Raw genomic sequence first — 72,089 nt, forward strand, 5'->3', positions numbered from 1 at the left:
TGGTTGGTCACTTAGTTAGAACAATGATATCTCACTCATGGTTAAATATTGGAGGAACTCTAATCACTTTTCGAAAGTACTGATGCCTAGACAGTGCCCCGCATCAAATAAAATCAGAATCCTGATGATGAAATCCGGGCATCAGTAGTTTTGAAGCTTCCCAGGTGATACTAATGTGTAACAGGGCTGAGAATCCCTTGCCTGGAGGATCTTACCTTCCATTCCAATCTTAAATGAATCCCATAACTCTATTTTCTGAAAATATATGTCGTACTCCACAAAGAAAGCAAAGCTTGGAACTCTGCTACTATTATGAATACAGTAGGAAATAAATAATTATATAAAATTTCCCTTTTTTTCTAATTCTATTGATATGCTTTTATTTTTATTTTTTATGTCATTTTTATTTCCTTTTAAAGTCCCTTTTAACTCTCCAAACAAACAAACAAACAAACAAACAAAACCCCTGAAGGCATTTTTAAGCTTACATTTTCTCTTGTCATGTGGAAAATAGACTATATAAAGGTTTTATTTTCCTTGGGAAAACCTGAGTCCATGAAGATTTCTAACTACACTTACATGCTTCCTCTAATGAGGTAATTATTTTGTCAAGTGTTGGGCTAAGATGTTTACCATGTGTGTAACATTGAATTAAATTGGTGCATAGTAGATATGGCATTCATTTAGCTTTCTTATTAGTTTATTAGATTTGATTCTCTGAAATATTTTACCACCTAGCCATGAGCCTTTGAATTCACTTTAATGAGTATAGCCCTTTATCAGAACTTTCTTAAAAATGGCTTCACTTCTTACCCTGGTCATCAAATGATTGTGAGCTACATGTTGATAATGTATTTTTCTTTTGGTAATTCCTGGGAGGAAAAATAAAACCAAGACTTGACATTGTTAGAGATAAAATTTTTAGAGATAAAATTCATTCAAGATTTTTGAAATGTTCACATAGAGGAATACATTTTGTGAAGTTGATACTATTTCACGGACATTTTAAAAGGTATGAAGTGCCTTTTTGGTTTTATTACAACATATTAGAAAGTGGGGGCTAAAATTAATTGGATTTTAAAAGGAGAAGATTTTTTTTTTTTAAAGAGATTGGCTATTTTGTCTGTTTCTCCATCATGCACAGGAATCATTGTTCCCTAACTCAGAGGCTTGGTCTGAAATGCTGAAAATCCTTCATTTATTAACATTTGGCTTGAAGAATGAGTAACAACACAGAAACCAACTCTGCTTTCAATTCCTGATATACATTATTTGTTCCTGCCTTCAGAAATAGCAGGCAGCTGCCACTCCTCATTTTCTTTCTCTGTGTGGTCTAATGTACCTCACTTGCCCCGAGCCTCAGAAAACACATAAGCAGAGAGGACATCATAATCATTTAACAAAACAGAACAAAATTAGTCACCAAAACAACTCATACTAAATAACTCCACGTAGGAAATGAATTTCATCCATATTTGTCTTTCAAATGTCTAATCCTTTTCTGGCTCCCTCTGGCTCATCTGATGACAGAGTGGGATCTTTTCCTATAAAACACACACACACACGCACATGTGCACACTCGCGCATACACACACGGCAAAAATATTGGTTAACTGTAAAACAAAGGGAAATAAATCATGTCCATACTGAAAATCTGTTTTTGCTAGTTGGTCCAAATCAGTTGCTATAGCTTTTGTGCTTAATAGATTTAAGTCAGGTCTTAGTAGAAAAGCAAAATTAGCATGACCAGAAAAATCATGTATATTTATAATTATTTCTATTTTAGTTGGTTGAATAGCATTATATCAGTTCTTTAGTTTCCAGAATCTCTGGCAGGTAATCCAATATATTTCTGTTTAGAAATCTCTTAGAGGAGGAACGGCCTTCCTTCTGAACTAATCCTGGAATAAGTAATAAATGCCATTTTTGTTTCCTGATAACCAATTTTCACAAACTTCTCTTAAATTTGCCCTGACATAGAAACACAGATGAGCCATCTTTAATCTTTTTTTAAAATTTTTTTTAAAGATTTTATTTATTTATTTGAGAGAGAGAGAATGAGAGAGAGCACATGAGAGGGGGGAGGGTCAGAAGGAGAAGCAGGCTCCCTGCTCAGCAGGGAGCCCAATGCGGGACTCGATCCCGGGACTCCAGGATCACGACCTGAGCCGAAGGCAGTCGCTTAACCAACTGAGCCACCCAGGCGCCCCATCTTTAATCTTTTAACATTTTCCTTTCCAGTCTTCCAGCTAACCCATTTGTGTTTATGTATGTGTCTATATATGCATGTATATGCAGTTACTTAGTGGCTCTGTCATTTAGTTGTACCCTCACCTTGTTTTAGAATGGATACTAGGTGGCTTATGAGAATACAGAAAATATACCAAAATTATAGAAGTTAATAATGATAGTGAAAGGATAAATAAAAGAAAATATGCGACATAGGGAAGCAATCCAAGACGGTGGTGTAAGAAGATCCTGAACTCACTTTTTCCAATGGATACACTGAATATACAGCTACATATGAAACAATTTTCTCTGAAAAAAGACCTGAAAAAGAAATAGTAAAAGGGCCATATCAAGATGGGTAGGAGAGGCAGAGATGCAGTCTCACCAGAAATCCCATCCCTCGTGCAGCCACCTGCAATTGGGAGGATCTCACAAATCCAGAGCTTCTCCCTGAGGAGTGAAGTGTTCATGTGCCACATCAGGCATCCCAACCCTTGGTGTGGTAGTTTTGGAATGTTGGTGAGGTCCAGAGCCAATGGCCAAGAAAGAATTCTTGAGACATCTTTGGTCAAAAAAAAAAAAAAAGTGATTTTATTAAAGCATGGGGACAAGACCTGTGGGCAGAAAGAGCTGCTGCACTGGGGTTGTGAGGGTGACTGATTATGTACTTGGGAGTTCGGGGAGGTAAGGAAAAAGGGAGGTGTCTAAAAGGACTTTGATATGCTAAAGAAGACTCAAAGGATACTGGAGGCCTTGCTATTGTCAAGCTAGGGTTGTTTTTCCTTCTAGTAAGGCATTAACATTAAGACAGTTGGGAGCTTCCTGGAGGAATGTTATACTCTGCCTATCTCAGGTCCTTGTCAATTGGCTGCAGGTCATAAAGAAATTTAACTTTGTTTACATTCTCTTCTGCTTCTGTTTCCTACATCACTTATGGAGGGAAGGGTGATATTAGGGCTCCAGGAAATTGAGTTATGGGTCTCTGAGAGCTAGGCTATTGATATGAATGCTTTTTCCTTGTAAATCACTAAGACATTGGGAAACTGACAGAGACTCATGTCTTGCAGGACTGTGATCTTTATCAGTTAGGCATTTGTGTTTCCCTTCCCTTAATTTTAGGGCAGCCAGGAGTGCCTGAGGAATATCAGATATATCCCACCTGGGAGTGGGGGGCGAGGGAGTTGTGGGGTGTCAACTTGTGCTTTGCCCTCAGCTTGCCTTCTGCTCCCTCATCACTTGGGACCTGCAAGAGAGAGAGGAGTGCCCAAAGGTCTGGCTTTGCAAACCAATGGGGCTCACATCCAGGACACCAAACGGCTGTGGGGAACTGAGATACTTCTCTTAGAGGGCTCGCAGACCCTCTTACTCCAAGACCAGTGCAAAAGCAACAGTTTGAAAAGCTCCTAGATTATATGAGAAGGAGATTTATTTGCTAATGTTAAAGCATCTGCCAGAGGAGCAGGGACCTTTTGGGAGTCTCTCTGGGAGGGAGGCATTGGCAGGTGCTATTTGTGTCTTGATATTTTCCCCTGTACCTCAATAGTATTGGCATGTGAGCCCTAGCCCTGTGTTCTGTTGCCTTCCTAAAGCTGGCGGGAATGCACAGCTCTTTGATTGCCTGGCTCGGGTGGCCAGGAGATCTTGTGTTCCTGGGTCCCACAGGATTGTAACCATTGGATAAATAGTTCTTTCCAGGTTATCAGCCCCAGGGCACTACACAGACAACTGATTAAACCGCACCCTCAGTCTATCTGTTAAAAAGACCTATTTACTTATCCTGGAGCTTCAGCCTGAGGGGCAGACTTCATGTTTGTCACATACCTGGAGGCTACAGACCTGCTCTCAGAGAACATAGCAGGGGGCTATCATCTTCATGTTCTCCTTTGCCCTAGCTAGCTGCAGCTTGCCAGTACCTCCCAGAAAGGAGCTTATACACTCCTCTGAAGCCCAGTTTTTGCACCTCTCACCTACAGGACACATCAAGATTGTAACTGATTTGTTACAAGATTGTAATCAGATTTGACTCTGCTGAAAAAAAGCCAGTAGAGTTTACTATTACATTCTCATAAGACTGTATATGTTGGCATACTTTAAAAGCTGTTGCTTGAGGGTATGGACTTCTAATCTGCCTGAAATTAGGTGCTCACTGAGATTCCTCCCTTTGGAGCACTGACAGGTCTTGGCACACCCTCAACAACTGGGACTTATCATTAATAAATCAAGGCTGCTTAAATAATTACAAAGGTTTAAGAGACAACCAAGAGCTAGGGCAAAGTTGGAAGACAAGGCTTATCTCCCACACACTGCCATTCCTTCAAGACTAGGAGAGGTAGCTTTTTTTGCCTAATACATAGAAACAAAATGTCAAGCAGGCAGAGGAATATGTTTCAAATAAAAGAACAAGGTAAAACCTCTGGGGAAAAAATCCTTAATGAAATGAAGATAAGTAATTTACGTGGTAAGGAGTTAAAAAACAAAAAACAAAAAACCCTAGTATTATATGTCAGTTATACCTAAATTAAACAAAAGAGAAAAATATGGGACATGGATTGGAGATTACAGGAGCCCTGACATGCACAACCTAATAACCTATATACTTGTTAATGAGTGAGCTATTAATCTGACCCTATGTAGCTAATAAAAAACAAACGAACAAATTTGTTTAGTTATACAATTCACTAATTCCTCAGGTGATGCACAATTAACTTTGACACTGAGATCAATCAGTCATTTCCTCTTGGATTTTTTGTTTTGTTTTGTTTTGTTTTTAAAAAGAGGATGTCTGCAGATGGCTTTCTTGGGTGCAGATTTTGGAGACCTTTTAAATGAAAGTGTAAAGAGTTGGGTTGGCTACAAGGCACAGTTTTAAACAAAGGATTAAACATTCACGTTTGGAGAAGTGAAGACAGACCTTTAGTTGGTCTGAAGACTTCAAGGGCATTTTTGATAGTAGCAGTCATGCAGCTGACCAGCTGAAAGGCAGCCAGATGGATGCTCATTGGGTAGAAGATTAAACAACTTTCAGGTTTAATAAATTTCTGTAAACCATCTGATCTGGGGTGCTTATTTCAATGTAATAGGATGAACAAGGAAGGAAAATCAGATCTTAATGATTTATCAATTGTCTTAAGTGGGAATAGAGTATGCACAAGTCATTAGACCCCATGCCTGTTTTTGTTCTTTCTGTTTGTTCATTTGTTTTGGGTTTTTTTTAGATTCTAGTTATAAAATAAATAAATCATGGGGATGAAAAGTACAGCATGGGGAATACAGTCAATAATATTGTAATAATGTTGTAGGGTGACAGATGGTAACTACACTTATTGTGGTGAGCATAGCTTAATGTACAGAATTGTCGAATCACTATATTGTTCACCTGGAACAAATAAAACATTGTTTGTCAACTATTTGTCAATAAAAAACAGACCCCAGGTCATCAATTTCATTAATAATATAGCCAATTGGCATTTTCATGTGTATTTTACAGGATATCTTTGACTTGAAAGTACAATTTATGCTGAGGAATAAACTATAGCCCTTCTCATATTTAAAAAAAAAAAAGCTATGGTGCAGGCTAATAAATAACATTTGGGGACATTGCATCCATAGATAAATCTATTTGTTTTACTTTCTGACTCAAGAGTTTTTGGGTATTGATTTATAAGTAGTTGTTAATATTGATTATGATACTTCAACATATCTTAATAATATTTTGATTTTTACTGTTATATCCATGTGTAAATTAAATAACCAACATATAAAAATCAAAGAAAGCTCAAATATGTGGGATTTTTTTGTTGTTGTTGTTCGAGTAAATTCCTTTCATCCTATGCACATACTGAAGAGCCCTGTGACATTGCTGCATACCATGTTTATTGATATAGTCAAAAGGCCACATCTAAATCTTTGTCATTTGTACTAAAATGATGTACAGGTATGAGAAATCCCTACCTTATTTAACTTTGTTTCTAACTTTTAGTTTATATCATACTTAACAATATTTAGAAAGGTCTAATCCTTTCCCCAAAACAAAAAAGGCAATGCCAGTGGGATTTTCTGATATGTCAGATGCTGGTTATGAGAAAAAGAAAGAATCTAAGGGCAACTCTAAGTGTTTGACCTGAGCAATGAGGAAGATGGAGTTTCCATTAGTGGAGGTAGGGACAACTGTAGGATTGGGGAGAGCAGATTCTGCAGGGAAGACTGAGAGTCAGTTTTGGATGAATCACATTTAATATGTCTCTGTGACATTCAAATGGAAAATTTGAGATGATATTTGGATATGAGAGTCTGGAATTCAGGAGAGTAGTCTAGTTGGGAGTTATAAATTTAAGAGTCCCAAAGTATAAATAGCATTTAAAGCTATTGACTAAATAAATGAGTATAAGACAAAGAAGGGAAGTGGGCCAAGGGCTGAATCCTCAAGCATGCCACTTTTAGGAGGCTGGAACAGTGAGGACAAATCTGCAAATGGGATTGAGAAATGACCAGTAATGCAAAAGCAAAACCAGAAGAGTGAAGTGTCTTAAAAAACAAATGTTGAGGGTGTTCTGGGGAGGATAAGTGATCAACTGTTTCAGTATATCTGAACAGTTCAGTAGGAGAACTTAGAATTAATCATTAGGTTAGCAATGTGGAAGTCATCAGTGACATTGGCCAAAACAGTTTGAGTGGAGTGGTGGGGGGAAGACTGATTGCAGTGAGGATAAGAGAAAATGGGAAGAGAGGAATTTGAGTGGGACATCTAATCTTGGAGGAAGTTATATTATAGAGGGGAACAGAAAGATGGAGTTATAGCTGGGGGAGGGGGGGAGGGGACAAGCAAAGAACAAATTGAAGATAGAAGAAATCACAGCATATTTTTATGCTGATAGGAAGTTCTGGTAGAGAGGCACAATTGATAGAGGGATCTCTGGAGATTATCTTTGAGTAAGTAAGAGGGGATGGGTCTAGTGGAGGCATTGGCCCTAGTGGTGTGTAGTCAGTTTATCTGTGGTACAGAGAGAGAGTACAGTGGGACTGGTGCTTGTAGGTATGAGCCATGGTGAAATAGGAAATTAAGTTGTCATCTGAGAGTGAAGATTGGGGAGGAAGGTGCATGTTGGATGTGATACGAGAAGATATGTAATAGTTATCTAAGGAAATATATTATGATTGCCAGCTTTCCTTGAGAACCCAATTCAAATTAATACTCATAAATTTCAAGTGAGACACTATAGTCAGCATCCTTGAATGTCCTTCTGCAGCCATATCAGCTGTGTGGAGAAGGCTCTGGCATAGAAAGCAGTTATTTCTAACCAGGGTTAGGGTTTCTATGTATTTACTATTTTATATTTAGGATTATCAACTGAGAAAACTTCAAAAGTGATGTGAACATCACACATTGTGCTTTGCATGGCATCTACTTATTCATTCATTCATTCATTCAATACTAGTGCTGGGCTCCCTGGTTAGTAAAACAGACATGATTCCTGTTCTCAGGGAGTTCACACATAGCTTATGCTAAATAAAGTGTTTCTGGAAGGAAAGGCAGCAGGCCTAGATGACATAGGTTTGGCATGTGGAAGGCCAGGACAATCTACTTACACTGGAAAATGAATAACTGTTGAAAATATTATGCATAAGTACGAAGAAATTATATGGAACTCGATTCTTTCCAGTATGTTCAGTCAAAAGTGGTCAAATGTTGGTTTCAGGACCCTTTTATACTCTTTATAAAAAAAAAAAAGATTTTATTTATTTTTGAGAGAGAGCGCGAGCACGAGTGGGGAGTGGGGGAGGGGCAGAGGAAGAGGGGAAAGCAGACTCCCCAATGAGCACAGAGCCCGGCACAGGGCTCAATCCCAGGACCCTGGGATCATGACATGAGCCGAAGGCAAATGCTTAACTGACGGAGCCACCCAGGCACCCTGATCCTTTTATACTCTTAAAAAATTTTGAGGACACCACATAGTTGTGTTTTCTTTAACATGTGTTATGTCTACTGATATTATATATTAGAAATTAAAACCAAGACTTTTGAAAAATATTTAATTCATTTAAGTAACAATAAACCCATTATGTGCTCACATAATTAACATACTTCTTATGAGAAATAACTATATTTCCCAAACAAAATATGCTCAAAGTAGCATTGTTTTACTTTTTTATCTATCTTTGACTTAATAGATGCAGCCGGATTCTCATACTTACTTGGGCATTTAATCTGTTGGGATACTATGAGTCACTTAGCTTCTGGAAAACTCCACTGTACACTTGTCAGAGAATGAGAGTAAATAAGGCTTAGTATTTTTATACAAATAATTGTGACCTTCTGGACTCCCTCAATGGATCTTGGGGGTCCCAGGGTCTCAAAAGCACGCTTTGAAAATGGCTCCTCTCAGTGAAAGCTAATTAAAAACTGACACAAACATGGCCATCAGCTATATAAGTAGCATGTGGGTGTTGCATAGGAAAACAAAATTGGTTGACAGTTTAATTAGAATAAAGAAGCAATGATTGGTAATTTTTCTCCTTTTGGGTTTTATTTTGCTTTTTCTTTAACTGTGTGTCTCATAAGAACATAGAATTGATGAAATTTAAGGGAATCTGGAATTCAACTACTCCAGTGCTTCACTATGCAACCAGGGAAGCTGAGGTCCAAAGAAGTGACAGTGTGTTGTCTCAATGATGGTTAGGGACGGCTATTTCAAAATAGAAAAATGTAAATTGACTAATTTGAATCGTCAAAACAATTACATGCAATTAGTATAAAAATTGAGTACTTCAAATACTATATCATCTAGATTGGATGAAATATCCATTCTGAAACAATTCTAATTTTTTGTTGGGCCTTTCTACTCACACACTACTAATTATCCAAAGGCAACTACCTAGAGACTATAGGCAGAAGGTCTGGAAGGGATTAAGAAGTTACTCGGGTTTTCTTTGTAATTTCAAATCCTGTAAGTCACAGAGACCACATGTTATGTTAGTCACTTGCTTCAAGAACATCAAAGGCAAAAAGGAAAGAAAAAGAAAAGAAATGAATAGAAAGCCATTACAGTGTTTAGAGTTTTCTAAAATCTGTTTTCTTTACTGTCCATGGCTATAAACAGCCCTTCGACAAACAATGTTATTTAATGGGTAACACTTGGAACTTCTGTAAATCTTCTCTACCCATTGTGTACTTTAATTACAAACTAAGCAACAGCGGAAATATGAACCGCACCTTTAAAAGAAGTGCAAATTCACTGTTATTATCCAATAGTAGAGGCAGCTGATATATATCTATATGTCTATGTCTGTCTGTCTACCTATCTATGATCTAATTATTTTCCCCCTCACATTTCAGGAGTATTATCAGGAGGGAGGAGCAAATATTATCTGCTGTGTTAAACAGAAAGTTCATTCATTAATCTGAATATTTTTGTGGCAGAGGTAATATATACTCAGCAAGCTAGCTAGAAATTTAAAACCTATAAATAAGAATTAGGAAAAAACAAGACAACATGGCTTCAGTATTCTTTTCCCTCTAACTTTTAAAGATAGGTAATTTTCTCATTTTTAAGATGGTGGAACTTACATGAGAGAGAAAAGGAATGATCACCTATACTTAACACTGTTCAGCCTTGAGCTCCTTGTTTATTACCATTTGTTTCTTCCAAGGTACAACAGAGTAACATATCTCATTAAATGGCCACCTTCAGTAAGGTTATAGGCTTTCATTAAGGTTAAACAAGATGAAAGTTATATATAAATGAAACATTTAGAAATGCCTTGGAAACATTTAGAAACTTGGAAATGCTTTGTAGAACAAACAATATTCATTCAACAAATATTTGAGCATCTAATACAGTGATTGCCAACCCTGGCTACACATTAGCACCACCAGAGAAGATATGTCTGTAGGGTAAGGCTCAGCAATCAGTATTGTTTTTAACTCCCCCTGTAATTCTAATAGGCTAGAAACTGCTCTGCTTATTGAAGATGAATAAAGGATAGTCCTTCTTCAAGGAGCTCACAGACTAATATGGAAGGCAAATATATATGTAGAAATTTACACTATTATAGATGAAATATATGGTAAGTATTTAAAGCTATTACTATGTTTTGGGAACTATACATACCTACATTTCTAATCCATAAGCCCTACAAATTTGTCACTATTATCATCATTTTATAGATTGAAATTAAATTTCAAAAAGGTTAGTAAATTGAGCAACTGAACAATGGTTCAGTTTATGTTTTTCTGAGTTGAAAGTTTGGACTCCTTCTATGATGGCACACTGACTCTCTGGTGGCTTTTCAGAAGTAATAGCACTTGAGTAGACTCTGGGAATGAGTAGACTTGAGTCTTGGGCAAGGAAGTAAGGGGATTCCATGTTGTGCCAATGGCACAGAGCCATGAAAGAGCATGACTTGTTTGGAAATTATGCATAGTTCCCTGTAGCTGCCTAGCATAGTCACTAATATTGCTTTGGTGAATGATGGGAGGTGTAACTGTAAATGTAAGCAAGCATTATATCATAGATGTTAAATTGTCTTATTTAAACATTAAAATGGTAAGGAGATATAAAGTAAATTGACAGTGACTTGGACTGGATGACCAATATTTTGTCTTCCCAGTGAGTTCTTTTGTCCTGGGAATGGTACTCAGCCATTTGGAAGATATGCCCTTCTCTCTTCTCTGACTATGATGCCTGACCTCTCTTTATTGCTCAGGAGTGTACTTGTGACCATCAAAGTCCTTCCCCAAGGTTTTCTGACCCAGAGGTGAGGAAGAAAGTTAGTCTCCTTCAGTTGACAGAGGCTGGGGGATTGAGGCCCAGGAACTGCAGCAGCCATTTTGCTGTTAAATGAAGGACAAGAGAAAGAAAAGTGGAAAAGTGGTAAAGTGGAGATGGGAACTGAGACAGAGTACCTGATTCTGACTGTCCTTTAGATCCATCAGTATTCCCAATTGTAATAATTAGGATGGTCTGTGTTTTTTGGTATAATTAACAGTTCCCAAACCTCAGTGGGTTCAATAATACAGACTTGTGTCTTGACCATGCCCCTATCCATCATGGGTAAGTGGAGCACTTTGTTCATCACAGGCATGTAGGGATCCAGGTTTATGGATCCATGTCAAATGTTGTTGTTCACTATACCAGAGGGAAATGAGCTAGCTCTGAAGCTCTGAAGGGTCTCTCACTAATAATTAAATGTTCAAGCCCAGAAAATGTCACACATCACTTTTGTTTATAAAATCATTGACCGGGGTAGTTATGTTGTACCACCTAACCACAAGGGGGCCATGAAGTACATGCCATATGTCCAGATTGGGGGAGAACTGGAAAATATCTGATCTAACAGCCTTAATGACTATCATATTAACCTTCCCACAGATTGTTTTTTTTAATCCTTCACATTCCATGAGATGTGCTTTTATCTCCTTCCTATAATACTCCTTTTGATTTTAATTTAATACATTAATTTTTTAGTTTCCTGAAGTAGTAAATGTCTATAAAGTAAATGAAACTAAAGGTTTTTAAGAAAAGCAGGAGTTGTCCTATTACTCAAGTCCTAGTCCCAAGAGACGATCCCATTCAAGCCTTTAAGGTGCTTCTTTCCTTTGCTCTGTCAGGTACTTCTCTGCTAGCTGCCTTCACTCTGCCCCAGATGTGCCGATATCTCTTATGTGAAATATTCTCACGAGCCAGGATTTTTCTGTTATGGATATTTCTAGCAACAAACATGAAATGTATGTTGTTGTATTCATTCCTACTTATATTATCTTTGAGAGCTTATTAAAAAATTATTTACTATTATATTTCCTTTTAAAAAAAAGTCTTTGCTATTATTTTTATGGGGTTTCAGAAGGAAACAAATATGCCATATATGTTTACATTCCTGATTTTCTGATTTCCCCTCAGTTCTAATTGGGTTTCACTCAGTTGAGATTAGGGCAGCCCCCCAAAATGGAACTCAACCTGTTGGTCTTCAAACTGTGCAGCAGTAACACAGTTCTGTGGATTAAAATTTATTTGAATTTGTGAGTATTATAAAAATTATCCCTGGGAATTGTGGTATATTTTCTTATTGCACTAGAAAAGCCAAACTTGAATTTATAGGTAGAAATTTATAGGTAGAAAATTTGATTTGGAGACTCTATGAAGTACTCTCAGATTACACTTGTTTGTATTGTATCATTTCCTGGATCCTTACCACCTAACTCAAGAATTATAATATAAAAGGTAACCTAGCACTGCAGCTCAACTGTGAGAAATACAATTTTTAGTCTTGTCAGGTCATGGATTTTATGATACTGATTTGTGTTTCCCTAGGCTTCAGAAATCTTTCCAACTTTTATCCCTCTTTTCCTCTATTTTGTTTTGAAAATCCTTCTGGGGGATCTTTATAGATTTTTTTTTTCCCCAGTAAGTGTTAGAAGCTGCTTGAGAATCTTTCAAGAGCACATTAGAATGACAGAGTAAAGGACAGAGTTTGTTCTCAGAACAGTATACACTCTCTATTCTGTATACGGAAACTATTATTTAGAGTTTTATAGCTATTTGTTGGTATTTCACAAATTATAATTAAGAGAAATGTTATCCTTTTATAATATTCACAGTGACTCAGAGAGAAAAAGCCTTCATTATTGACTGTTCCCAATTCTCAGAGAAAATGTTATAGGACTGGGAATATATTTTTATATTTTTACTTAGGAAATTTGTTATGTTGATATGGTATGTATTCCTTTCCTATTTCCATTACAAGACTGGAAGTATCTCAAATGTAAATATTTATTGCATTGTAGCACTTCCTTCTTTTTTTTTCTTTCTTTCTTTTTAAATTTAAACTCAAGTTAGTTAAATACAGTGTAGTATTGGTTTCAGGAGTAGAATTTAGTGATTCATCACTTACATATAACACCCAGTGTTCATCACAACAAGTGCCCTCCTTAATGCCCATCACCCATTTATCCCATTCCCCTGCCCTCCTTCCCTCCAGCAACCCTCAGTTTGATCCCAAAGTTAACAGTCTCTTATGCTTTGCCTCCCTCTCTGTTTTTAACTTATTTTTCCTTTCCTTCCCCTATGTTCATCTGTTTTGTTTCTTAAATTCCACATGAGTGAAATCATATGATATTTGTCTTTCTCTAACTTATTTCGCTTAGCATAATAGTTCCATCCACGTTGTTGCAAATGGCAAGATTTCATTCTTTTGATGCTTGAGTAATATTCCATTGTATATACCCACTACGTCTTCTTTATCCATTCATCAGTCAATGGACATTTGGGCTCCTTCCATGATTTGGCTATTGTTGATAGTGCTGCTATAAACACTGGGGTGCATTTGCCCCTTCAAATCACCATTTTTTGTATTCTTTGCATAAATACCTACTGTGCAATTGCTGGGTAATAGGGTAGTGCTATTATTAACTTTTTGAGGAACTTCCATAGTGTTTTCCAGAGTGGCTGCACCAGTTTGCATTTCCACCAAGAGTGCAAAAGTGCTCCCCTTTCTCTGCATCTGTTTTTTCCTGAGTTGTTAGTTAGCCATTCTGACAAGTATGAGGTGATATCCCATTGTGGTTCTGATTTGTATTTCCCTGATGAGTGATGTTGAGCATATTTTTCATGTGTCTGTTGGCCATTTGTATGTCTTCTTTGGAGAAATGTCTGTTCATATATTCTGCCATTTCTTGACCGATTATTTATGGTTTCGGTGTTGATTTTGATGAGTTCTTTATAGATTCTGGATACTAGCCCTTTATCCAATGTGTCATTTGCAAATATCTTCTTCCATTCCCTCGATTGCCTTTTAGTTTTGTTGACTGTTTCCTTCACTGTGCAGAAGCTTTTTATCTTGATTTAGGTCCCGGTAGTTCATTTTTGCTTTTGTTTCCCTTGCCTCCCGCAACATGTCCAGTAAGAAGTTGCTATGACCAAGGTCAAAGAGGTTGCTGCCTGTGTTCTCCTCTAGGATTTTGATAGTTTACTGTGTACATTTAGGTCTTTCATCCATTTTGAGTTTATTTTTGTGCATGGTGTAAGAAAGTGGTCCAGTTTAATTCTTCTGCATGTCCAGTTTTCCCAACACCATTTGTTGAAGAGGAGACTCTTTTTTCCATTGGATATTCTTTCTCGTTTTGTCAAAGATTAGTTGACCATATAGTTGTGGGTCTATTTCTGGGTTCTCTATTTTGTTCCATTGATGTATGTATCTGTTTTTGTGCTAGTACCATGCTCTTTTTTTTTTTTTTTTTTTTTGAGATTTTATTTACTTGAGAGAGAGAGAGAGAGCACAAACAGGGGGAAGGGGCAGGGGCAGAAGCAGACTCCCCACTGATCAGGGAGCCCAATGTGGGGCTCCAACCCAGGACCCCAAAATCATGACCCCAGCTGAAGGCAGATGCTTAACCGACTGAGCCACCCAGGTGCCCCAGTACCATACTGTCTTAATGATTATAGCTTTGTAATATAACTTGAAGTCCAGAATTGTGATGCCTCCAGGTTTGCTTTTCTTTTTCGACATTACTTTGACTGTTCAGGTCTTTTCTGATTCCATACAAATTTTAGGATTGTTTGTTCTAGCTCTGTGAAAAATGCTGGTGTTATTTTGATCAGAATTGCATTGAATGCGTAGATTGCTTTGGGTAGTATAGACATTTTAATAATATTTGTTCTTCCAATCCATGAGCATGGAATGTTTTTCCATTTCTTTTTGTCTTCTTCAATATCTTTCATAAATATTCTATAGTTTTCAGAGTACAGACCTTTCAGCTATTTGGTTAGGTTTATTCCTAGGTATCTTATGGTTTTTGGTACAATTGTAAATACAACCAATTCCTTGATTTCTCTTTCTGCTGCTTCATTATTAGTGTATAGAAATTCAACAGATTTCTGTACATTGATTTTATATCCTGTGACTGCTGAATTCATGCATTGGTTATAGCAGTTTTTTGGTGGAATCTTTCAGGTTTTCTACACAGAGTACCATGTAGTTTGCAAAGAGTGAGAGTTTGACTTCTTCCTTGCTGGCAATTGTAAATATGACCGATTCCTTGATTTCTCTTTCTGCTGCTTCATTATTGGTGTATAGAAATGCAACAGATTTCTGTACATTGATTTTATATCCTGTAACTTTGCTGAATTCATGTATCAGTTCTAGCAGTTTTTTGGTGAAGTCTTTCAAGTTTTCTACATAGAGTATCATGTAGTCTCAAAGAGTGAAAGTTTGACTTCTTCCTTACTGATTTGGATGCCTTTTATTTCTTTTTGTTGTCTTATTGCTGAGGCTTGGACTGTCAGCACTATGTTGAACAACAGTGGTGAGAGTGGACAACCCTGTCCTGTTCCTGACTATAGAGGAAGAGCTCTCAGTTTTTCCCATTGAGGATGATATTAGCTGTGGGTCTTTCGTATAAGGCCTTTATGATGTTGAAGTATGTTCCTTCTATCCCTAGGGTTTTTGATTTTTTTTTTAAATCAAGAATGGATGCTGTATTTTATCAATGCTTTTCCTACATCTATTGAGGAGATTATATGGTTCTTATCCTTTCTTTTACTAGTGTGGTGTATCACGTTGATTGATTTGCTGATATTGAATGACCCCTGAAGTGCAGGAATAAATCCCACTTGATCATGGTGAATAATCCTTTTAATGTACTGCTGGATTTGATTAGCTGGTATCTTGTTGAGAATTCTGGCATGTTCATCAGGGATATTGGCCTATAATTCTCCTTTATAATGTGGTCTTTGCCTGATTTTGGAATAAGGTAATCCTGGCCTTGTAGAATGAGTTTGGAAATTATCCTTCCATTTCTATTTTTTTGGAGCAGCTTCAGAAGAATAGGTATTAATTCTTTAAATGTTTAGTAGAATTCCCGTGGGCAGCCATCCAGCCTTGGACTTTTGTTTGTTGGGAGATTTTTGATTACTGATTCAATTTCTTTGCTGGCTATGAGTCTGTTCAAATTTTCTATTTCTTCATGTTTCAGTTTTGATAATTTATATTTTCTAGGAATTTATCTGTTTCTTCCAGATTGCCCAATTTGTTGGCATATTATTGCTCATAGTATTCTCATAATTTTTATGTCTGCAGTAGTGGTTGGGATTTCTCCTCTTTCATTGTGATTTTATTTATTTGAGTCCTTTCTGTTTTCTTTTTGATAAGTCTGGCTAGGGGTTTATCAGTTTTATTAATTCTTTCAAAGAACCAGCTCCTAGTTTTGTTGATATGTTCTACTGTCTTTTTTTAAAATTTCTATATCATTTATATCTGCTCTAACCTTAATTATTTCCTTTCTTCTGCTAGTTTTAGGCTTTATTTGCTGTCTTTTTTTATAGTTTGTATATCATTTATTTCTGCTCTAATCTTTATTATTTCTTTCCTTCACAGGGTTTAGGCTTCATTTGTTGTTCTTTCTCTAGCTCCTTTAGGTGTAAGGTTAGGTTGTGTATTTGAGACTTTTCTTGCTTCTTGAGGAAGGCCTGTATTGCTATTTACTTCCTTCTTAGGAACGCCTTTGCCACATCCCAAAGGTTTTGGACTGCCGTGTTTTCATTTTCATTTGCTTCCATTTTTAAAAAAAATTTCTTCTTTAACTTCCTGATTAATCCATTCATTCTTTAGTAGGATGTTCTTTACTCTCCATGTATTTGTGGTCTTTTCAAATGTTTTCTTGTGGTTGACTTCAAGTTTCATAGCATTGTGGCCTAAAAATATGCATGGTATGATCTCCATATTTTTGTACTGGTTGAGGCCTGATTTGTGACCCAGTATGTGATCTATTCTGGAGAATATTCCATGTGCACTTGAAAAGAATGTGTATTCTGCTACTTTAGGATGAAATGTTCTGAATATATCTGTTAAGTTCTTCTGGTCCTGTGTATCATTCAAAGCCATTGTTTCCTTGTTGATTTTCTGCTTAGTTGATCTGTTCATTGCTGTGAGTGGGGTGTCAAAGTCCCCTACTATTACTATATTATTATCAGTGAGTTTCTTTATGTTTGTTATTAATTGATTTATGTATCTGGGTGGTCCCAAGTTGGGGGCAAAATATTTACAATTGCTAGATTAACTTTATTATGATATATGCCCTTCTTCATCTCTTTTTACAATCTTTGGTTTAAAATCTAGTTTGATATGAGTATAGGTGATCACTCCATCTTTCTTTTGATGCCTGTTAGGATGATAGATGGCTCTCCACCCCCTTGTTTCAATGTGGAGGCGTCTTTGGGCCTAAAATGATTCTCTTGTTAGTAGCATATTGATAGGTCTTATTTTTTTATCCATTCTGATACCCTATATCTTTTGATTGGAGCAATGAATCCATTTACATTCAGAGTAATTATTTCTAGATACGAATTTAGTGTGATTGTATTATTTGTAAAGTCACTGTTCCTATATATTGTCTCTGCGCTTTTCTAGTCTTTGTTGCTTTTGGTCTCTCTCTCCTGCTCAAAGGGCCCCCTTCAATATTTCTTGCAGAGTCCATTTAGTGTTCATGAATTCCTTTAGTTTTTGCTTGTCTTGGAAACTCTTTATCACTCCTTCTATTCCGAATGACAGCCTTGTGGGATACAGTATTCTTGGCTACATATTTTTCCCATTTAGCACATTGACTATATGATGCTACTCTCTTCTGGCCTGCAAGTTTCTGTAGACAAGACCGCTGCTAACCTTCTGTGTCTACCATTGTAGATTAAGGTCCTTTTGTCCCTAGCTGCTTCCAGAATTCTCTTTTTATCTTTGTATTTTGTAAGTTTCACTATGATATGTCTTGGTGTTGACTTGTTTTTGTTGATTTTGAAGGAAGTGTTTCTTTTTCCAGGTTAGGGAGGTTCTCAGCTCTAATTTGTTCAAATAAACCTTTTGCCCTCTTTTCCCCACTCTTTTTCTTCTGGGACTCCTATGATACAGATATTAGTGTGCTTTAAGGAATCACTGAGTTCCTTATGTCTATATGCATGATTTAATAGTTTTCTTTCCCTCTTCTTTTCAGCGCCATTATTTTTTAAAATTTTATCTTCTATATCACCTATTCAATCCTCTGATTCTTCCATCCTCATTGTGATTCCATCCAGTCATTTTTCCATCTCAGTAATAGCATTTTTTATTTTGGCCTGACTAGTTTTTAGGTCTTTTATCTCTGCAGCCAGGATTTCTCTGATGTCTTCTAGTCTTCTTTCAAGCCCAGCTAGTATTCTTATGACTGTTGTTCTAAATTCTTGTTCAGATATATTGCTTTATATCTATTTTGAGCAAATCCCTGGCTGTGGTTTCTTCTTGATCTTTCTTTTGGGGGAGAATTCCTCCATCTTGTCATTAAGCCTAGGTTTCTATCTTTTGTGTGTTATGAAAGCTTGTTTTGTTTCCTGCTCCTGAAATAATACTATATTAAAAAGGAGTCATACATTGTCCAAGACCTGGTGGTTCAGGAAATATTTCTGTTACATCATATATACACTCTGCTTTCGTGTTTTGGCTGCTCTTTCCCACAGGTCAGTCTTCTGTCAGAGTTCTTCCTTGCTTGCAGTGTGGAGTGTTTGATATGTCTTCACTAGGTATGTTTTGATTCATTTGTTAAGATAAACCTGATAAAAAAACAAAAGCAAAACCAAAAAACAATGCCTCATCCAAGAAAAGAGAAAAGGAAAAGGAACAAAAAAGCAAACAAACAAGCAAAAAACTACAAGCCTGATTCCAAAGAAAAAGAAAGAAAAAACAAAAGAAAAAATAACAAAAAACAAAAAAGAGAAGCTTGATCCAAAAACCAAGAAAAGGTATAAACAAACAAACAAATGAATAAAAAACTATAAGCCTGATTCCAAAGGGGGAAAAAAAAAGGCTAGTCCTGTTTCCGCCTGAACTGAAGTTGATACTTTGGAGTACTCACCCATGATCAGTAAACTTGGTACCTTCAGGGGACCTATGTTGGTCTTCAGCAGGGAGAGGTCCTGCTGCACTGGCTCACAGTCAGACCTGCCCTAGTAAAGATGCTCCTGCTGGTGCAGGGGTGGGGCTTGCAGGAGAGGGTGGAGTTTGTGTGACTCCAGCCTCCACTGGAGGCACTGTGTTTCTCTTTGAAGTCTGACCGTGTTGGTGGGTGGGTGGGGTGGGGTGTGGAAGATAGCGTCACCCCACCCTCCTGTCCCTGTGGTGGGGAACTCTGGGCTGTCGCTGTTCAGGTGGCTCTCGTAGAAAAGTGAACAATTTCCTCTTTTTTGTCCCAGGTCCTTGTCAGATCCCTGCCCTCGATCTGTCTGTCCCTGGGCTGTTGGCTTGCCCAGCACCACAGTTCTCCTGTGTTTTGTCTCATCAGGCAGCTGAGATTCAAAACTCCAAACCTCGAAGGACCCAGTAAAGCTTGGGCCTGATGCCCTCCCCAGAAGGAGAACCCCAAAGTGCTTTTCCCAGCACCATTCTGTCCCAGAAAAGGAGTCACATGGTAGTGCATGTGGCTGGAGTCTCTGGTGAAGCACAGCAAAAAGCAGCTACGAGGTTATCTGCCCTCTGTGCACACCTGTGTTCCCTGCTGTCAAATGGCTACTCAGTGGTGCCTGGTGGGCCTTTTGTCCTTGGAGAGGCAATACACCTTCTTTCAAAAGTACTCCAGGAAAGGTAACGTTCTCTCCCAGTGCACCCCAGGGGATCCCCATGCCATGGTCTTGCACAAACCCTATGCACTTCTCTCTCTCCCACTCTATCCCTTTCTCCCTAACTTCTCTCCAGGAAAAGGTCTCCCTCCCCTTTGGGACACCCTGGCTTTTCTCTCCCCCAACTCACATATCCAAACCTCACATCTGCCATGTTTTCTCCCTCCAGTTGTGCAGATTGTTTTCTTAATCCTCAGATAGATTTCCTAGTTGTTCAAAATGACTTGGGAAGAAGAAAAGATGTCAGAGGAGTAGGAGATCATATCCCAACTGGTGTCTGGAATTGAGCTGAATATCTACCAGACCACTCTGAACACCCATGAAATCAGCCTGATATGTAAGAAGATTTGGATATCTACAAACAGAATATTGTAGGTGGTTGGTTTCGAGTTACAAAGCAGGGATCCATGATTATGCAGGCAGATATCAGAGGATAAAAAGCAGCAGGAGGGAGCCAGGCCATGGGGATCCTGCACCCCTGGTGAACTATAGCCTTCCGCGCTGGGGACATGGCACAGACTCGCAGACCAGTAGCGGAGGGGAAAGGAATTTAGACAGAAACCGGAGTGGTGTGGTGGTGCATGCGAACTGGGGGCAGCTGGTGGTTTTAGAACCACAAAGGGCAGAGATGAGCCCTGACCTGAAGGCAGGACTGGGAGTGCTGTGGATGGGCACACACCCTGGATGCTGCAATTTATAGCAGCACAGACAGAAATGGAGAGAGTGTGGCCTGGAGAGCTCACTGAAGAACAGACTGGGATCTCTCTGCTCTGAGGTAGAGGGTTGGAAATGGTCTCTTCTGCTCTGACTCTCGGATGAGACACAGAAAGCTACCAGGGAAAGCCGCCAGATAACAGAAGCCCCAAAAAACCAGGGGGCTGGGCAACTCTGCCCAAACAGGGTTGCCTGAGTAACACCACGGCAGGCCCCTCCCCCAGAAGACAGGCTGGGAAAACAAGAGGCCAGCAACCCTAAGGTCCCTAGAAAACAGGTGCATCTTCTTGGGTTGTGGTCAATAATTTGGACTCTATACATTCCCTCAACCACCCATAAACAGAATGACTAGGAGGAGGACCCTCCAAAATAGGAAGAACTCAGAGATTATGACTTATGCTGTAGATTTACAAATGGATTCAGATATAACCAAGATGTCAGAGATGGAATTCAGGCTAGCAATTGTGAAGACAATAGCTAGAATGGAGAAATCAATTAATGGCAACATAGAGTCTCTAAGGGCAGAAATGAAAGCTGAATTGGCAGAATTTAAAAATGCTATCAGTGAGATCCAATCTAATCTAGATAATCTAATACCTAGGGTAAATTAGGCAGAAGAATGAATTAGTGACCTAGAAGACCATTTAATAGATAAAATGGGAAAAGAGGAGGCCAGGGAAAAACAACTCAGAATCCATGAAAATAGAATCAGAGAAATAAGTGATGCCATGAAGTGTTCCAATGTCAGAATTATTGAAATCCTGGAGGGGGTGGAGAGATAGAGAGGACTAGAAGATATATTTGAGCAAATCATAGCTGAGAACTTCCATAATCTGGGGAATGAAACAAACATTCATGTCCTAGAGGCAGAGAGGACCCCTCCCAAGGTCAAGGAAAACAGGCCAACATCCCGGCATGTAATAGTAAAACTTGCAAATCTTAGAACCAAGGAAACCATCTTAATGGCAGTTAGGGGGAAGAGATGCCTTACATACAGAGGGAGGAACATCAGAATAACGTCAGACCTATCCACAGAGGCCTGGCAAGCCAGAAAGGCCTGGCAAGACATATTCAGGGTACTAAATGAGAAGAACATGCAGCCAAGAATACTTTATCTGGCAAGGCTGTCATTTAGAATGGATGGAGACATGCAGAGCTTCCAAGATGGGCAGAAACTGAAAGAATATGTGACCACTAAGCCGGCCCTGCAAGAAATATTAAGGGGGGTTCTATAAAAGGAGAAAGACCCCAAGAGTGATATAGAAAAGAAATTTATAGGGAGAATCTATAAAAACAAGGTCTTCACAAGCAACATGATGACAATAAATTCATATCTTTCAATAATCACTCTCAATGTGAATGGCCTAAATGCTCCCATAAAATGGCACAGAGTTGCAGATTGGATAAAAAGACAGGACCCATCCATATGCTGTCTACAAGATACTCATTTTGAACCTAAAGATACATCCAGACTGAAAATGAAGGGATGGAGATCTATCTTCCATGCCAGTGGACCTCAAAAGAAAGCTGGGATAGCAATTCTTATATCAGACAAATTCGATTTTAAACTGAAGACTGTAGTTAGAGACACAGAAGGACACTATATCATTCTTAAAGGGTCTATCCAACAAGAAGATCTAACAATTGTAAATATCTATGCCCCCAACACGGGAGCAGCCATCTACATAAGCCAACTGTTAACCAAAATAAAGAGTCATATTGATAACAATACGTTAATTGTAGGAGACCTCAATACTCCACTCTCAGCAATAGACAGATCATCTAAGCAGAAAATCAACAAAGAAACGAGCTTTGAATGACACACTGGACCAGATAGACCTCATAGATATATACAGAACATTCCACCCTAAAACAACAGAATACTCATTCTTCTCGAGTGCACGTGGAACTTTCTCCAGAATAGACCACATACTGGGTCACAAATCAGGTCTCAACCGATACCAAAAGATTGAGATTATTCCCTGCATATTCTCAGACCAAAATGCTCTAAAACTGGAACTCAATCACAAGAAAAAATTTGGCAGAAATTCAAACACTTGGAAGCAAAAGACCACTCTGCTTAAGAATGTTTGGGTCAGCCAGGAAATCAAAGAACTTAAACAATTCATGGAAACCAATGAGAATGAAAACACATTGGTCCAAAACCTATGGGATACTGCAAAGGCGGTCCTAAGAGGGAAATACATGCCATCCAAGCCTCAGTAAAAAAAACCAGAAAAATCACAAATTCACCAACTAACTTTACACTTTAAAGAACTGGAGAAAAAGAAACAAATGCTGCCTAAGCCATGCATTAGAAGAGAAATAATTAAGATTAAAGCAGAGAACAATGAATTAGAAACCAGAAACACAGTAGATCAGATCAATGAAACTAGAACCTAGTTCTTTGAAAGAATTAATAAGATTGATAAACCCCTGGCCAGACTTATCCAAAAGAAAAGAGAAAGGACCCAAATTAATAAAATTATGAATGAAAGGGGAGCGATCATGACTAACACCGAGGAAATAGAAACAATTATTAGAAATTATTATCAACACCTATATGCCAATAAACTGAGCAATCTGGATGAAATGGAGGCCTTCCTGGAAACCTATAAACTGCAAAGACTGAAACAGGAAGAAATTGACAACCTGAATAGGCCAATAACCAGTAACGAGATTGAAACAGTGATCAAAAACCTCCCCCCCAAAAAGAGTCCAGGGCCTAATGGATTCCCTGGGGAATTCTACCAAACATTCAAAGAAGAAATAATACCTATTCTACTGAAGCTGTTTCAAAAAATAGAAACAGAAGGAAAGCTTCCAGACTCATTCTATGAGGCTAGCATTACCTTAATCCCCAAACCAGGCAAAGGCCCCATCAAAAAGGAGAATTTCAGACCGATATCCCTGATGAATATGGATTCCAAAATCCTCAACAAAATCCTAACTAATAGGATCCAACAATACGTTAAAAGGATCATTCACTACAACCAAGTGGGATTTATCCCTGGGATGCAAAGGTGGTTCAACATTCGCAAATCAATCAATGTGATAGAACACATTAATAAGAGGAGAGAGAAGAACCAAATGGTCCTCTCAATTGATGCAGAAAAAGCATTTGACAAAATACAGCATCCTTTCCTGATTAAAACACTTCAGAGTATAGGGATAAAGGGAACATTCCTCAAGTTCATAAAATCCATCTATGAAAAACCCACAGTGAATATCATTCTCAATGGGGAAAAGCTGAGAGCCTTTCCCTTAAGATCAGGAACACGACAAGGATGCCCACTCTCGCCACTATTATTCAACATAGTACTAGAAGTCCTAGCAACAGCAATCAGACAACAAAAAGAAATAACATGTATTCAAATTGGCAAAGAAGTCAAACTCTCTCTTTTCGCAGATGACATGATACTTTATGTGGAAAACCCAAAAGACTCCACTGCCAAATTACTAGAACTCATCCAGCAATTCACTAATGTGGCAGGATACAAAATCAATTCACAGAAATCAGTTGCTTTCTTATGCACTAACAACACAACTGTAGAAAGAGAAATTAGAGAAACGATTCCATTTACAATAGCACCAAAAACTATAAGATACCTCAGAATAAACCTAACCAAAGAGGTAAAGGATCTATACTCTAGGAACTACAGAACACTGATGAAAGAAATTGAAGAAGACACAAAAAGATGGAAAAATATTCCATGCTCATGGATCGGAAGAATAAACATTGTTAAAATGTCTATGCTACCCAGAGCAATCTATACCTTCAATGCCATCCCAATCAAAATTCCAGTGACATTTTTCAAAGTGCTGGAACAAACAATCCTAAAATTTCTATGGAATCAGAAAAGACCCCCAAATCACCAAGGAAATGTTGAAAAAGAAAAACAAACCTGGGGGCATCACATTGCCCAATTTCAAGCTATATTACAAAGCAGTGATCATCAAGACAGCATGATACTGGCACAAAAACAGATACATGGAACAGAATAGAGAGCCCAGATATGGACCCTCAACTCTATGGTCAAACAATCTTTGACAAAGCAGGAAAAAATATGCAATGGAAAAAAGACAGTCTCTTCAATAAATGGTGCTGGGCAAATTGGACAGCCACATGCAGAAGAATGAAACTCGACCATTCTCTAACACCATTCACAAAGATAAACTCAAAGTGGATGAAAGACCTCAATGTGAGACAGGAATCCATCAAAATCCTAGAGAAGAACATAAGCAGTGACCTCTTTGACATCGCCCACAGCAACTTCTTTCAAGATACATCTCCAAAAGCTAGGGAAACAAAAGCAAAAATGAACTTTTGAGACTTCATCAAGATAAAAAGCTTCTGCACAGCAAAGGAAACAGTCAACAAACAAGGAGGCAACCCACAGAATGGGAGAAGATATTTGCAAATGACTTTACAGATAAAGGGCTGGTATCCAAGATCTATAAAGAACTTCTCAAACTCAACACCCAAAAAACAAATAATCAAGTAAAAAAATGGGCAGAAGACATGAACAGACACTTCTCCAAAGAGGACGTACAAATGGCTAACAGACACATGAAAAAATGTTCATCATCATTAGCCATCAGGGAAATTCAAATTAAAACCACATTGAGATACTACCTTACACCAGTTAGAATGGCAAAAATGGACAGGGAAAGAAACAACAAATGTTGGAGAGGCTGTGGAGAAAGGGGAACCCTCTTACACTGTTGGTGGGAATGCAAGTTGGTACAGCCACTTTGGAAAACAGTGTGGAGGTGCCTCAAAAAGTTAAAAATAGAGCTACCCTATGACCCAGCAATTGCACTACTGGGTATTTACCCCAAAGACACAGATGTAATGAAAAGAGGGGCCATATGCACCCCAATGTTCATAGCAGCAATGTCCGCAATAGCCAAACTGTGGAAAGAGCCAAGATGCCCTTCAACAGATGAATGGATAAAGAAGATGTGGTCCATATATACAATGGAATATTACTCAGCCATCAGAAAGGATGAATACCCAACTTTTACATCAACAAGGATGGGACTGGAGGAGATTCTGCTAAGTGAAATAAGTCAAGCAGAGAAAGTCAATTATCATATGGTTTCACTTATTTGTAGTACATAAGGAATAGCATGGAAGACATTAGGAGAAGGAAGGGAAAAATGAAGGAGGGGGAAATCGGAGGGAGAGATGAACCACGAGAGACTATGGACTCTCAGAAAGAAACTGAGGGTTCTAGAGGGGAGGGGCGTGGGGGGATGGATTAGCCTGGTGATGGGTATTAAAGAGGGCACGTACTGCATGGAGCACTGGGTGTTATACGAAAACAATGGATTGTGGATCACCACATCAAAAACTAATGATATATTGTATGGTGACTAACATAACAATAAAATAAAATAAAATAAAAAATAAAATAAAATAAAATAAAATAAAATAAAATGATTCGATGTTGATCTGTGTTCAAGGGACAAGGCAAGCTCAGGGTCCCCTACTATTGTGCTACTTTAACTCATCCCTTGGGTGTAGCCCTTCTTTCTTAATCAATTTACAACTTCCTGCACTGAATTATACCTACAATTGCACACACAACTTATTGTTATTTATTTATTTATTTATTTATTTATTTATTTATTTATTTATTTATTTATTTATTTTTAAGTAGCCGCCAAGCCCAGCATGGACCCCAACACAAGGCTTGAACTCATGACCCTGAGATCAGGACCCTAGCTGAGGTCAAAGTCAGATGCTTAACACCTGAGCCACCCAGTGGCCCTGCACATGCAACTTATTGAAGTATTGAGGCACTAGTGTCCTTGAGAGTTAAAATTAAATACATTTAGATGAGAAGAATTTCTTTGGTCATTTGTTTAATCTTCCTACCCCTTCCTCCTTCAGGACCTATGTTAGATGCTATTAATCTAGTACCTCATATTAATGGAGTTAAGGAGATTTCTTAAGAATGATAGAACTACTTTTCTTATTTTGTTGGATGAAAAGGCTGATATATTACAGAGGTGTTATATATTACAGAGGTGTTATAAGTTTCAGGGTAAAGAAATTATATTTTAGGAAAGATAAATTTGGGCAGTCATGTAACCAACATCTATTTGTTGTCTTACAAAATCCACATTTATCTGTATGAGTAGAGAACAGTTTTATGTGTGCTCCTTTGGGTCCTTCTGTGATTATCTACAAAGAAATAGGTGCCATACTGAAGCACACACATGCACAAATAGTTTCCCTTTTATTTTTTTAGCTTAATTTAATTTTTAAATTGTTTTTATTCAAGTGTGATTAAATACAGGGTTATATTAGTTTCAGGTATATAATATAATGATTCAGCAATTCTATACATTTCTCAATGCTCCTCAAAATAAGTGTACTTGTCTTCTCCCTACCCACTTTCCCTCTGACAACCACCAGTTTGTTCTCTGTATTTTTTTTTTGTTTGTCACTTTTATTCTTTGTTTTGTTGTTTTGTTTCTTAAATTACACACAGGGGTAAAATTATATGCTGTTTGCCTTCCTCTGTCTGACTTGTTTCATTTAGAATTATATCCTGTAGGTCCATCCATGTATTGCAAATGGTGAGATTTCACTCTTTTTTTGTGGCTGAATAATATTTAATTGTATATATATACTACATCTTTTTTATTGATTAATCTATAAATGGACACGGGTTGCTTCCATAATTTGGTTATTTATAAATAATGCTGCAATAAACATAAGGGTGCCTATATCTTTTCAAATTAGTGTTTTGTTTTCTTTGGGTAAATACACAGTAGTGCAATTACTGGATTATATGGTAATTCTATTTTTAATTTTTTGAGGAAACTCTATACTGTTTTCCACAGTGGCTGCACTGATTTGCATTCCCACCAACAGTCCACAAGAGTTCCTTTTCCTCCACATCCTTGCTAACATTTGTCATTTCTTGTGTTTTTTTTTTTTTTTAGCCATCCTGAGAGATGTAAAGTGATATACTTATTGTGTGTGTGTTTTTTTTTAAGATTTTATTTATTTAACAGAGAGATACACAGTGAGAGAGGGAACACAAGCAGGGGGAGTGGGAGAGGGAGAAGCAGGCTCCCCGCAGAGCAGGGAGCCTGATGCGGGGCTCGATCCCAGGACCCTGGGACCATGACCTGAGCCGAAGGCAGACACTTAATGACTGAGTCACTCAGGCGCCCCCTTGTTGTGGTTTTGATTTGCATTTCCCTGATTATGAGTGATGTTGAGCATCTTTTCATGTGTCTGTTGGCCAACTGTATGTATTCTTTAAAAAATGTCTATTTAAGGCCTCTGCTCTTTTTCAGGTGGATTATTTGGGGTTTTTGGTGTTGAGTTGTATCAGTTCTTTATATATTTTATATATAATATATATAATTTATATATATATATATAATCCTTTGTTGGATAGATCATTTGCAAATATTTTCTCCCATTCACTAGGTTGCCTTTTTGTTTTATTGATGGTTTCCTTCACTGTGCAAAATCTTTTTTATTTTGGTGCAGAACCAATAGTTTAATTTTGCTTGTATTTCCCTTGCCAGAGGACGTATCTAGAAAAATGTTTCAACAGCCAATGCCAAAGAGATTACTGCCAATATTTTCTTGTAGGAATTTTATGGTTTCAGATCTTTGATTTAAGTCTTTAACCCATTTTTAGTTTATTTTTGTGTATGGTGTAAGAAAGTGGTCCAGTTTTATTCTTTCACATGTTGCTATCCAGTTTTTTCAACACTATTTGTTGAAGAGACTGTCTTTTCTGGATTGTGTCTTCTTGCCTCCTTTGTCGAAGATTAATTAATTATATAATCTTGAGTTTATTTCTAGGTTTTCTGTTCTATTTCTTTTGCTCTGTTCTTATTTTTGTGCCAGTACCATACTGTTTTGATTACTACAGCTTTGTAGTATGTTTTGAAATCTGGGATTGTGATACATCCAGTTTTGTTGTTCTTTTTCAAGACTGCTTTGGCTATTGGCATCTTTTGTGGTTCAATATGAATTTAGGATTATTTGTTCCAGTTCTGTGAAATATGTTGTTGGTAATTTGATAGGGAATGCATTACATCTGTAGATTGATTTTGGTAGTATGGACATTTTAACAATATTTGTGCTTGTAATCCATGAGCATGGAATGTCTCTCTATTTGTGTCATCTTGAATTCTTTCATCAATATTTTATAGTTTTCAGAGTACAAGTCTTTCACATCTTGGTTAAGTTTATTCCTGGGTATTTTATTCTTTTTGATGGAATTGTAAATGGGATTGTTTTCTTAAATTATCTTTCTGCTACTTCAATATTAGTGTATAGAAATGCCACATATTTTTGTATATTAATTTGTATCCTGTGACTTTATTGAATTCATTTATTAGTTCTCATATTTTTTTGGTAGAATTTTTAGGTTTTTCTCCATATAGTATTACTTCTTCCTTACCAGTTTGGATGCCTTTTATTCATTTTCTTGTCTGATTGCTGTGGCTAGGACTTCTGGTACTATGTTGGATAAAAGTGGTGAGAATGGACATCTTTGCCTTGTTTGTGATCTTAATGGAAAAGCTCTCAGATTTTCACCATTGAGTATGATGTTAGCTCTAGGTTTTCATATATAGCTTTTATTATGTTGAGGTACATTTCCTCTAAATCTACCTTATGAGAGTTTTTATCATGAGTGTTGTACTTTTTCAAATGCTTTTTCCACATCTACTGCGATGATCATATAGTTTTTATTCTTTCTCTTGTTAATGTGATGTATCATGTTGAGTGATTTGTGAATATTGAGCCACGTTTGCATTCCTAGAACAAATCCTACTTGATTGTGGTGAATGATTTTATAAATGTATTGTTGGATTGGGTTTGCTAATACTTAGTTGAGGATTTTTGCATCTATGTTCATTGGAGATACTGGCCTGTAGTTTTATTTTTTTGTACTTTTTCTGGTTTTGGCATCAGGGTAAGGATACTGGGTATCATAGGATGAATTTGGAAACTTAGGTTCCTCTTCTATTTTTTGGAATAGTTTGAGGAGAATAGATATTAATTCTTCTTTAAATATTTGGTAGACTTTGTTTGAGAAGCCATCTTGTCCTGGACTTTTGTTTGTTGGGAGTTTTTTGATTACTGATTCGATTTCTTTGCTGGTTATTGGTCTGTTCAAATTTCCCAATTTAGTTTTGGATGTTTATATGTTTCTAAGAATTTATCCGTTTCTTCTTGTTTGTCCAATTTGTTGGCATATAATTTTTCATAATATTCTGTCATAATCCTTTGTATTTATGTGGTGTTAGTTGTTATTTCTCCTCCTTCATTTATAGTTTTATGTATTTGAGTCCTCTCTCTTTTTTTCTTTCTTTCTTTCTTTCTTTTTAAGAGTCTGGAGAATAGTTAATGAGTTCCTTTTTAAATAAAGGTCTTTGGGTTTTGTAGATAGAAAGGAAAAATGACAATAATTCATTGTTTTCTCATTCTGGCATGCAAATTAAACTACTCTAATGTCTGGAGGTTGGTTCTCTTTTAGTATATAGTTGGTGTGAGGTGTTATCTGCCTTTTCTTAGACCATGACCTGACCTCTGCTGCAACACCCTCCCCTACTCACCACTTGTTTTCAGTAGTTTGTTTGCTGGGTAAATTATGAAGATTCAATCTGGAGTTCAGAATATTAGATGAACAAGCAGATGGGCACCATAGCAGCCCACATTTTCAGAAACTCAGACACATTTTAGAGTTCTTCCCACACACTCATGTCCACCAGAAGTAGGCCTTGCCTTCCCTTGTTTCATTTCCCAAATCTGCTAAGTCAGAATTAGTTGCTTTAGTCCACAGTAGTTTATTTATTATTATGATCTAATTAGGAAAGTGGAGAACTAATTAACATGGGCCCTGTTCTTTAGTTTTCTTAGTATAACAAAATTTAACTACTAGTTGAGATCAGCATAATTTTATGGCCAGATCTTTATGGCTAGTTTAAATTATTTCTGGTTTTTAAACTTACTCAACAAATATTTATTGAAGTCTGTCAATAAATATTTATCAGTGCTGGGATATAGCTCTGAACTGGAGGTGCATTTTAGATGGGAGAGACTGTAAACAAAAGAATATGTAATATGTTGGGAGGTGAAAAGTATTGAGAATAATAATAGAGCAAGGCAGTGGTATCAAATAATGGTTCCATCAAAAGGTCCCTTTGATAACTTGACATTTTTTTTTTGCATTTAAAAATTTTTTTATTGTTATGTTAATCACCATACATTACATTATTACTTTTAGATGTAGTGTTCCATGATTCATTGTTTGGGCATAACACCCAGTGCTCCATGCAGAACATGCCCTCTTTAATACCCATCACCAGGCTAACCCATCCACCCACCCCCCTCCCCTCTAGAACCTTCAGCTTGTTTTTCAGAGTCATCATCTCTCATGGTTCATCTGCCCCTCCAATTTTCCCCCCTTCATTCTTCCCCTCCTGCTATCTTCTTCTTCTTTTTTTTTTTTTTTAACATATATTGTATTGTTTCAGAGGTACAGATCTGTGATTCAACAGTCTTGCACAAAGCGCAAAGGCACTGAGATGTGTGTGTGTGTGTTGTTGTTGTTGTTGTTATGGTGGAAATACAGCAAAGAGGTCAGTGTGGCTGAAATGGGTATAAGGAAGGTAAATGTAACTGATGAGCCTGGGGATAAGGAAGCTGGCTAGAGAGGAAGTGTAATCATGTAGGCCAGGATAAGCCTTTGGGTTTTATTTTGATCATTTAAATGAAATCAATTTTGAGGCTTTTGGATTTAGAAATGTGTGGACATCAATGTGATTTATAAAAAAAGTTTGTAACAATAAGAAAAAATATTGATGAGAGTGGGTTCAAGAGAGAATAGGATGAGGGGTACTTGGGTGGCTCAGTCAGTTAAGTGTCCTACTCTTGGCTTTGGCTCAGGTCATGAGCCCTCATCAAGCTCCATGCTCAGTGGAGAGTTTGCTTGAGATTCTCTCCCTTTGCCTCTGGCCCCTCAATGCTCTTTTCTCTCTCTCTTTCAAATAAATAAATCAATCTTAAAAAAAAAAAGGAGAGAGAATGGGTTGAAATTGAACAGAGAAAATGAATATAGGCAATGCTTTGAAGAAATTTTACCATGGAGGGGAGCAGAAAATGTTAATAGGAGAGCAGGAGGGTTTGTCTATTTATTTAGTGGGATAGGTTTATTTTAAGGTGGTGTTATATTACAGCACTTTTATATGCTAAAGTGAATAAGAGTGGGGGATATATTGTTATTCCAAGAATCAGTAATTTCTGGAGCTAAGTTCTTGAGTAGGTGAAATGGGTTGGAATTCACTGACCCAAGTAGAGGGATTTACTTTAAGAGCTAGGAGGGTATATCCCTTGTAACAAAAGGAAAGATAGACTATCTGAGCATAGATGCAGGTAGGTTGATAAATGTGGTAGCTGGGCAAAGGTGTTCATTCTTAGATACCTGAAAATAGAATTAAAAATATGTTTTCTAGCTTTTCTAGTTGTTTACAATGAGAGGGTTGTTACATGGTCCACCACTGTTATAAGTTACATGTATACTTTTTAAAGCATACAAGACAGTGAAAAATTATGAGATTGAAATCTAGAAGAGATATAAGACTAGTAAACACAGATTTTCCCTATGGGGTATCTGCCAATTCCAAAAGACATGGCCAAGGGGCTGAAATGATTAATAGAGTGTTTGACAATTTCATTAGACTATGGATTAGGGAGAGATGAGATGGGAGCTTTAGTAACTGTCCTTAACCCAATCTCCTTTTTGGGTTGTGACTCAACTATATACAATTAGAAAAGGTAACAAGAGAGCTCACATAAGGACTTAAGTCCAGCTTCAAATCACCTCTGTTTCAATCTCTATTATTATTATTATATTAGAGGCTCTGGGATTGCTACCTATAAGAATTAAATGTAAAAACCCTATGGAGGAAGATAATATCGTATTATGCCTTACATTATTTCCACAGTGTCATATAACATGTCTGACACTCAACCAAAACACCCAGACCTATGAAGAGATACAATAATGTGGGTAAAGGCAAAGAACAACAATACACAAATGGAAAAGATTCAGAAAAGATCCATACTACAGTGTTATCATAGTTAGACATTTTAAAAAATGCCAGATACATTTATTGGAATAAAAAAGTTTGAGAACTCTTGTGAAGGACAGCAAATAGTAAAGATGGAGAAAAAAGGAAATTCTAGAATTGTAAAATTCATTACTTGAAATTCAGAATTTAATTGACCATTTTAATGACAGTAGAGAGAGAATTAGTGAACTAAATGATAGGTCAAAAGAGAATTATCAGTCTGAATCATGGAAGAAAAAGGGATGAAATATAGAGAAAAAAGTAAGAGATATAGGAAATATTGTGAACCCCAGAAAGAGTTGAGAAATTTTAAGCAATATTTGGAAAGTTGGTGGTTGGGAATTTTTCAAATATGATGAAGAACATCAAACTACAAACTTGTATAGGCCTACAAACCCTGGTTGAAAAAGTAAAAAGAAAACTACATCTAAAGATATCACAGTTAAATTACAAAAGAAAGAAAGAGAGAAACACAGAAAGAAGGAAAGAAAAAAATATTAAAATAGCCAGAGGGAAATGGAACTGACAGCTCTCTTCTCAAAAGAATAATGGAAGCCAGTTGACAATTGAATGATATCTTCAAACTACTGAGAGAAAATAATTGCCAAGCTTGAATGCTACCCTTAGTTAAAATAACCTGCAAAATAATGGTGAAATAAATATATTTTGGGACAAACAAAACAGGAGAAGCCATAAACAACAGACAGTCCTCCAAGGTGCTGTGAAGAAGGATGTATGTCAGTAAATCTAAGCTCAAAATGACCAAATAAACAAAATCAAAATGTCTTTTAAAATTTTAAATATATATGGAATTAAAAAAAGTCACAGTAAGTAGAAAGAAAGGGTAAATAAAGAAAGGCTCATACATTAGGAAAACATATGAATATCAATTTCTATTAGACTCGACTAAGTCAAGGATGTATTTTATATAACCTTAAAGATAACAGGTAAAGGATGAGTATAACTCCTATGATAATGGGGCAGAGATAATAACAATCACAAGAAAAATAAGAAAAAAAATTAGATGGAACAAGTATAAAACAAATAGGAATACAGTAGGTTAAAAAATGTAATGTGATTACATCAAGTATAAATTTAAAAAATAAGTACTGTCAGGATAATAAAACCAAGTCCAACAATATGCTAGTTAGAAGAAATATTTAAAATATTTGCATATAAAAAGGTTGAAAGTAAAAGATAGAAAAGATATAGCATGCAAATATTAGCCAGGGAAAGTTTTTTTTTTTTTTTAGCTACTTTAGTATTTTAATAATAGACTAAATGTACTTAAAGTCAAAAATACCTTACTAACAATACTATAGGACTCTGCATTAATGCTAAAAGTGTCAGTTCTAAATTTGAATGTACTTCATAACATAACCTCAAGATACATAAAACAAAGAAATACTGCAATCATGGTAGGGCATTTTAATAAGCCTCTCTCATTATTTAATAGAATAAACAGACCAAAAATGAGTAAGGATATAGAATATTTGAATGAAACAATAAACGAAATTGACAGCATAGAACATTGATTCTAACAACTACAGTATGCATGGAAAACCTACCAAAATTGATTGTATGCTGAGTCATAAAGAAAGTCTCAACAAAGGATTGAAAACATATAGAATATATGTTCTCTGATCACAGTGGAATTAGGCTAGAAACCAATTATATAGAGGTAATGAGAAAATATCTATGTCTAAAAAATAAAAAAAACCCCAATAATTTACTTCTAAATATTCATGGATCAATGGTAATTAGAAAATACTTTGAACTCAGGGATAAAAATCAAACATCAAAACTTGTGGATGAAACTAAAGCAGTGCTTAGGAGTAAACATTTTAGAAAAGAAGCAAGACTAAAAAATCAATGATCTTAACCACATCAGAAACATTAGAGAAAGACTGGAGGATAAAGATAGCCACCTGAGTCCAAATCATATATATCCTCTTCCCAACTCATAAGATCAACAACAAGTGCAAATAAAACCTCACACAAGCCACACTTTGAGTAATACCAGGAGGCAGAGACCACCATGAGCTCTAATTTCCTGTAAGCAGAGAAATAAACACCAAATTCCACCAGAGTTGGCATTATTGCTACAAATCCATGGATATGTTGAGTGGGGAAAGGATGCTTAGGGCACTGCAAGTTAAGAGGAGAGAAGGACAGAGGACATGGAATAAGCATGGACAAAGTCATCTCCAGTATGACAAAGCCCAACACTACGAGTCAAATACACAACAGAGATCTGGGACTTAGTAATTCATATCCCCAGCTACAGGGAATGGGCTGGAAAGTGAGCAGAGGTGGCAGCTCCAGAGAAACATTGCTTCTGGGGGTAATTAGATACATAGGAAAGGTGTGGTGGCAGGGAGTCTTATATAAGAAAATTAAGGGAGTATTGTCCACATGAGTCCTTCTTGAGGAATCTAATGAATGTGTTTCCTCCAACCTAGAGATAACCAGGGAATCTTCAGTAAGATGACAGATGATGAACATTTATTATATTTCATTGTAGAGCTAAGACTGAAAGGGTGGAGCCAGGGTTGGAAAATAGTGTGTAAACATCGTACGTTCTGACAAAGTAAAAAAACACACCTCAATAACTGGTAGGCAAATGCTGACAGAAAAGAGTAAGTAGACCACCATTGACTGGTGAAGAGTAGGTAGGAGTCAAAGGATTGGCAGCCCAGATTGGCAGCCCAGACAGTAAAAATTTAAATAAGAAAAAACAGGATTCAGAGCACAATAAAGGCACATAGGATAAAAATACAAACGTTCCTAATACAAGAAAAAAAGTTTTTTTTAAGAGAGAGAGAGTGTGCACATGTGCATGCTAGTGGGGGAGGGACAGAGGGAGAGAGAGAATATTGAGCAAGCTCTATGCTCAGTGCAGTCTGACATGAGGCTCAGTCCCACAACCCTGAGATCATGACCTGAACTAAAATCAAGAGTCAGGTACTTAACAGACTGAGCCACCCAGGCACCCCAAGAAAAAACCTTTTTAATTAATAAAGAAGACACACCAAATACAGAAACACAGCATAACATAATACACATAGCACATATAAAGTAAGATGATATAATCGAGTTGACAAGTATATCAGTTATATCAATAAAGGTGATCAGGCTTAACTTGCCTATTAAAGGAAAAGATTTTAAAATTGGCTTATGTAGCAAAAAACAATGCCAGGCTATCCACAAGAGATCTAGCTAAAACACAGTGATTTAAATCTCTAAAAATAAAAGGATGGTCAAAGATAGAGCAGAGAGGTGGAAACAAGAAAAAAACACATGTTCTGATCCTTATATCAGATAAAGTAGAATTCAGGCAAATAAATGTTAAATGGGACATAGGATACATTCTAATATTAAAAGCTGCAATTTACTGTGAAGATATGTTATAGATACCTATGCACCAAAAAGTACAGCAAGCCTTATATAAAGGGAATAATAAAAAACAAAATTCCCAACTCAAAAAGCTAGAAAAAGAAAAACAAAGGACATTTCAAGAAAGCACAAAGAGGCAAATACAAAAGAAAATAAATAGATGTTAATGAGGAGGATAATGAAAAAGATCAAATCAGTAAGTCAAAATTTTGGGTCCTTAGAAAAATCAACAAAAATAATTATTAGTATATTTAATCAGGAGGAGAAGGGAGAAAAATATATGAAATAATAAATAGCAAGCAGAAATGATAGATAGAGGAAATTTTTTAAAAATCATAAGATGCTACTCTACATACCTCTATGCAAATAAAGTTCAAAATTTGGATAAAGTGGATTTTTTTTTTAAGGAAGAGACAGGTTACCAAAATTGATCTCAGTAAAAATAGAGAGCTTAAATGGAATCATTTGTATAGAAGAAATAGAAGAGTTAGCAATGAACTAACACAATAAAGCAACAGGACCAGATGGTTTTACATGATCATATTGTATACCTGAAACGAATCCAATGTTATATATTAATTACATCTCAATAAAACCGGGGAAGAAAAGAAAATAAGTGCATTTGCACATAGTGTGGATAAATATTATTTGGTGAAATTTTTGTCTCAGTTTTGCATGGTTACAAGTGTGAACTGGGTCACCATATAAAATGTATTTCTTACTGTAAGACTTAGTCAAAAAAGTTAGAAAAACAGTCTTGAGTAGTTAAAAGGAATATATTGAATTGATACTTTGTGGTAAAACTGATATCAGAAATGTAATGTTGAGTGAAAAATCCAAGTTGCAGAATGTACAATGTGATACTATTTTTGAAAAAGAAAATGGTGTCTTATTTTCCACAGTATCATATTGGTGGAATCATGTTTTCATACAAAATAAGCCTGAAAGATTTGCACCAGGCTTCTATCAGGTGTTTCTGGGAACTTGGGTGGTATTTAGAAAAGCCTGAGCTTTATATGGCCTGCTTTGTGAATAAAAGTAAGTGTGACTGTTTAACTTGTATATTTAAGTGATTAAGAAAATGATTACACTTTATGGAAAGAATTTGCAAGGAACCCCTGAAACTCAGGTGGTTTTTCCTTGGTTGTTTTTGTCTTTTTCTAATTCATCTTCTGTTGCTGATCAGTTTATATTTTGAGTATCTTCCAAATTTGTAATATGCTCTTGTTGACTTTTTCAGTTATTAGCTTAAGATTGCACATAAAATCCCTTAAACATTGGTGGGGGAGAAAAAGGGTTACCTGTTAAGGTATTTTGAGGTCTGGGTTTTCTACAGCATTTTCCTCAACCAGGTACCATTGACCTAGCACATTCTATGTTGCGACAATTAGGCTGAGAAATCTTTAAGAACTTAAAGTGTTACTACATAAAGTCACCCTGTGCCACATTTCTAAGGGAATCCTCTTTGTGCCTGAAAGTTCTCCTTTTTATGTGTCCACTCTTTCCACTTTAATACTCTGTCAGATAAAACACACGATGAGTTGCGGCTCCAGTCAGGTCAGATTTATTCTAGATGAGGGTTCAAATATTCTATACTGATGCTAAATGTTAAATGGATTAGTTAATCGAGTTGTAGAAAACAGAATTGAATTGGAACATTTCCCTTGTTAGGTTAAATAAGTAATTAGCATACCCAAAATATTTATGGATCTTATAACCTGTTTTTTTATGTATGTATGTATTTATTTATTTAATTTATTTTAGTAATCTCTACCCCAACGTGTAACTTGAACTCATGACCCTGAGATCAAGAGTCACATACTCTACTGACTGAGCCAGCCAGATACCCCATAACTTGTTCTATTTAAATCTTCTGAACAGAATCAATATCAACTTTTCTACTAGTCTTCTTAGTGTTTGGGTTAAAATTACACCTGGGGAATTTTTGCAGGTATTAATCCTCACTTATTAAAAACAAAACAAAACAACATAAGAAGTTAAAATATGAAACTACTTTTTTACTCTGTGGGGGTGATGAAGTAATTATGAAATTGTAGATAAGGAAGAGCCATATAGCACATTAGATATTGGGGAAGGATAGACTGTTTTAATATTTAAAAAATTTTTGGAAAAGACCATGTTATTTTTGCACATTTATTGTTTGTAAAAATGCTGTTTCTACAATTTTATAATAATTTTTAAATTTTTTATTGTTATGTTAATCACCATACATTACATCATTACTTTTAGATGTAGTGTTCCATGATTCATTGTTTGGGCATAACACCCAGTGCTCCATGCAGAACGTGCCCTCTTTAATACCCATCACCAGGCTAACCCATCCACCCCCCCCTCCCCTCTAGAACCTTCAGCTTGTTTTTCAGAGTCATCATCTCTCATGGTTCATCTGCCCCTCCAATTTCCCCCCCTTCATTCTTCCCCTCCTGCTATCTTCTTTTTTTTTTTCTTAACCTATATTGCATTATTTGTTTCAGAGGTACAGATTTGAGATTCAACAGTCTTGCACAACTCACAGCACTTACCAGAGCACATACCCTCCCCAGTGTCTATCACCCAGTCACCCCATCCCTCCCACCCCACCCCCCACTCCAGCATCCCTCAGTTTGTTTCCTGAGATTAAGAATTCCTCATATCAGTGAGGTCATATGATACATGTCTTTCTCTGTTTGACTTATTTCACTCAGCATAATACCCTCCAGTTCCATCCACGTTGTTGCAAATGGCAAGATCTCATTCCTTTTGATGGCTGCATAATATTCCATTGTATATATATATATATATATACATCTTCTTTATCCATTCATCTGTAGATGGACATCTTGGCTCTTTCCACAGTTTGGCTATTGTGGACATTGCTGCTATAAACATCGGGGTGTACGTACCCCTTCAGATCCCTACATTTGTATCTTTGGGGTAAATACCCAGTAGTGCAATTGCTGGATCATATGGTAGCTCTATTTTCAACTTTTTGAGGAACCTCCATACTGTTTTCCAGAGTGGCTGCACCAGCTTGCATTCCCACCAACACTGGAGGAGGGTTCCCCTTTCTCCGCATCCCCGCCAACATCTGTCCTTTCCTGACTTGTTAATTTTAGCCATTCTGACTGGTGTGAGGTGGTATCTCATTGAGGTTTTGATTTGGATTTCCCTGATGCCGAGCGATGTTGAGCACTTTTTCGTGGGTCTGTTGGCCATTTGGATGTCTTCTTTGCAGAAATGTCTGTTCATGTCTTCTGCCCATTTCTTGATTGGATTATTTGTTCTTTGGGTGTTGAGTTTGATAAGTTCTTTATAGATTTTGGATACTAGCCCTTTATCTGATCTGTCATTTGCAAATATCTTCTCCCATTCTGTCGGTTGTCGTTTGGTTTTGTTGACTGTTTCCTTTGCTTTGCAAAAACTTTTTATCTTGATGAAGTCCCAATAGTTCATTTTTCCCCTTGCTTCCCCTGCCTTTGGCGATGTTTCTAGGAAGAAGTTGCTTCGGCTGAGGTCAAAGAGGTTGCTGCCTGTGTTCTCCTTTAGGATTTTGATGGACTCCTGTCTCACACTGAGGTCTTTCAACCATTTTGAGTTTATTTTTGTGTGTGGTGTAAGGAAATGGTCCAGTTTCATTCTTCTGCATGTGGCTGTCCAATTTCCCCAACACCATTTGTTGAAGAGACTGTCTTTTTTCCATTGGACATTCTTTCCTGCTTTGTCAAAGATGAGTTGACCATAGAGTTGAGGGTTCATTTCTGGGCTCTCTATTCTGTTCCATTGATCTATGTGTCTGTTTTTGTGCCAGGAAGATACTTTATTGATGATGACAGCTTTGTAATAGAGCTGGAAGTCCGGAATTGTGATGCTGCCACTTTGCTTTTCTTTTTCAACATTCCTCTGGCTATTCAGGGTCTTTTCTGGTTCCATACAAATTTTAGGATGATTTGTTCCATTTCTTTGAAAAAAGTGGATGGTATTTTGATGGGGATTGCCTTGAATGTGTAGATTGCTCTAGGTAGCATTGACATCTTCACAATATTTGTTCTTCCAATCCATGAGCATGGAACGTTTTTCCATTTCTTTGTGTCTTCCTCAATTTCTTTCATGAGTATTTTATAGTTTTCTGAGTACAGATCCTTTGCCTCTTTGGTTAAATTTATTCCTAGGTATCTTAAGGTTTTGGTTGCAGTTGTAAATGGGATGGACTCCTTAATTTCTCTTTCTTCTGTCTTATTGTTGGTGTATAGGAATGCCACTGACTTCTGTGCATTGATTTTATATCCTGCCACTTTACTGAATTCCTGTATGAGTTCTAGCAGTTTTGGAGTGGAGTCTTTTGGGTTTTCCATATAAAGTATCATATCATCTGCAAACAGTGAGAGTTTGATTTCTTCTTTGCCGATTTGGATGCCTTTTATTCCTTTTTGTTGTCTGATTGTTATGGCTAGGACTTCTAATACTATGTTGAATAGCAGTGGTGATAGTGGACATCCCTGCCACGTTCTTGACCTTAGGGGGAAAGCTATCAATTTTTCCCCATTGAGAATGATATTCGCTGTAGGTTTTTCATAGATGGCTTTTATGATATTGAGGTATGTACCCTCTATGCCTATACTCCAAAGAGTTTTGCTCAAAAAGGATGCTGTACTTTGTCAAATGCTTTTTCTGCATCTATTGAGAGGATCATATGGTTCTTGTTCTTTCTTTTGTTAATGTATTGTATCACGTTGATTGATTTGCGGATGTTGAACCAACCTTGCAGCCCAGGGATAAATCCCACTTGGTCATGGTGTATAATCCTTTTAATGTACTGTTGGATCCTATTGGCTAGTATTTTGGTGAGAATTTTTGCATCCATGTTCATCAGGGATATTGGTCTGTAATTCTCCTTTTTGATGGGGTCTTTGTCTGGTTTTGGGATCAAGGTAATGGTGGCTTCATAAAACGAGTTTGGAAGTTTTCCTTCCATTTCTGTTTTTTGGAACAGTTTCAGAAGAATAGGTATTAATTCTTCTTGAAATGTTTGGTAGAATTCCCCTGGGAAGCCATCTGGCCCTGGGCTTTTGTGTTTTGGGAGATTTTTGATGACTGCTTCAATTTCCTTAGTGGTTATAGGTCTGTTCAGGTTTTCTATTTCATCCTGGTTCAGTTTTGGTAGTTGATACATCTCTAGGAATGCATCCATTTCTTCCAGGTTATCTAATTTGCTGGCATACAGTTGCTCATATGTTCTTGTAATTGTTTGTAGTTCTTTGGTGTTGGTTGTGATCTCTCCTCTTTCATTCATGATTTTGTTGATTTGGATCATTTCTCTTTTCTTTTTGATAAGTCTGGCCAGGGGTTTATCAATCTTGTTAATTCTTTCAAAGAACAAGCTCCTAGTTCCATTGATCTGTTCTACTGTTCTTTTGGTTTCTATTTCATTGATTTCTGCTCTGCTCTTTATTATTTCTCTTCTCCTGCTGGGTTTAGGCTTTATTTGCTGTTCTTTCTCCAGCTCCTTTAGGTGTAGGGTTAGGTTGTGTACTTGAGACCTTTCTTGTTTCTTGAGAAAGGCTTGTATTGCTATATACTTTCCTCTTAGGACTGCCTTTGCTGCATCCCAAAGATTTTGAATAGTTGTGTTTTCATTTTCATTGGTTCCCATGAATTTGTTTAATTCTTCTTTAATTTCCTGGTTGACCCATTCATTCTTCAGTAGGATGCTCTTTAGCCTCCATGGATTTGAGTTCTTTCCGACTTTCCTCTTGTGATTCAGTTCTAGTTTCAAAATATTGTTGTCTGAAAATAGGCAGGGAATGATCCCAATCTTTTGATACTGGTTGAGACCTGATTTATGACCTAGGATGTGATCTATTCTGGAGAATGTTCCATGGGCACTAGAGAAGAATGTGTATTCCGTTGCTTTGGGGTGGAATGTTCTGAATAGGTCTGTGAAGTCCATTTGTTCCAGTGTGTCATTTAAAGTCTTTATTTCCTTGCTGATCTTTTGCTTAGACGATCTGTCCATTTCAGTGAGGGGGATGTTAAAGTCCCCCACTATTATTGTATTGTTGTCAATGTGTTTCTTTGCTTTTGTTATTAATTGGCTTATATAATTGGCTGCTCGCATGTTAGTGGCATAGATATTTACAATTGTTAGATCTTCTTGTTGGATAGACCCTTTAAGTAGGATGTAGTATCCTTCCTCATCTCTTATTACAGTCTTTTGTTTAAAGTCTAATTTGTCTGATATAAGGATTGCCACCCCAGCTTTCTTTTGGTGTCCATTAGCATGGTAAACGGTTTTCCACCCCCTCATTTTCAATCTGGGGGTGTCTTTGGGTCTAAAATGAGTCTCTTGCAGACAGCATATCGATGGGTCTTGTTTTTATATCCAATCTGATAGCCTGTGTCTTTTGATTGGTCCATTTAGCCCATTTACATTCAGGGTAACCTTTGAAAGATAGGAATTTAGTGCCATTGTATTGCCTGTAAGGTGACTACTACTGCATATTGTCTGTGTTCCTTTCTGGTTTATGTTACTTTTAGCCTCTCTCTTTGCTTAGAGGACCCCTTTCAATATTTCTTGTGGGGCTGGTTTCGTGTTTGCAAATTCCTTTAGTTTTAGTTTGTCCTGGAAGCTTTTAATCTCTCCTTATATTTTCTTTTTTTTTTTTTTTTAATTTTTATTTATTTGTTTGTTTAACACAGAGAGAGCAGAAGTAGGCAGAGCAGCAGAGAGAGGGAGAGGGAGAAGCAGGCTCTCCACCAAGCAGGGAGCCCGGAGCCTGATGCGGGGCTCGATCTCAGGACCCTGGGACCACGACCTGAGCCGAAGGCAGCCGCTTAATGACTGAGCCACCCGGGCGCCCCTCTCCTTCTATTTTCAATGACAGCCTAGCTGGATATAGTATTCTTGGCTGCATATTTTTCTCATTTAGTGCTCTGAAGATATCCTGCCAGTCCTTTCTGGCCTGCCAGGTCTCTGTGGATAGGTCTGTTGCCAATCTAATGTTTCTACCATTGTAGGTTACAGATCTCTTCTCCTGATCTACTTTCAGGATTTTCTCTTTGTCTCTGAGACTCGTAAGTTTTACTATTAGATGTCGGGGTGTTGATCTATTTTTATTGATTTTGAGAGGGGTTCTCTGTGCTTCCTGGATTTTCATGCCTGTTTCCTTCCCCAAATTAGGGAAGTTCTCTGCTATAATTTGCTCCATTATACCTTCTGCCCCTCTCTCTCTTTCTTCTTCTTCTGGGATCCCAATTATTCTAATGTTGTTTTGTCTTATGGTATCGCTTATCTCTCGAATTCTGCCCTCGTGATCCAGTAGTTGTTTATCTCTCTTTTTCTCAGCTTCTTTATTTTCCATCATTTGGTCGTCTATATCACTGATTCTCTCTTCTGCCTCATTTATCCTAGCAGTTAGCGCCCCCATTTTTGATTGCACCTCATTAATAGCCTTTTTGATTTCGACTTGGTTAGATTTTAGTTCTTTTACTTCTCCAGAAAGGGTTTCTCTAATAACTTCTGTGCTTTTTTCAAGCCCAGCTAGTATCTTTAAATTGATGATTCTGAACTCTAGATCTGACATCGTACTAATGTCTGTATTGAGTAGGTCCCTGGCAGTGTTACTACCTCTTGTTCTTTTTGTTGAAGTGATTTTTTCTGTCTTGTCATTTTGTCCAGAGGAGAATAGATTAATGAGAGAACAAAATGCTAACAGGGTAACAACGTCCCCAGAAAATATACTCTAAACAAATCAGAAAAGACCTGAAGCAGGGGGAAAAGAAAGGGAAAGAGAGAAAAAAGAAAAAGATAAAGATAAAGATAAAAACAAACAAAAACAGAACAAAACAAAAGAAAAAAAGATTATGATCAAATATGATCAGGCTGGTACATAGATCAGAGCCACACACTAGATTTTGGGTGTATTTTGGTCTGTTAGAGGAAAGTGCCTCCCAAAATATTAAAGAAAGAAAAACTTATATATGTACAAAAATAAGGTTTGATATGATGTAGGGATGGAATATGACTCTAAAGATGAAAATTATAAAAAATTTTATAAAAGGAATTGATAAGAAGTTGTTTGAAAAAAGAAAGAATAGGATTTAAAAAAAAAGGGAGAGAATGTGATCAGGCAGGGGAGTAGAAAAAAACCATACACTAGAGATTTAGGGTATATTTTGATCTGTTAGAAGAAACTATCTCAAAATTTTAAAGAGAGAACAACTTATATATATATGCCAAAAATACAGGTAACTACTATGAAGGGATAGGATATGACTCTAAAAATGAAAAATAAAAATGTTTTTTAAAAAAGGGATTGATAAGATGTTGGTTGAAAAAGGGAAACAGAAAATTTCAAAAAAAAAAAAAAGACAGTTAAAAAAAATTTAACTTTGAAAGACTACAGAATCATGGTAAAAAAGCATGGATTCTATGTGCAGTATTCCCCTAGCGCTGGAGTTCTGCCGTTCTTATTGATCGGTAAACTTGGTCTTGGCTGGCTGTTCTCGCTGATCTTCTGGGGGAGGGGCCTGTTGCTGTGGTTCCCAAATGTCTTTGCTGGAGGCAGAATTGCCCCACCCTTGCCCGGTCTGGGCTAAGTTATCTGCTGGGGTTTGCTCTCAGGAGCTTTTGTTTCCTGCATGCTTTCCGTACAGCTTTGGAGGCCGAGAGTGAAAATGGCGGCCTCCCAATCTTCGCCCCAGAGGAGCCGAGAACTCAGGGCCCCACTCCTCAGTGCGCCCCCAGAGAAAAGTAGTCAGTCACTCCCATCTCTCCAGTCTCTAGCCGTACTCCATGCTCACCCGGCCTGTGACCGCGGGTTTCTATCTCTGGCACCCGACCCCGTGTGGAGTCTTCAAACCCAGCAGACCCCTGTGGTGTGCTCCCATGCTGCTCCTCCTAGGGTAGGAAGGGGAGTCTCCCTAGATTTGCCGCTTGTTGGGTCCCTGCTGGAGGAGCAGTGGCCCGACTGTGCCACGGATCACAGTTTATGGCAACCCCGAGTTGAGTACCCATGCCTTGGCTCCGTCTCTGCAGCCGGCTTCCCTGCTCCAATACCTGGGAGCTCTGCCACACTCAGGCACCCCCGGTCTTTCTGTGACTCTGTGGGTCCTGAGACCACACTGTCCTGCGAGGGTTGAACCCCCCGCTTAGCCACTGGAGTGACGTCCCTCAGCAGAGCTGACTTCTAAAAGTTTTGATTTTGTGCTCTGTGGCTCTATCACTTGCCAGAAGCGGCCAATGGATGCCACTCCCCCGCCATCTATCCTCCCGAGTATCACCTTGGATTCACTTCTCTGTACGTCCTACCTTCCAGAAAGTGGTCACTTTTCTGTTCAGAGAGTTGTTGATATTCTTTTCTTCAATCTCCTATTGAGTTTGTAGGTGTTCAGAATGGTTTGATCCCTATCCAGCTGAATTCCTAAGACCAGACGAAATCCAGGTCTCCTACTCCTCTGCTATCTTGCTCCGCACCCCCCAATTTTATAATAATTTTAATCCTTAGTTTGGAAAATGGCAAAATTTGATAATTGCAAGTTTTGTATTATACTGTGGTCCCTATGTTCATTGGTTAAATCCTGTTGATTATGTTGTCTCACAACCAGAATTTAAAATATGCAGATTTTGTTGCTAAGGTTTTATGATAATCATTATTGCTCTCTCATAACATTTGCAAACTTTGAATTTATCTTCAATAATCTCCTCTTAAGAGTAAGCATAATATAAACACATCATTCCATGTCTCCAGAGAAAAAGTTTTCTAGCATGTGAATTTAAATATATGAAGCATACACTTTTAATAAGAAACTTTGCTTTTTTGGGGCTGCCTGGGTGGCTCAGTCATTATGCATCTGCCTTTATCTCAGGTCATGATCTCGGGGTCTTGGGATTGAGCCCCGTATTGGGCTCCCTGCTCACTGGGAAGCCTGCTTCTCCCTCTTCTGCTCCCACTGTTTGTGTTCCCTCTTGCTGTGTCTCTCTCTGCCAAATCAATAAATAAAATCTTTAAAAAAAAAAACTTTACTTTTTTTAGGAGGGGTTAATCATTGTTATTTTATTTTATTATTATTTTTCCTTCCAAGATTTTATTTAAATTCAAGTTAGTTAACATATAGTGTAGTATTAATTTCAGGAGTAGAATTTAGTGATTCATCAATTACATATAACATCAAGTACTCATCAAAGGCACCCTCCTTAATGCCCATCACTTATTTAGCCCACCCCTCACCAACTTCCCTCCAGCAACCCTCAGTTTGTGAACCCTCTATAGTGAAGAGTCTCATGGTTTGCCTCCTTGTTTGTTCTTTTTTTTTAAACAACATTTTTTTTAAAGATTTTTATCAGTGAAATCATATGGTATTTTTTACTTTTTAAAAGACATTTAATGGAAGTATTCTTCAGATGTGATTATCTTTATCCTTTAAATAAAATGTCTAATACAATGATAATACTTACATATTACCCTACATGACAACTGGCAGTATCCTCAAACCAATCTTTTAAAATTAACATTATCATTATTGCTATTATGATTATTATTATTTGATGCATGGAGTTTTGAGGCATAAATAATTTTAATGGTTTTGTGGCATAAATAATTTTAACGGTTTTATTGTCTTGGAGTACTTTTAACTTAATTAATAAATATTTTAATAAAAAGTTTTAAAATTGGGGTAAGAAACATAACAAGCATTAAATTTACCATCTTAGCTATTTTTAAGTGTACAGTTCAGTAGTGTTAAGTATATTCAGCAAGGCACCTCTAGAACTTTTGGAGTTTTTTAATGGCCTCATTAGGAAATCAAAACCAATATAAAAATATTACATTTTAGTTTAGAGGTATGTAGGGAAGACCTGTTATTGTCAGTTTATTCATCATCAGAAATCTGGATTTTTTTTCAATAGGCTCTGCAGGAGTTGTTTTCTATACAAAGGCAATTCTGGTATTTTTGTATTTGTCTCTCTTTATCATGAAATTAAGGCATGGATTTTAAATCCAGCTTCCTTATTCAAGATATGAGTTTTGGTTAACTCCATTAAGAAGTTCACAGTCATAGTTATAAATAAGTCCAATTCCTCCTGTACCACAGATGCATGAAATGCATATGATTAAATGACATGTCTGGTGGCCTATCCCGGGAAACTTGTCAGCTCATGCCAATAGCAATGACAGAAGGCACAAACTGGGCACTGAAATAATAATAGTATTGGCAGCCTTCACAAATCAGGGTAAATGACTTTAGAGTTTTAACTTCAGACTTCTTCAACATGAACCAATAAAATAATTTAAAAATGATTTCAGAAAATGAGTGTATTAGGAGAGATGAATAAATCTTCAACACCAAATATTCAAGACTCCAGAGGCAGTTTGAACTGCTTAGCATATTAAAGCTAAACTCAAGCCAAGCCATCAGGAATGTTTGTTGACTAGGTTATACTGTTTCTCAGAGATGTAGGTCTGAAGATGAATGAACAAGCTCCCCCACCAGCACACTTTAGCTTTGGTGTCTTTCAGTGGCCCTTGTCTGAGCTCTTCCCTTTCCTTCTTGCTAAATCACATTTCTCCATGTCAGTACTGCTGGTCACATTCTTATTCTGAACTGTCTACCAAAGTACCAGAGTCAGATGGCCTGGGTGACTGGGCAAAATTATTGGACTTTCTTAGATCAGTCTTCTTTTCTGTAAAAATGGAGAAATAATGCTTGCTTCATAGGTTTGTTGTTAGGATTAAATTGAGTAATGATTACACTGTACTCTGCTCTAGCTAAGAGAAAATTCCACATTTTGACAACTTTGGCAACTTTTATGCCTGGGAGGTTGGAGTTGGTGGGCAGAGCTATGTTATATGTTAACTAAATTGAATTTAAATTAAAAATTTTAAAAATCACCAATAAGGTTTCTGATTTTGTTTGAGGGGCAAACAAATTGCTCTTTCATTTAGACAAAATCTCTTTATTTATATTTTGGTTATACAAGTGGAAAAGCCAAGATCCTATTCTGGAATGGAGACCTTTGGCATTGTGGGAGGAGCTAAACTGCTCTACGTAATAACATAGTTTAAGATTTAGTCCTTTTTGTAACATTGCTCTTCTGTCCTATATTTTAACTGGCATATTATATTTATTGTGGCTGTAGGAGAAATAATTGCACCCCGCCTCTCTGACCCAAGAAAATCCTACACACTTCTGAGAGGCCTCCGTCTGTGAAGAGAGCATTGGAAGACACACCAACTGTAAGTTGATGGGTTTAGTTCCTCAACCCTAGAGGCAGCCTGGGAGATGAGGGGATGGGAACTTACCATGGAGCTCTTGGTAGTGGGGTAGCCCAAGACACCGAGGTATTCTAGTCATATTTGGTCGCAGTATAATGCAAATGTTAAGCTTTACTTTCTACTTGGTTATCCACAAGCTTTTGGGCTGTTAACATTGTACTAAATGCCAAAGGTTCTAACTAGCTGTGCTTTGGGGAGGGGCTTGTGTCTGTGTTTCCATACTGAGAATTGGAAAAAGCCTGAGAGATAATTTCCTCAGGGACATGGTTGCTGAGGTGAAATTGACAATTAATACATACTTATAGAATATACATTCTTTAGGGATTTCCAGAGATATTGGAATTCTTGAAGTCAAACAAGATGCACATTTGAATAATTGTTATTTGGGTATTAAAAGTGGAATGTCAGGGTAAACAGTATATGCCTTAGAGTAATTTGTACTTTAAAAAGGTTTGAAAGATGGAAGGAATGGTCTACAGCAAAAGAATGGATCAAGAATGGTGAAATAACACTTATTGGTGATATTTTAGGAACATTCCATGCCTAGTGTGCCCCTTCCCCTCATTAAACTTTTACCACATAGGCCACTGATACTTATAAATTGGTTCCTCTTTTGTTCCAAAAATAAAGTAGACCTCAGAGCGTGGATTCCCCCCACTCCCACCTCTTCCACCTCTTTGAAGTCATTAAAGAGCTGCATTTGTATTTCTTGGCTCTATTCCTGAATCTAGTCAATGAAAGGAATAAAACATCTACTTGGCCACCATCTTGTGCTACTAGATAGAAAATTCACTTAGAGTAAGATTCTATCTGTATCCCTTATCTCCCTCTTTCTGTTATCTCCTAACCTTGCCAATGCTGGTTCTGGGGCTCTCATAAAATGTTGTTGAGTCAATGATGTGGGAGATAGAGAATGAGAATGATGCTGGTGATACTGAGATGCTATCAATAGGACTCACAATCTCTGAGAATCTCTTTGTGAGGGACTGTGCAACCTTGGGCACGCCAAGATTTCAGTTACAGAAATAGGAGACAAGTTGGGAACTCAAGAGTGATGTCCCTAACCTTTTCACTCAGTATCTCCCACCATTGGTATGTAGAGTTGAGGGGTATTTCAGACTATTAGGCTCTGAATGCTCACAGATGGCCAGGAGAATGGGATCTGAAGAATATGAAATGGACTGATTGTTGGGATGTCCATAGTTTAGAATTGAGTTCCAATGTCCTCTTATACTGTATGACATTTAGGAATCTATGTTTGGATTATTGCAGAAAAGTTAATTTGCTTTTTGGTCTGAGGTGAATTCTGTTTCTTTCTGGATCTTTAAGTAACTTTTCCTCCCCTCTATATTAATGCTTGGCATAATGGGTTTTTATCTAAAGTGATTTGTAGAGTTATAAATGTTTGCTGGAATCAAAAAAATTTTGATGTGTTTTAAGATGATTTAAGTGCCTGGTAGTCCTGGTTATCTAGTATCAGCCAAAGATTATTGTCACTGGCCAAACTTGTTTTCTATTTATAAAATGATATGAAGTTCTTCTATTGTTAGAAAGAGAATTAGTAGCATGCTCCTTTAGGGAATCTCTGCCTTTTAACTCATAAGAGCCTATGACCCCTAAAAGTTATTACAGGAGAAATAGAGGTGCCCTGGAACAGAAGTGGTGGCCAGTGTACTTCAAAGAAATCTTTTGTACCTTTTGTAACTGCCAGGCCAATTAGGTAGCACTCTTTATTGAGACTGCAAAAAAGGTAGGACTTGAAGTTTGCCCTCTAAAACTTTTATGCAGGGACTGATTTGACAATTTAGACATATTGAGGAATTTTACTTTCAACATCTGGGAAGGGAGAATTATCCCTTAAAACATTATTAGGGGAGCCTGGGTGGCTCAGTTGGTTAAGCGACTGCCTTCGGCTCAGGTCATGATCCTGGAGTCCCGGGATTGAGTCCCATATCGGGCTCCTTGCTCAGCAGGGGGTCTGCTTCTCCCTCTGACCCTCCCCCCCCTCATGTGCTCTATCTCATTCTCTCTCTCAAATAAATGGATAAAATCTTAAAAAAAACAAAAAACAAAAACCAAACAAACAAAAAAAACATTATTAGTTGCTAAAGCTTTGAGGCACTAGGACAGATAGGCTGCTCTGTAAAATTCAGAAGAATTCCAATTTTGGCTAGATTTGGGGTTTTTGGCTGTTTACAATGTTTCCATGGTGAATTTGCATCACATTTCACACTTAATCTTAAAAACCAGTGTTTTCTGCCACATCTTCCACCCACTATTTTTTTTCTTGCAAAAACTGTTTTGGGTGATACATAATAGCCAAATATATTCATATATATTCTGGCAGTTATGCTTACAAACAGATATAATTGCCTAGCAATATGGTTTGCTATTTCTTTTTTTTTTTTAAGATTTTATTTATTTATTTGACACAGAGAGAGACAGTGAGAGAGGGAGAACACAAGCAGGAGGAGCGGCAGGCAGAGGGAGAGTGAGAAGCAGGCTTCCTGCTGAGCAAGGAGCCCGAAGTAGGGCTCGATCCCAGGACCCTGGGATCATGACCTGAGCTGAAGGCAGACGCTTAACAGGCTGAGCCACCCAGGTGCCCCTGGTTTGCTATTTTTGAGATAAAATCTTACTAATTAAATATTGTTTTTAAAAACATAAAAATTTAAACACAAATTTTCCCACTATTACCTTCCTTATTTTAATAATTATAAATGAGTTTCCCTAATCTAATGCATGAGACTCATCATGATATTTATGCTAGTAAATAGTGGAAAAAATGTAAGACATATTCTTTAACACTAAATTATAGTAACAATAGCAAACATTTCATTAGTGTTTACTATGAGCTAAGCACTTTACAAACATTATTTGATTTAATCCTCACAATAACACTCAGAGGTAGGTAATGACCTCCTTCCAGATTTATAGATGAGGAGATGAAAGCCTAGTGGGGTTAAGTAAATTTCCCAGGCTCACACAGCCAATAAGTGATGGAACTGCTATCTGAATAAGTTTGTACTCAAAGCCATTTTTTTAAAAGATTTATTTATTTATTTGAGAGAGAGAGAGCAAGTGAATGAGAGAGAGAGAGAGAGTGTGAGCATGAGCAGTAGGGGCAGAGGGAGAGGGAGAGAGAAACTCAAGCAGACCCTGAGCTGAGTGCACAGCATGCCCCAGGGCTTGATCTCAAGAGCTTGAGATCAGGACCTGAGCCAAAACCAAGAGTTCGATACTTAACCGACTGCACCACCCAGGTGCCCCCCAAAGCTAGAACTCTTAAGCTTTATGTATTTTGTTACTTAGTAATTCTGTATATAGACAGCATTTCTTTGGTTTTTAAATTGTCGGGAAGCTGTGTATTATGATATAAACCAGTTGTGGGTGAGAATGGGCTTTTGCAATCAAATTTTCTTACAGAGTATTCTTGATATGAGTATCACTGAGAGTGGATACTTTTGTTCATTGCTCTTTTTGCTGATCTGCTCTGACTGGTGTTACATGTGGATTCACCCTGGCAGGCCATAGCTGCTTGAGCAACAAGGACCTTCCCCACCCATCTCCCTGGCTCCTGTGTCCTCTATTGCAGTGACCTGTTTTGCGTGCAGGTGGAGATAGTACTCTAAAAGTGTCCCTCTTGGTATTCCTTGAGATATAATCCTTTTTATCCAAGATGCAGTTCCTCTTCTATTTCCTCTTTCACTTGAGCATTTTCCTTTATTGCACTGTAGTAAAACCCAACAACTGCAGTTAAGGGCACTAACCAAACAATTCATGGCAATTTTCTTAAATTTCACCCAGTGTAAACAAGGTCAGATAGGCCCAGAAGACCAGCAGGCCCCACCAAGAGGGAAATTTTGCATAGAACTGTCTTCTGACATTTCTGCTTCTGGGTCCAGAATGACGGAGAAGAGCACTTGTCTAGGACTTAGGAGATGCAATTTTTAGTACCAAATCTGTCAATAAATTCTCATGGGGCTACAGACAAATGATTTAATCACTCTGGGCACCAGTTTCCTCGTTTGTAAGATAGAGACAACAATGATTGCCTAATTTTACTTCACAGGGTTATGATGAAGATTAAGTATGGTAAGGCATTTTGAAAAATGTAAGGTACCACACACACAAAAATTAGAAGTGTGTTTCCGTGCAGCACATTGATAACAAGCATGGTCATACAAGCTTGTAGAAAATGGAATCAATGTCTCGGAGGTGGGCATTTGTTCATCCTTTCTTTACAAAAGACTCTGATGACTACAAGAAATTAGACGGAGGACAGGTTCCAGGAAAATTTGGCCTTTTCTCTCTGATCTGTAGCATGATATTTCATTTATAGGTTTCAGCTCAGTTGTCTGCAGGTCTTACTGCAAAGGCACTGCTACCAGGATAAAAGGAAAAGATACCTGCCATACTTCCAAGTGCAAAGGGTGAGGCTTAAGCTAATTAATTATAAGGGCAAGAAGGAAATCCCAAACAGCAACACTTCTAAGTGTTTTATTGGGTACCTCTGGTTTGGAATCAGTTATTTGTGGCAAGCAGAATTTTAGGATGCCTCCCACCTTATGATTTCCTGCCCTAATCTCTGGGACTGTGAATATAATAAGCTATTATGCCCTCGATTATGTATGTACTTAAGGTTGCTGATCCGCTGATTTTGAGTTAATCCAGAGGGAGTTTATCTGGGTAGGCCTTAATCTAATCACAGGAGCCCTTTACAAACAGAGACTTTTCTCTGATTGGTAGCAGAAGTCAGTGGGATTCCAAGTCTGAGGTGGATTCAACATTCCTTGCTACCTTAGAAGATGGAGAGAGCTACTTGGCAAAGATGTGGGTGGTCTCCAGGGACTGAAAGTGGCCTTCCCCTCACCTCCTCCTCCCCATATCCAGCAAGAAATATTTCAGTTTTACAACTACAAGGAACTGACTTCTGCCAGCAACTTGAATGCACTTAGAAGTGAATTATTCCCCAGAGGTGCCTGGCAAGCAATTTGATTTTGGCCTTGTGAGATCCTAAGCAGAGGATATAGTCCAGCCTGCCTAGAAACTGACTTACAGAACTACAGTGAATAAGCAGATGCCATAATTTGTTATGCAATAATAGAAAAAAATACACTACGGCTTTTATATATGTTTCTACATTCTAATTTTTTCTATTTTGATTCCTTTGTCTCTGCCACTGAAAACTGTCTTCTGTCTTCCTACAGCTGTAGTTAGGATTTCTTTTTTTATTGACTTGATCTGTCCTGAACACATCTGACTTGAATATGGATAAGAAATACTCATGCATTCTTTGATTCGACAAATAATCATTATGTGTCTATTATGTTCATGGGCTCTTTTTGATATTAGGGATAGAATAATAAAACCTATATTGTTTTTATTCTCATAGAGCTTGCGTTCTGGTAGAAAAAGCAGGTAATAAATAAATTTAAACTATAACATCAGATATTGTGAAGTGTAAGAAAGTATGCTTGGAGAGGTAGCTATTATAAGGAATTTAGATTTTCCTGGGAAGTTATTGGAGGGTGTTGGGAAGAGAGTGACCAGATCAGATTGTTATTGTTAAAGGATCATTTTGGCTGCTCTTTGGATAATAGACCAAATCAGGAGGTGGGGAGGGTGAAGGAGACAAGGGGAAGTAAGGTAGAAGTTAAAAGGTTGAAAAGTTGAACAGTTAAAAGGTTGCCTTTCAACCTTTTAGCTAGACATGATAGTGGCTAGCACCAGCTGGGGATAGTAGAGATGACGGGAAGTGATTAAATTTGGAATATCCCTGAGGGTATAAGAGGGTTAAGCAGAAAACAAGTCTTCAGTTCTTGAGTGACAGTGATTGAGAAGTGGTTCTTAAGTGATCTCAACTCCTTCATTCCTCATTGATCAAGTACTAACTGCTGCATTCTGGCCAGCATTCAGGAGATTCCAATTTTGACTTGGCATTTCACATATGTGATCTCATTTACTCTTTAAAATAGCCATATGAAGTAGGTATCTTTTTTTTTTTAAGATTTTATTCATTTGACAGAGAGAGACACAGCGAGAGAGGGAACACAAGCAGGGGGAGTAGGAGAGGGAGAAGCAGGCTTTCGGCTGAGCAGGGAGCCCGATGCGAGGCTCGATCCCAGGACCCTGGGATCATGACCTGAGCCGAAGGGAGATGCTTAACAACTGAGCCACCCAGGCACCCCTGAAGTAGGTATCTTTAACTTCACCAAAAATTATTATATATTATGAACTTTCAGAGTTGTTTGAGAACAGAGAACTCTGTGTGTGTGTGTGTGCACTAGCAGTTTGATATTGACTCTTGTCCAGAAGTTCTATTCTATTTGAAAACCATACCATATGCTCTTTCTTTCAAAGTTTTTGATGATTTGTTTTGTTTTGGCATATGGTTCTTGATCCTGATGTCAGAGACCAGGACAGAATCAAGGGTGGATAAATGTAGTTGAGTCCAGGGATTCTGGAATGGAATTTTTACTTTTGGAATTTCCTTCTGTATTTAAAACATTAAATTATGGCCCAGAGAAGAGATGGTCTCCAGCTCTGCTCCAGATTTCCCTAAGCATCAGTGTCTTTTCATTGTGCCACCAGAAATGAAGAGCATCCTGAGAGATTATTCTAAATGAGGGAGTCAGAGCACAGTTTCTGTAGAATCATTAGTTGAAAGCAGAATGCCATTTTAGGTTTCCATTTCTGACATTTGGTTTTCAAAGATCTGTAAGATATGCAAGCAAAAGTGTGCCTGAGTGTCTAAAATGATCTGTTATCACTTCTATACAATTCTTTCAAAAATCTAATTGTTTAATAAAGAAAACTAAACCTGAAAATATAGTGCTGATCCCTTAGTATGCTCTTAGGATATGAAGAGGGTAATTTCTGTTTTTTGAACAATTATTCTGAGCGTCCACTATGCACTAGCCACTGTGCCAGAAACTGAAGCTACAAAAATAAGTCACAGACACCCAGTCCCAACTCTCATGGAGCTTTGAGTCTGTTAGAATAAGCCATCATTAATCAAGTGCCCATGCAAAAGTATACAGCTGCAAACTGGGAGATACTGTGTAGGAAAAAACAATACAAATGCTACTCTCATACTGAAAATGAATACGATCTTGCTATATGTATGTTTATGTCCTGAGAAAATTTAAAGAAAGAAAGAAATGAATTTTCAAAAATCTGAATATTCATAAACTTATGGCTAGAGGCTATTAATTTGGAAGTTTCATTTTAAATCAAATAAAAAATTGTTATTTCTTCATTAACAAAGCACAACCCTAGCATTTGACCTTTTTCTTTGTGTTGTTGCCATCTCACTGAGATAGTGTGGCGCATGGCATTTCTTTATATAACTCTGTCATTTCTATGTCTTCATGCATTCATCCATTATTCTTTCAAGAAAGATTCTATTATCTTTTCTTAATTGCTAGCCTTTGGGTAAGTTTGAAAATTATATGATGAAAATAAAAATGACAGTTGTCATTAATTACATTCCTATTCTATGCCAAATATATACAGATATATTTAAAATCTCATTTAATTCTTTTAGTAAACTTGATATGCAGTTATCAGCCTTATTTAGTATGAAGAAACAAGGCCCAGAGAAGTTAGTAAATTACTCAAGGCCATGTACATGGTAGTTATCTAGAATTCAAATCAGTCTGATCTGGTTCTAACATCTACATCTTTTCATTAGGCTGTTTTAGCAAGGATAATACTGTGTGAACAACAGTTATATTACAAGATGGTATGTGATGAGTGTCATGCTCCCACATTAAGATTGTAAATGGGGGTGAAAGTCTCCTTTTGCCACTTCTCTGAATCTGTCACATTCTTTGCAGCCCTCTTTACCCAGTACCATCTTTTCTTTCTCCTTTATGTAAAACCTGGAGAGTGATTATAAATCAAGTATAAAAAGACACTGCTGTCTCTTGAAGTGTTCTCTGCATACAAGTTTTATCATAAGTGTAAGAGACAGGTTTGCAGCATAAAGTACTTTTTTTTTAACCTTTCATTCCAATTTTCTTAAGAGACACTTTAATTGTGATTCAAGGCTGATTCAGTGTATCAAATAGGTATGCAATGTCATTTTCTTGTTTTTAGCAGTAATGACATATTTGATGATACTGCTCTCAATTTCACTGTTGATTTAGGAGGCTCATGAAGACCCATCTGGCAGCATCTTGTCAGCCAATGCCAGCTGGTGAGGCAAATGGTGATGGGGGCTCCAACTGTGTCTTCCCAACCTGGCATCAATTTGGATCACTTTTTGGTGTATACCATGCAAATGTGCACTCACAAGTAGTCTGCAATTATAGACACATTAATTCAATCACTATGACTAGAGTGGAGGGAAAAGAATAGTGAACTATATTAATATACTGCTATTTTGCAGAACTATTAAAAACCTTTTACACTCAACAAATATTTAAACTGAAGTTGACAAAGATAAAGCCATTGTTAACATGGTCCCCCCTTCTTGTAATTGTACCTGGATTTCTTCTTTTTCCCTGGAGGTCTGGTTTCCTGAATAATGCATATGTGTTCTAGGCCATAAAATGAGCATCGGATGGTTTAATCAGAATCTGTCATTCACTTTTGATCTTCAGCAAGTCACTTACACTCTAAGACCATCAGTTCCCTCTTTGGAAAAATGAGGGAAAATATGATCTGCCCTACCTACTTTTCAGTTTTAAAAAGAGAATATAAGTTAGTATATGCAAAGAGGGCTTTGTGACTAGTAATCCCCATACAAGTATTAGTAATCTTTCTGCTGCTCATTCCCAGGAAATATGGAAACTGACCACATAAGTAGATGAGTAACATTTTAACTGTAGAAATCATTTGAATGGAAGTTAATCTTACAAAACTTGATCGTGGCAAGTGCTTTAGGATTCGGGTATGTCACTTTCCTCATGGCAATTGAGAATCATACCTGGCTTATTTACTTTATTAGAAAATCAAAGAAAATATGAGATAAGTGCTATTTTGTCCTTTTTTCAGTATTTTCTTGATTGATGAGAAATGAGATGAGATATGGGGAAAAAATGTTTATCAGTATTGACCACCACTCACCTATAAACTTTGCTGCTAAATCAATTGTACTAACTTAGGTTTCTGAAGAATGTTAATTTTTTTGAATGTATAACATTTTAATAGGATATTATATTGTATTAATTTAGAAAGAAGCTATATATTTAAATAATTTTTAATAGTCTCTTGTGCCAAACTCTCTAAATTTACAAACACCACCAATGTATATCACATTTTCTCATTCAGACCAAAAAAGTGTTTCATTTTTTTTAAATGTATTAACTAGTTAACTACTGAAAAAATAGTGGTTGATTTTTTAAAATTTTAAAAATATTTTTTTAACAATACTACTTTTATCTGTTTTTTTAAATTTAATTAATTAACATATAATATATTATTAGTTTAGAGGTAGAGTTCAGGAATTGATCAGTCTTACATAATACCCAGTGCTCATTAATGTCCATCACCCAGTTACCCCATCCCCCTACCCCCCCAATCCAACAACCCTCAGTTTGTTTCCTATGATTAAGAATCTCTTATTTTTTGTCTCCCTCTCTGATTTCATCTTTTTATTTTTCTTCCCTTCCCCTATGATCCTGTTTTGTTTTGTAAGGTCCATATATGAGTGAGATCATATAATAATTGTCTTTCTCTGATTGATTTATTTCGCTTAGCATAATACCTTCTAGTTCCATCCACGTAGTTGCAAATGGCAAGATTTCATTTTTTTGAGGGCTGAGTAGTATTCCATTGTATATATAAACTACATCTTCTTCATCCATTCATCTGTCAATGGACCTCTGGGCTCTTTCCATAGTTTGGCTATTGTGGACATTGCTGCTATAAACATTGGGGTGCAGGTGCCCCTTCAGATCACTACAGTTGTATCTTTGGGGTAAATCCCTAGTAGTGCAATTGCTGGGTCATAGGGTAGCTCTATTTTCAACTTTTTGAGGAACCTCCACACTGTTTTCCAAAGTGGCTACATCAGCTCCCATTGCCACCAACAGTGTAAGAGGGTCCCCTTTCTCTGCATCCTTGTCAACATCTGTCATTTTCTGTATTGTTAATTTTAGCCATTTTGACCCATGTGAGGTGGTATCTCATTGTGATTTTGATTTGTATTTCCCTGAAGCCAAGTGATGTTGAACATTTTTCCATTTGTCTGTTGGACATTTGTATGTCTTCTTTGGAGAAATGTCTGTTCTTGTCTTCTGCCCATTTCTTGATTGGGTTGTTTGTTCTTTGGGTGTTGAGTTCTTTATAGATATTGGATATTTGCCTTTTAACTCATAAGACATTTGCAAATATATTCTCCCATTTTGTGTTGTCTTTTGGTTTTGTCAACTATTTCCTTTGCTGTACAAAAGCTTTTTATCTTGATGAAATCCCAATAGTTCATTTTTGCTTTTGTTTCCTTCACCTTTGGAGGCATGTCCACCAAGAAGTTGCCATGGCCGAAGTCATAGAGGTTCTTGCCTGTCTTCTCCTCTACAATTTTGATGGATTCCTGTCCCACATTTATGTCGTTCATCCATTTTGAGTCTATTTTTGTGTATGGTGTAAGAGAATGGTCCAGTTTCATTCTTCTGCATGTGGCTGTCCAGTTTTCCCAACACCATTTGTTGAAGGCACTGTCTTTTTTCCATTGGATATTCTTTCCTGCTTTGTAAAGGATTAGTTGACCATAGAGTTTAGGGTCCAATTCTGGGCTCTCTATTCTGTTCCATTGATCTATGTGTCTGTTTTTGTGCCAGTACCATACTGTCTTGATGATTACAGCTTTGTAATAAAGCTTGAAATCTGGAATTGTGATGCCTCCAGCTTCGGTTTTCTTTTTCAACATTCTTTTGGCTATTTGGGGTCTTCTCTGGTTCCATACAATTTTAGGATTGTTTGTTCCAGCTCTGTGAAAAAAGCTGATGGTGTTTTGATAGGAGTTGCATTGAATGTATAGATTGCTCTAGGTAGCATAGACATTTTAACAATATTTGTTCTTCTAATCCATGAGCATGGAACATTTTTCCATTTCTTTGTGTCTTCCTCAATTTATTTCATAGGTGTTCTGTAGTTTTTAGAGTATAGATCCTTTACCTCTTTGGTTAGGTTTATTCCTAGGTATCTTATAGTTGTTGGTGCTGTTGTAAATGTGATCAACTCATTAATTTCCCTTTCTTCTGTCTCATTGACAGTGTGTAGAACTGCAACTGATTTCTGTGCATTGATTTTGTACTTTGCCAGTTTGCTGAATTCCTGTATGAGTTTTAGCAATTTTTTGGTGGAGTCTTTCAGGTTTTCCACATAGAGTATCATGTCATCTGTGAAGGGTGTGAGCGATTGACTTTTTCTTTGCTGATTTAGATGCCTTTTTGTTGTCTTATTGCTGAGGCTAGGGCTTCTAGTTCTATGTTGAATAACAATGCTGGTAGTATACATCCCTGTCATGTTCCTGACCTTAGGGAAAAGCTCTCCGTTTATCCCCATTAGGAATGATATTCGCTGTGGGCTTTTCGTATATGCCTTTTATGCTATTGAGGTATGTTCCCTCTATCCCTACACTGTGAAGAGTTTTAATCAAGAAAGGATGCTGTACTTTGTCAAATACTTTTTCTGCATCTATTGAGAGGATTGTATGGTTCTTGTCCTTTCTTTTATTATATGTAGTGTATCGCATTGATTGATTTGCAGGTGTTGAACCACCCTTGCAGCCCAGGAATAAATCCCACCTGGTCGTGGTGAATAAATCCTTTTAAGGTACTGTTGGATCCTATTGGCTAGTATCTTGGTGAGAATTTTTGCATCCATATTCATCAGGGATTTTGGTCTGTAATTGTCCTTTTTGGTGGGGACTTGGTCTGGTTTTGGAATCAAGATAATGCTGGACTCATAGAAAGAGTTTGGAAGTTTTCCTTCCATTTCTATTTTTTGAAACAGCTTCAGAAGAATAGGTATTAATCTTCTTTAAATGTTTGGTAGAAGTCCCCCAGGGAAGTCATCTGGCCCTGGGCTTTTGTTTTTTGGGAGATTTTTGATTACTGCTTCAATTTCTTTGCTGGTTATGGGTCTATTCAGGTTTTCTATTTCCCCCTGGTTCAGTTTTGGTAGTTTATACATCTCTAGGAATGCATCCGTTTCTTCCAAGTTGCTTAATTTGTTGGCATATAGTTGCTCATAATATATTCCTATAATTTTTTATTTCTTCAGTGTTGGTTGGGATCTCTTCTCTTTCATTGATGATTTTATTTATTTGAGTCTTTTCTCTTTTCTTTTTGATAAGTCGGCCCAGGGGTTTACCAATCTTATTAATTCTTTCAAAGAACTAGTTCCTAGTTTAATTGATCTGTTTTACTGTTCTGTTGGTTTCTATTTCATTGATTTCTGCTTTAATCTTTTTTTTTTATTATGTTATGTTAGTCACCATACATTACATCATTAGTTTTTGATGTAGTGTTCCATGACTCATTGTTTGTGTATAACACCCAGTGCTCCATGCAGAACGTGCCCTCTTTAATACCCATCACCAGGCTAGCCCATACTCCCACCCCCCTCCCCTCTAGAGCCCTCAGTTTGCTTTTCAGAGTCCATCATCTCTCATGGTTCATCTCCCCCTCCGATTTCCCCCCTTCATTCTTCCCCTCCTGCTATCTTCTCTTCTTCTTCTTCTTTTTTTTTTTAACATATAATGTCTTATTTATTTCAGAGGTATAGATCTGTGATTCAACAGTCTTGCACAATTCACAGTGCTCACCATAGGACATACCCTCCCCAATGTCTATCACCCAGCCACTCCATCCCTCCCACCCCCACCACTCCAGCAAACCTCAGTTTGTTTCCTGAGATTAAGAATTCCTCATATCAGTGAGGTCATATGATACATGTCTTTCTCTGTTTGACTTATTTCGCTCAGCGTAATACCATCCAGTTGCATCCACATCATTGCAAATGGCAAGATCTCATTCCTTTTGATGGCTGCATAATATTCCATTGTGTGTATATATATACCAATTCTTCTTTATCCATTCATCTGTTGATGGACATCTTGGCTCTGTCCAGTTTGGCTATTGTGGACAATGCTGCTATAAACATCAGGGTGCACATACCCCTTTGGATCACTACATTTGTATCTTTGGGGTAAATACCCAGTAGTGCAATTGCTGGGTCGTATGGTAGCCCTATTTTCAACTTTTTGGGGAACCTCCATACTGTTTTCCATAGTGGCTGCCCCAGCTTGCATTCCCACCAACAGTGTAGGAGGGTTCCCCTTTCTCTGCATCTCCACCAACATCTGTCGTTTCCTGACTTGTTCATTTTAGCCATTCTGACTGGTGTGAGGTGATATCTCATTGACGATTTGATTTAGGTTTCTCTGATGCTGAGTGATGTTGAGCACTTTTTCGTGTGTCTGTTGGCCATTTGGATGTATTCTTTGGAAAAATGTCTGTTCATGTCTTCTGCCCATTTCTTGATTGAATTCTTTGTTCTTTGGGTGTTGAGTTTGATAAGTTCTTTATAGATTTTGGATACTAGCCCTTTATCTGATCTGTCATTTGCAAATATCTTCTCCCATTCTGTCAGTTGTCTTTTGGTTTTGTTGACTGTTTCCTTTGCTGTGCAAAAACTTTTATCTTGATGAAGTCCCAATAGTTCATTTTTGCCCTTGCTTCCCTTGCCTTTGGCAATATTTCTAGGAAGAAGTTGTTATTGCTGAGGTCGAAGACGTTGCTGCCTGTGTTCTCCTTTAGGATTTTGGTGGACTCCTGTCTCACATTGAGGTCTTCCAACCATTTGGAGTCTATTTTTGTGTGTGGTGTAAGGAAATGGTCCAGTTTAATTCTTCTGCATGTGGCTGTCCAATTTCCCCAACACCATTTGTTGAAGAGACTGTCTTTTTTCCATTGGACATTCTTTCCTTCTATGTCAAAGATTAGTTGACCATTGAGTTGAGGGTCCATATCTGGGTTCTCTATTCTGTTCCATTGATCTATGTGTCTGTTTTTATGCCAGTACCATACTATCTTGATGATGACAGCTTTGTAATAGAGCTTGAAGTCCGGAATTGTAATGACACCAGCTTTGCTTTTCTTTTTCAACATTCCTCTGGCTATTTGGGGTCTTTTCTGGTTCCATACAAATTTTAGGATTATTTGTTCCATTTCTTTGAAAAAAGTGGATGGTATTTTGATGGGGATTGCATTGAATGTGTAGATTGCTCTAGGTAGCATTGACATCTTCACAATATTTGTTCTTCCAATCCATGAGCATGGAACGTTTTTCCATTTCTTTGTGTCTTCCTCAATTTCTTTCAGGAGTATTTTATAGTTTTCTGAGTACAGATCCTTTGCCTCTTTGGTTAGATTTATTCCTAGGTATCTTATGGTTTTGGGTGCAATTGTAAATGGGATCGACTCCTTAATTTCTCTTTCTTCTGTCTTGTTGTTGGTGTATAGGAATGCCACTGACTTCTGTGCATTGATTTTATATCCTGCCACTTTACTGAATTCCTGTATGAGTTCCAGCAGTTTTGGGGTGGAGTCTTTGGGGTTTTCCACATAAAGTATCATATCATCTGCAAAGAGTGAGAGTTTGACTTCTTTGCTGATTTGGATGCCTTTGATTTCTTTTTGTTGTCTGATTGCTGTGGCTAGGACTTCTAGTACTATGTTGAATAGCAGTGGTGATAGTGGACATCCCTGCCGTGTTCCTGACCTTAGGGTTAAAGCTCTCAGTTTTTCCCCATTGAGAATGATATTCGCTGTAGGTTTTTCATAGATGGCTTTTATGATATTGTGGTATGTACCCTCTATCCCTATACTCTGAAGAGTTTTGATCAAGAAAGGATGCTGTACTTTGTCAAATGCTTTTTCTGCATCTATTGAGAGGATCATATGGTTCTTGTTCTTTCTTTTATTAATGTATTGTATCACATTGATTGATTTGCAGATTTGAACCAATCTTGCTGCCCAGGAATAAATCTCACTTCGTTGTGGTGAATAATCCTTTTAATGTACTGTTGGATCCTATTGGCTAGTATTTGGTGAGAGTTTTTGTATCCATGTTCATCAAGGATATTTGTCTGTAATTCTCCTTTTTGATGGGGTCTGTGTCTGGTTTTGGGATCAAGGTAATGGTGACCTCATAAAACGAGTTTGGAAATTTCCTTCCATTTCTATATTTTGGAAGTTTCAGAAGAACAGGTATTAATTCTTCTTGAAATGTTTGGTAGAATTCCCCTGGGAAGCCATCTGGCCCTGGGCTCTTGTTTGTTGGGAGATTTTTGATGACTGCTTTGATGACAATTGTTCGATCTTCTTGTTGGATAGACCCTTTAAGTAAGATATAGTGTCTTTCCTCATCTCTTATTACAGTCTTTGGTTTAAAATCTAATTTGTCTGATATAAGGATTGCCATCCTGCATTCTTTCGGTGTCCATTAGCATGGGAAATGGTTTTCCATCCCCTCACTTTCAATCTGGGGGTGTCTTTGGGTCTAAAATAAGTCTCTTGCAGACAGCATATCGATGGGTCTTGTTTTTTTATCCAATCTGATACCCTGTGTCTTTTGATTGAGGCATTTAGCCCATTTACATTCATGGTAACTATTGAAAGATATGAATTAAGTGCCATTGTATTGCCTATAAGGTGACTGTTACTGTATATTGTCTGTGTTCCTTTCTGGTCTATGTTGCTTTTAGGCTTTCTCTTTGCTTAGAGGACCCCTTTCAATATTTCTTGTAGGGTTGGTATCATGTGCGAATTCCTTTAGTTTTTGTTTGTCCTGGAAGCTTTTTTCTCTCCTTCTATTTTCAGTGACAGCCTAGCTGGATATAGTATTCTTGGCTGCATATTTTTCTCATTTAGTGCTCTGAAGATATCCTGCCAGTCCTTTCTGGCCTGCCAGGTCTCTGTGGATAGGTCTGTTGCCAATCTAATGTTTCTACCATTGTAGGTTACAGATCTCTTCTCACGAGCTGCTTTCAGGATTTTCTCTTTGTCTCTGAGACTCGTAAATTTTACTATTAGATGTCGGGGTGTTGACCTATTTTTAATGATTTTGAGGGAGTTCTCTGTGCCTCCTAGATTTTGATGCCTGATTCCTTCCCCAAATTAGGGAAGTTCTCTGCTATAATTTGCTCCAATATACCTTCTGCCCCTCTTTCTCTTTCTTCTTCTTCTGGGATCCCAATTATTCTAATGTTGTTTCGTCTTATAGTATTGCTTATCTCTCGAATTCTGTCTTTGTTATCCAGTAGTTATTTATCTCTCTTTTTCTCAGCTTCTTTATTTTCCATCATTTGGTCTTCTATATCACTGATTCTCTCTTCTGCCTCATTTATCCTAGCAGGTAGAGCCTCCATTTTTGATTGCACCTCATTAATAGCCTTTTTGATTTCAACTTGGTTAGATTTTGTTCTTTTATTTCTCCAGAAAGGGTTTCTCTAATAACTTCCATGCTTTTTTCAAGCCCAGCTAGTATCTTTAAAATCATCTTTCTGAACCCTAGTTCTGACATCTTATTAATGTCCATATTGGTTAGGTCTCTGACAGTTGGTACTGTCTCTCGTTCTTTTTTTTTTGAAGTGATTTTTTCCATCTTGTCATTTTGTCCAGAGGAGAATAGATGAATGAGAGAACAAAATGCTAACAGAGTAATCATGTCCCCAGAAAATATACACTAAACAAATCAGAAAAGACCTGAAAGTGGGGGAAAAGTAAGATAAAGAAAGAAAAAAGAAAAAAATAATAAAAATAAAAAGATAAAACAAACAAAAACAAAACAAAACAAAAAAAAACCAGAATATGATCAAATATGATCAGGCTGGTGCATAGTTCAGTGCCACACACTAGATTTTGGGCGTATTTTGTTCTGTTAGAAGGCAGTGCCTCCCAACATTTTGAAAGTAGGAAAAACTTATATATGTACAAAAATAAGGGTTAATATGATGAAGGGATGGAATATGATTGTAAAGATGAAAATTATAGAAAATTTTATAAAAGGAATTGATAAGATAAGTTGTTTTAAAAAAGAAAGAAGAGGATTTAAAAAAAAAGGGAGAGAATGTGATCAGTCCGGAGACTAGAGCAGAGCCATACACTAGAGATTTAGGGTATATTTTTATCTGTTAGGATAAACTGTATCTCAAAATTTTAAATAGAGAACAACTTATCTATATATACCAAAAATAAGGTTAACTACTATGAAGGGATAGAATATGACTCTAAAAATGAAAAATAAAAAATATTTTTTAAAAAAGAGATTGTTAAGATGTTGGTTAAAAAAAGGAAAAAAAATTCAAAAAAAAAAAGACAGTTAAAAAAAATTAACTTTGAAAGACTAAAGAAACATGGTAATAAAGCCATGAATTCTATGGGCTTTATTCCCCTAGCGCTGGAGTTCTGCCGTTCTCATGGATCGGTAAACTTGGTCTTGGCTGGCTGTTCTTGCTGATCTTCTGGAGGAGGGGCCTGTTGCCGTGGTTCCCAAATATCTTTGCCAGAGGTAGAATTGCCCTGCCCTTGCCGGTCCAGGTTAAGTAATCTCTCAGGTTTGCTCCCAGGAGCTTTTGTTCCCTGCAAGCTTTCGGTACAGCTTTGGAGGACCAGAGTGAAAATGGTGGCCTCCCAATCTCTTCCCTGGAGGAGCCAAGGACTCAGTGCCCCACTCCTCAGTGAGCCCCAGAGAAAATCAGTCAGTGACTCCTGTCTCCCTGGTCTCCGGGCGCACTCCGTGCTCACCCGGCCTGTGACCGAGCGTTTCTATCTCTGGCATACAACTGCATTTGGAGCCTCCAAACCCAGCAGATCCCTGAAGTGCGCTTCTGTGCTGTTCCTCCCGTGGGAGGAAGGGGAGTCTCCCACTGCTGGAAGAGCAGTGGCCCGACTATGCCATGGATCATGGTTTATGGCAACCCTGAGCTGAGAGCCCACTCCTCAGCTCCGTCTCTGCAGCTGGCTTCCCTGCTCTGATACCTGGGAGCTCTGCTGCACTCAGGCACCCCCGGTATTTCTGTGACCCCAAGGGTCCTGAGACCACACTGTCCCAGTGAGGGTTCCACCCCCCGCTTATCCACTGGAGCAACGTCCCTCAGTGGGGCAGACTTCTAAAAGTCTGATTTTGTGCTCTGCTGCTCTATCACTTGGCAGAAGTGGCCAACAGAGGCCCCCTCCCCCACCTTCTATCCTCCCGAATATCGAGTATCACCTCAGATTCACTTCTCAGCACATCCTACCTTCCAGAAAGTGGTATTTTTCTGTTTAGAGAGTTTTTGCTATTCTTTTCTTCGATCTCCTGTTGACTTCATAGGTGTTCAGAATGGTTTGATCCCTATCCAGCTGAATTCCTGGGACCAAACGAAATCCAGGTCTCCTACTCCTCCACCATCTTGCTCCTCCCTGATTTCTGCTCTTATCTTTATTATTTCTCTTCTTCTGCTGGGTTTAGGCTTCATTTGCTGTTCTTTCTCCAGCTCCTTTAGGTGTAAGTTTAGGTTGTGTATTTGAGACCTTTCTTGTTTCTTGAGAAAGGCTTGTATTGCTATATACTTTCCTCTTAGGACCACCTTTGCTGCATCCCAAAGATTTTGAACAGTTGTGCTTTCATTTTTATTTGTTTCCATGAATTTCCTGGTTGACCCATTCATTCTTTAGTAGGATGCTCTTTAGCCTTCATGTATTTGAGTTCCTTCCAAATTTCCTCTTGTGATTGAGTTCCAGTTTCAAAGCATTGTGGTCCAAAAATATCCAAGGAATGATCCCTATCTTTCAGTACTGGTTGAGACTTGTTTTTTTAGGTTACATTAGTCACCACAATGTACATCATTAGTTTTTGAAGAAGTGTTCCATAATTCATTGTTTGTATGTAACACCCAGTGCTACATGCAATACATGCCTCCTTAATACCCATTACCAGGCTAACCCATCCCTCCACCCTCCTCCCCTCTAAAACCATCAATTTGTTTCTCTGAGTCCATAGTTTCTCATGGTTTGTCTCCCCCTCTGATTCTAACCCCTCATTTTTCCCTTCCTTCTCCTAATGTCCTCCATGATATTCCTATGTTCCACAAATAAGTGAAACCATATGATAATTGACTTTCTCTCCTTGACTTATTTCGCTTAACATAATCTCCTCCAGTCCCATCCATGTTGATATAAAAGTAGGGTATTCATCCATTCTGATGGCTGAGTAATATTCCATTGTATATATGGACCACATTTTCTTTATGCATTTATCTGTAGAAGGGCATCTCAGCTCTTTCCACAGTTTGGCTATTGTGGACATTGCTGCTAATGAACATTGGGGTGCACATGGCCCTTCTTTTCACTACATCTGTGTCTTTGGGTAAATACTTAGTTGTGCAATTGCTGGGTCATAGGGTAGCTCTATTTTTAACTTTTTGAGGAACCTCCACACTGTGTTCCAAAGTGGCTGTACCAACTTGCATTCTCACCAACAGTGTAAGAGCATTCCCCTTTCTCCACAACCTCTCCAATATTTGTTGTTTCTTGCCCTGTCCATTTTTGCCATTCTAACTGATGTAAGGTGGTATCTCAATGTGGTTTTGATTTGAATTTCCCTGAGGCTAATGATGATGAACATTTTTTCATGTGTCTGTTATGTTTTCTTTGTATGTCTTCTTTGGGGAAGTGTCTGTTCATGCCTTCTGCCCATTTTTTGACTTGATTATTTGGTTTTTGGGTGTTCATTTTGAGAAGTTCTTTATAAATCTTGGATATTAGCCCTTTATCTGTAGTGTCATTTACAAATATCTTCTCCCATTCTTTGGGGTGCCTCTTTGTTTTGTTCCTGGTTCCTTTGCTGTGGAGAAGCTTTTTATCTTGATTAAGTTCTAAAAGTTCATTTTCGCTTTTGTTTCCCTTGCCTTTGGAGACGTGTCTTGAAAGAAGTTGCTGTGGCCGATGTTGAAGAGGATACTGTCTATGTTCTCCTCTAGGATTTTGTTGGATTCCTGTCTTACATTGAGGTCTTTCATCCATTTTGAGTTTATCTTTGTGTATGGTGTAAGAGAATGGTCGGGTTTCATTCTTCTGTATAAAGCTGTCCAATTTTCCCAGCACCATTTATTGAAGAGACTGTCTTTTTTCCATTGGATATTTTTTCCTGCTTTGTCGAAGATTATTTGACCATCGAGTTGAGGGTCCATATCTGGGCTCTCTATTCTGTTCCATTGGTCTATGTGTGCCATGGTACCAGTACCATGTTGTCTTGGTGATCATGACTTTGTAATATAGCTTGGAATCAGGCGATGTGATGTCCCCACCTTTGTTTTTCTTTTTCTACATTTCCTTGGTGATTCAAGGTCTTTTGTGACCCCATACAAATTTTAGGATTGTTTGTTCCAGCACTTTGAAAAATGCCATTGGTATTTTGATCAGGATTGGGTTGAAGGTATAGATTGCTCTGGGTAGCATAGACATTTTAACAATGTTTATTCTTCCAATCCATGAGCATGGAATGTTTTTCCATCGTTTTGTGTCTTCTTCAATTTCTTTCATCAGTGTTCTGTAGTTCCTAGAGTATAGATCCTTTACCTCTTTGGTTAGGTTTATTCCGAGGTATCTTATGGTTTTGGTGCTATTGTAAATGGAATCAATTCTTTAATTTCTCTCTCTACAGTTGCATTGTTAGTGTATAAGAAAGCAACTGATTTCTGTGAATTGATTTTGTATCCTGCCACATTAGTGAATTGCTGGATGAGTTCTAGTAATTTGGCAGTGGAGTCTTTTGGGTTTTCCACATAAAGTATCATGTCATCTGCGAAGGGAGAGAATTTGACTTCTTCTTTGACAATTTAAATACCTTTTATTTGTTTTTGTTGTCTGATTGCTGTTGCTAGGACTTCCAGTACTATGTTGAACAATAGTGGCGAGAGTGAGCATCCTTGTCATGTTCCTGATCTTAAGGGAAAGGCTCTCAGCTTTTTCCCATTGAGAATGATATTCGCAGTGCAATTTTCTTAGATGGATTTTATGAAATTGATGAATGTTCCCTCTAACCCTATAGTCTGAAGAGTTTTAATCAGGAAATGATGCTGTATTTTGTCAAATGCTTTTTCCTTCATCAATTCAGAGGACCATTTGGTTCTTCTCTCTCCTCTTAATGTGTTCTATCACACTGATTGATTTGCGAATGTTGAACCACCTTTGCATCCCAGGGATAAATCCCACTTGGTTGTAGTGAATGATCCTTTTAATGTATTGTTGGATCCTATTAGCTAGGATTTTTGTTGAGAATTTTGCCATCCATATTCATCAGGGATAACAGTCTGAAATTTTCCTTTTTGATGGGGTCTTGGCCTGGTTTGGGGATCAAGGTAATGCTGGCCTCATAGAATGAGTCTGGAGGTTTTCCTTTTGTTTCTATTTTTTGAAACAGCTTCAGTAGAATAGGTATTATTTCTTCTTTGAATGTTTGGCAGAATTCCCCAGGGAATCCATCAGGCCATGGACTCTTGTTTTTTGGAGGTTTTTGATCACTGCTTCAATCTTGTTACTGGTTATTGGCCTATTCAGGTTGTCAATTTCTTCCTGTTTCAATTTTGGCAGTTTATAGGTTTCCAGGAAGGCTTCTATTTCTTCCAGGTGCTTAATTTATTGGCATATAGTTGTTGATAATAATTTCTGATAATTGTTTCTATTTCCTTGGTGTTAGTCGTGATGTCTCCCCTTTCATTCATAATTTTATTAATTTGGGTCCTTTCTTTTTTCTTTTGGATTAGTCTGGCCAGGAATTTATCAATCTTATTAATTCTTTCAAGGAATGAGCTTCTAGTTTCATTGATTTGCTCTACTGTATTTCTGGTTTCTAATCCACTGATCTGTGCTGTAATCTTAGTTATTTCTCTTGTAATGTGTGGCTTAGGCATCATTTGTTGCTTTTTCTGCAGTTCTTTAAGGTGTAAAGTTAGTTGGTGAATTCGGGATTTTTCTATTTTTTTGATTGAGGCTTGGATGGCTATGTATTTCCCCCTTAGGACCACCTTTGCAGTATCCCATAGGTTTTGGACCCATGTGTTTTTTTTCTCATTGGTTTCCATGAATTGTTTAAGTTCTTTGATTTCCTGGTTGACCCAAACATTCTTGAGCAGAGTGGTCTTTAGCTTCCAAGGGTTTGAATTTCTTCCAATTGTTTTCTTGTGACTGAGTTCCAGTTTTAAAGCATTAGGGTCTGAGAATGTGCAGGGTGTAATCTCAGTTTTTGGTATCAGTTGAGATCGGATTTGTGACCCAGTATGTGGTCTATTCTGGAGAAAGTTATGTGTGCATTCAGAAGAATGAGTATTCTGTTATTTTAGGATGGAACATTCTGTATATATCTATGAGGTCTACCTGGTCCAGTGTGTCATTCAAAGCTCTTGTTTCTTTGTTGATTTTCTGCTTAGATGATCTGTCTACTGCTGAGAGTGGAGTATTGAGGTTTCCTACAATTAATGTATTATTATCAGTATGTCTTTTTATTCTGGTTAACAGTTGGTTTATGCAGTTGACTGCTCCCATATTAGCGGCATAGATATTTACAGTTGTTAGATCTTCTTATTGGATAGACCCTTTAAGAATGATATCAGACAAAGGGCTAGTATCCAAAATCTATAAAGAACTTATCAAACTCAGTACCCAAAGTACAAATGATCCAATCAAGAAATGGCCAGAGGACATGAACAGACATTTTTCCAAAGAAGACATCCAAATGGCCCACAGACATATGAAAAAGTGCTCAGCATCACTCAGCATCAGGGAAATCCAAATCAAAACCTCAATGAGATATCACCTCACACCAGTCAGAATGGCTAAAATGAACAAGTCAGGAAATGACAGATGTTGGCAGGGTTGCAGAGAAAGGGGAACCCTCCTACACTGTTGGTGGGAATGCAAGCTGGTGTAGCCATTCTGGAAAACAGTATGGAGGTTCCTCCAAAAATTGAAGATAGAGCTACCATATGACCCAGCAATTGCACTACTGTGTATTTACCCCAAAGATACAAATGTAGGGATCCGAAGGGGTACATGCACCCCAATGTTTATAGCAGCAGTGTCCACAATAGCCAAACTATGGAAAGAGCCAAAATGTCCATTGACAGGTGAATGGATAAAGAAGAAGTGGTATATATACACAATGGGATATTATGCAGCCATCAAAAGGAATGAAATCTTGCCTTTTGCAACAATGTGGATGGAACTGGAGGGTGTTATGCTGAGCAAAATAAGTCAATCAGAGAAAGACATGTATCATATGACCTCACTGATATGAGGAATTCTTAATCTCAGGAAACAAACTGAGGGTTGCTGGAGTGGTGGGGGGTGGGAGGAATGGGGTGGCTGGGTGATAGACATTGGGGAGGGTGTGTGCTATTGTGAGCACTCTGAATTGTGTAAGACTGTTGAATCACAGACATGTACCTCTGAAACAAATAATACATTATATGTTTAAAAAAAGAAGAAGAAGAAGAAGAAGAAGAAGAAGAAGAAGAAAGAAGAAGAAGAAGAAAAAGAAGAAGAAGATGATAGCATAAAGGGAAGAATGAAGGGGGGGAAATTGGAGGGGAAGATGAACCGTGACAGAGACTATGGACTCAGAGAAACAAACTGAGGGTTCGGGGCGGGGATGGAGGAACTGGGTTAGCCTGGTGATGGGTATTAAAGAGGGCATGAACTGAATGGAGCACCAGGTATTATACGCAAACAATGAA

The sequence above is a fragment of the Mirounga angustirostris genome, unplaced genomic scaffold (genome assembly GCF_029215605.1).
Source record: "Mirounga angustirostris isolate CCGP_5_RB_7025 unplaced genomic scaffold, mMirAng1.0.hap1 SCAF_14, whole genome shotgun sequence".
NCBI lineage: Eukaryota > Metazoa > Chordata > Mammalia > Carnivora > Phocidae > Mirounga > Mirounga angustirostris.